This window comes from Equus asinus, chromosome 1 (assembly GCF_041296235.1).
Source record: "Equus asinus isolate D_3611 breed Donkey chromosome 1, EquAss-T2T_v2, whole genome shotgun sequence".
NCBI classification, from domain to species: Eukaryota; Metazoa; Chordata; class Mammalia; order Perissodactyla; family Equidae; genus Equus; species Equus asinus.
In genome coordinates, this window is record NC_091790.1 from 116,565,301 (window position 1) to 116,637,389 (window position 72,089).

General features: G+C 40.0%; 1 long non-coding RNA gene across 1 annotated transcript; it reads right to left on the minus strand.

Annotated features, from left to right (window-relative positions):
- Positions 1–15,729: 15,729 nt before the first annotated feature.
- LOC123285336 (uncharacterized) lies at positions 15,730–52,318 on the minus strand. The gene is made up of 4 exons (XR_011502375.1): positions 52,198–52,318; positions 19,374–19,632; positions 17,593–17,741; positions 15,730–16,336 (listed from the first exon to the last, which is right to left on the minus strand). It is a non-coding gene; the product is annotated as an uncharacterized lncRNA (long non-coding RNA).
- Positions 52,319–72,089: the final 19,771 nt, after the last annotated feature.

Here is a 72,089-nt window from a genome sequence, read left to right on the forward strand (position 1 = left end):
CTGTTTTCCACAACGGCTGCACCAATTTACATTCCCACCAACAGTGTACAGGGTTCCCTTTTCTCCACATCCTCACCAACACTTGTTATCTCTTATCATTTGGATGATAGCTGTTCTAAGAGGTAGGAGGGTGATATCTCGTTGTGGTATTGACTTGTATTTCCCTCATGATTAGTGATGTTGACCATCTTTTCACGTACCTATTAGCCATTTGTATGTGTACTACAAAAAAATGTTTATTCAGTTCCTCTGCCCATCCTCTAATTGGATTTTTTATGCTATTGAGTTGTATGAGTTCTTTTTATATTTTGGATATTAACCTCTTATCAGATATACATTTTGCAAATATTTTCTCCCATTCTGTAGGTGGCCTTTTCATTTTGTTGATGGCTTCCTTTGCTGTGCAGAAGCTTTTTAATTTGATGTAGGTCCACTTGTTTATTTTTGCCTTAGTTTCTTGTGCTTTTGGTGTCATATCCAAAAAAGATCATTGCCTAAGACTTACGTCAAGAACTTTTTTCCATATTTCCTTCTAGGAGTTTCATGACTTCAGGTTTTACATTTAAGTTTTTGATCCATTTCAAGTTAATTTTTGTGAGTTTGGTGTAAAACAGGGGCTCAATCTCATTTTCCTGCATGTGGTTATCCAGTTTTCCAGGTATAACTTTTTGATAACAATAACTCAGATCTGAAAGATATATCCAAAGATTATGGATTTAGTTTCTAATCTGATATTTAGGAAAATGCCTACCTGTTCTCAGAATCTTCAAGAAGTTTCTTTTCATTCAGGGTACATATATTATCAAAGAAAAACACTGGCATAAGGGATTTGAGCTTTTGTACTCCACAATCTCTAAGTAGGTGGTGTGTGGCCTTAGCCAAGACACTCCTTTAAATTCACTGGGCCAGGACATTCCTCTTAAAGTAAGGCGTCTGGATAAGGTGATCTCTGAAGCTCTTTCAGCTTTAATAGTCCATGCCTCTCTGACTATTCCTCCAGCTGGATTTTAACCTGAATTTCTTTGTAATTTCTACTTCAGAGGAGACAGCACTGGCTGGACATCAGATCTGTTCTATTTCTGCCTTTAGAAATGATTGCCAGGAAAACACTGATGGAATCATTTTCCTTCTTTATGTCTTAGACTTTCTATCTGAGACTTGAAAATGGTAAGCTAAAAAAAATTACTGAAAATAAGTGATAAAACATGCTTGAGAGCTTGGAATACAGCAGCAAGGTTATTATGAAGATGAGCCCTGCAGTGACATTAAGTGAAAGGACAAATTACTCCTTCTAAGTTAATTAGTCAGGATGACATAGGTTATGCTGTGGCAGCAAACAACCCTAAAGATTTATTTGTGGTACAAATCAATGCAAGTTGGTGGGGTCTCTGCTTATCATAATCACTGAGGCATCTAGGTTGCTGGGAGTTCCATATAGACTCATGCTCCCCATATCACTGGAGGAGAGAGAAGGGAGTAGGGCAAACTATACACTGTCTCTTTATCATTTAATTGGCTAACACAAGTCACATGGATATGCCTAAATTCAAGGCGTGGAGGACAGCAATTCCACTCTTGACCAAAAGGAGGGTATCTTGAATTCATTTGTGAAATGATGGTACTAGTTCTTCACAAATGTAACATCATTAATATGCTTATTTTTAAATTTGAAGATTAAAATCCATATTATAATTCAAGGTAGCGATCATTCTAAAAATGCAAAACAATGAACAAACTCAAATTGATTTTCAATTTGACCACACGCCTTTCTCAGAAGAGGGCACTTTCCTGCGGAGGGTGAAGGAAGAGAAGGAGGATGCTTGGCAGCTGTTGGTTGGTGGGTTGCCCATGACAGAGGAACTGGCAGGCAAGGATTCTTAGCAATGAGAATGTGCAAAAAGAACAAAGCAAAATTAACTGAGGTTAAAGTTCATGGAGCATGAAAGAACAAAGGTAGAACTGTGATCAAAGGAACAAGTGGTTTATGACAGAACTTTATTAAGGATTCTGAAGTGGAAGTCACATTTGTGCTTAATTAGAATAATCCTATGTGGGGCATGGGGAAGTAGGTTTGGAATGAAAGAAATGTGTTCAGATTGGAAGAGATGTAACAAACAACAGGAAAATCTGTAGAGAAAGTACAATGAATGTTCGAATTTCTATGTTAGGTCACCCAAATTAGTTTTGCTGGTGGATCTACATTTAGTACTTTTAGTACTAAAAAAACATTTAGTACTTTCTGAGATTGTCACTACACAGCTCACTCTAACCAAGCAGAAAAAAAAGGAAATTCTAAAAGAGACGGATATTTTAATCAAAGCATGTAATTAGTTGATCACCTGCTTCATAGAGGTAACAACAACTTGCTTTAATGTGGTATTCTGCCATCAGTCTGCGAGGGAGGAGTTCTATGTAGAATGGCTTTACAGCTCCTTGGAATACAGTGTTCTTAGAATGACATCACGATTTAGGGTAAAATATTATTAATTCCCAAATCACAGAAAACATATATTCACATATAAATATAAAGACTTATATAAGCTGCCATATATACGTATATATATATGTTTGCATTTATGCACATTTTAGACTATTTTTCATTATTGTCCTTTATATTGGTGTGTCTCGCATAGAAATAAAAGTAAAATCTTATAGAGGGGAAAAGACAACACATGTTGGTGCCAAAAAAAAATTTAAAAATACAAAGGACCTAGGCAGAAAGGAGAAGAGAAAATTCCTTAAGTGTGATATGAATCTTCTGAAATGCCTGTTCATGATTTGGAGGCAGCAACAATTAGAAGAGAAAACTTCATATTTAAAAAAAAATCACATGGTGACGCTTACATTTCTAACAGATACTGGGAATTCTGGTAGCAATGCACTGGTGTGGAGCAACAACACCTCACAAGACCACGGGTGTCATTTGCTGTCTTGCGTGATTTCATAAATCATGTTCATGCTTGAGAAATGCAACGTATACATGCATAATATTAATGCTAATAGCAGCGATACTAAGTTCCCAGTCTTGCCTGCACCAATGTCTCTCTTCTCCCAAGGCTTATGGGATGCTGCAGCAGTAAAGGACTAGCAGTCATGGTTGGAAAGAATGTTCACTGGCTGTTGGTCTTACACTTCAGGTCCTGCTTCTGTCCATCTACAGAATCATGGGTAGCAACGAAGAGCCAACCAAAATATAGCTCCTAAGAGTAGCTATGATCAAGATGGCCTAGTGACATCCTAAAATGGCAGGAAAGCAAATTTTGGGGAAGAAAAAAGCCCTATGGTGATACAGAGGAGGACGAGCCTGCAGCTCTGAGTCTCCCACTTGTGCTTGCTGCCACCAAGTTCTGAGCTTGGGAGTTTAGAACTACTTCATGAGGCCTGAATTGGTGAGGATTCCTCCATTCTTCATGGGCCTATCTCCACGGAAAAGTGCTGTAGTGTTCCATAAACTTATTGTTCTTAGAGAGAGAACAGCATTGTCAAGGAAAGGGGTGAAAGACAGCTGAGGAGCTGGACAGGCCCGGACTGGGCACGTGCCAACATGCACTCACGTCCGCCCACATCAGTGAGGCCAGCAGAGGCGCCGAAGGACTGAGAGTGATGCTCGCCCCGGGTTCCTGGGACTGGAAGGGCCAGGGCAAGGACTCAGGGTAGGCCTTTCCCTCCTGCAGCCTCGGCGGGCCTATGGTTACTGCCTGTCAAGTTGGAGACTAGAATTCAGGGGATTATGCAACTTGTTTTCAAAACGTTCCTCTGGGGCGGGAAGGGTGCAGCCATTTATGGCCCTTCTCGCCGGGGAAGCCCTGCCGCCCCCTGGGTTTCATCCCACCGTGGTGGCGCGGGCTTGTCAGGTCGGCCAAACTTGTAGATCCTGTTGTGCATAGAATATTTTCTTCTCTCTCCACTTTTGTTGTTTACTTAGCAGAAGGCACTCCACCCTCACTGCAGGTTTTGACACTCTCTCTGATACACTGTATGGCTAGTGCCCCTTGACTGTCAATTACATTAAGTCCTATTATAATCATTTTCTTATAACAAATCCTCCTTAACACCTGAAAAGCTCAGCTCCCATGGGTGTAACGTTATGTTATCAAAATAAAAACAGAGGAATCCTCCTGGGATTGCAGTAGTTATTGCATGTGTTTGAAAACAAGATCAGCATAAGGGCCTTACACACTTTGCATTCAATTCTGGTAGCAAAGAGCAAAAAGTTATTTTAAGCCATTCAAATATGGCTTGACCTATAAACCAGCGGCCTTAATTCAGTGATTTTAAATCAATGTGCTAGCATGTTAAAGTACCTTCTCTGGGAAAGCATCTCTTTCAGAAGCGAGGTCTGGAATTCCTGAGGATTACCGTGATCGTGAGTAATGGAGCAGAATATTCTTCACTGAGACACCGCTAGAGCACACTGCACGGGAAGGCTTTTGCACATTTGTTGGCTTTGTTTTTTTTAATGCTCTGGAATAATGACTAAACCATAATCAAGTTTCAAATTTTTTTAGGCCGATGGACATGATGGTTCATCTTTTTTTTCCTTGATTACTGGCCAGCATCCATAAGTATAGCTCAGAAGCCTGTCTTATTTTTCCAGTTACTTAGGTTTTATTTCACAGGGTCTGTTTTTATTTGGGGCAACTCATAATTTTGAGAAACATCCTTAGGGTCAAAGTGAGGAGTGGTCCCCTGAGGACAGTAGCAGACTCTGTCAGCAGAGTCTCTTCAGTGTCTGCCATGCCTGTGATTCTTCAGACTGACACTCTGAGTTCCACCCTGGGCAACGATAACCTCTGGTGGAGTAGCTGCTTGGGAGGATGTCCCTACAGTTAATCAAATCCCACCCTAACAATCACCTCCATTCTGTGTATAACCAAAGAGTTTTCTCTACTTTTATTATTTTCCCACTATGCTAGGAAAATGGGTAGCTTGACAAATACACATCAATCAGAATGATCAAATTTCCTCTTTTCTTATTGAGTCATTTCCTCCAATTGGCAAGTTAGTAAAATCTTACCCATTCTGGCAATGAACATGTGCCACATTTGATTCACTTTCTTGAGGAATAAAGGTAAGATTACTGATGACTCTGGTCACCATATAAGGCAACAGGTCGCTTGCTATCACCTGGGAGAGGTAGAGTTCTCTGCATTCATAACATTGCTTTGGTTCAGGCCCATCTTCCAGCCGCGGGTAATGTGAGCTGGAATTGGTTGCAGAGGCTCTGGCAGCTGGCTTAACCTGTTTATATAAAGAGGGAACACAGCCACTGATTAAGAGAGCCACCTCCTACTGGTTGGTTTTGGAGTGGAGCCCAGAATTTCCCATGGAGATAGCTTTTAAGAGTTAGGTCAGCATCTCAATGAAAGATAAGGACACACAAGAGGTCCTTGTGGGTTTCCCTGTCTTCAGAAGCCCCACTGTTCAGCAAGAGTTAGAATAGATATATTTGACCAATGAAATGCCTCTACTAGGTTTATCTCCGTGAAAGGAGCACTCTTCCTGGACTGATCCTCTGGACTGAGGATTAAGTGGGTCAGTTTGAACCAAGCTTAGCATTTAGCAATTTATGTACAGCCCTGGCTCTTCAGGGTGGACTGGTCAGTCATAAGATCAATTTTGTGTCAGGACATCTTAGTTGGGGGATATTTTTAAATGGTAGGGACAATGTTTAAATAATGAAAGACTACTGCTTCTAAGTTTAAATCAGGAAATAAGGTTAGAGGGGGTAAATGAGGGATGAGCAGGAAGGTGAGTGGGGTAAGAAGGACCTAATGGAAGAATTCCATGGAGAATCAGTGGAGAAACTATAGGGCTTCACTGGTCCTGTGGATTTCACTGCCCCCTCACTAATCAAACATACTTGAAGAAATAGAATTCCTGAAAAACTGAGAAAAATGATCTCAAGTCATGGTGGGATTTGTGGATGCAAAGGAATCCTTATGTTGCACTGAATTTTGACTCTATATTTTTATTTATTTAGTAGGCACAGACTATTCCTTAAGTTTCCCATGTGCTTGGAAATAAAGACATATGGTAATGCCAAAATACGACTCGAATTAGAGTCTTTAGTAGCTGGAGCGTGTGCAGCTCAACTTGGTGACTGGAGGACACCCCTGCCCTCTAGTCTGCAACTTCCAGAGGTTAAAAAAAGAACAGCCCACTTTTAGAAAAGGAAAAAAAGTCCTTTGCATAGATTATTATATAAATAAATCTTCTTAACAAGCACTGCAGTTCTTTTTTTTCTTACAAAGCACAAAGAGTTATTGTGTGATTTATGTGAAAAGGTTATATAACTGTACTCTGTTACTTTAAATAGTGTTTTGTATTTAAACTGCCAACTTCTTCATCACCAGCAAAGAAAAAAAATGCATATTTGCAAAGCACAAAGGTAATTTTCAAGGACTGCAATTAGCTCATGATAACTATCTTCTGTGATGTCTTTGCTGTGGAACTAGAAAAGAAATGGACTTTTTTCATTGTTGAATCTAAACTGTGGCACCTGCAGTGTCTCAGTCCAGTGAGAACCAGAGAGGAAGAAGGTTTGAAGTATTACACTTGGTCGGGAAAATTACGGATGGACAAAAGTAACAGATCTTGCAATTTTCATTTGGCTTCATCTTTTCTTTTTACAAACATGACAAGGCTCTGTTTTCTCCTGTTTCTGTTCTCCAACTGACCCTTTATTTCCAAGATGTTAAAAGATTATTTAAAAACCAAGCTGAATATGTGATTTGGAAGAAGGAAACAAGAAAGAAATTATGGTAAAAGATGGTAGGAGAGCAAAAAATATAAAAGTCAAAGGTGCAAAATTTTGTGTCTTAAAAATGGATAATAGGACAGAATACTGGCAGGAGAAAGAGGAGCAATCGAAGGAAACAACATTCGAGGAAGAGAATGCTAATTAATTTAATTCATTCTAGGAAAATCGATTACTGTGAAAAATTTTATTTCATGAAAAATCATATTTGGGGGAGGTTGTATTAGATGTGTACACAGTATGTGTGTGAGCATGTGGTGTCACCAAATGTATTTCTGTGATTGGTTGAGACAACATTATGGAGAAATCCAGAAGGTCAGAGTCAGAAAATTTCCCCCTGGTGAAGGATGTCTCCAAAGAAGATCCAAGAAGTTTCCTTCTTCGGAAAAGAGGCTGTTATAGGCAATGGAATTCTCTGGAAGTTGTCACTCTGCTACATTCTGGGATTTGGAGGAAGGTTTACTTCTGAGAAGTAAACATGACTTTTGGAGGCTGAGATAGGGGATTCTGGAGCTGATTTTTCTAATCGGCGGAGTATAACCACACGAACAACAGGACAATCTACCAAGCGCTTGAAGTCAGGAATTGCAGTGTGGCGACAGGAGTGCTGGGTGTGTTTCTGTGGGAAATGGGAACGTTGTCACCTGTTTGGTCACCGATCTGGTTGCTCAGGTGGCAGTTTGGCAAAGAACCAGTACGAACAACTTCTTGCAATGGACTGTGAAATATTCAGGCCGAGTTGCCCTCAGACGTTATTGATCCTTCTCAGTTCAAACATTAAATTTCAATTTTAATGGGAATAAAAACAACTGATATGAACCTGGAAATAAATACTTTTAGAGTTTATGAGTCAGATACACACTTCTAGCAACTCTGCACAGGGAGAAGGCAATTGATTTTTGAAGAGTGCCTTGCAACTGGAGCAGAGAATTAAGACAATAGCTGGCTATTTCAATATATTATGGACAATGATGTCAGTCAATATGCTTTGCAGCTACAATTAAATTTAAGTTTGATTGTTATATCTTTAAAAGTTACACGGGAATGTGTAGCCTCTATCAGGTGAAGTCTGCAGCATTTAGGATTCATTAAATCTTGTTGTATGGAAATGTGTCACAAACCCTGTTTAACAGGTCAAATCAGAGAGGACTGAAAGTTAATTTCCTAAGGCAGGAAGGAGGAAGTCAATGAAAAACACACAGTTGAAGAGTGATCAATTTCCTTCACACTAGAACCCAAAGGAAGTGTTTTGAAATGTGTATTTAAACTAAGAAGTAGAGTACATATTAAAGGAAAAAGGAAAGTTAAACTGAGAGGTAGCCCAAGACATCGGCACTGGCATACACAGGACCAGGTGCAAACTCTTCTAAATCCACACCCACCCTTTCTGGCTTTGACACATGGCGGGAAAATCTCTTCAAACAGGAGAGACTTTCTCCAAGACTTAAAGGCTTTCTTAGGCTTCTAGCAAAGGTTGATGAGTAGTATAAATTCCTCTGTGCACTCAAAATGAGGATCAGCCTAAAATTAACCCCACTTGTAGACAGAAGGTAGCCAAGATGATACTTTTATCCATCATGTGGAAAACGAAATGCTTCTCTTTAAACCGAGAGGAAAAATGCAGAGACACAAAGTCTTCCGAAAGAGTTGTGTGCCCAGTTGTAGGCGGGCTGGCCACATGGAGAGATGCCCGCCTATTTCTGTCTTCTTCTGTGGACTACATTTAGACCTTAAACAATTAGCTCTCTTTAAGTTTTTTTTTTTTTTCTTTTCCAAGTCACCTGCTCTAGAAATTCCAACATTTTGTATTTTTAGATGCTGGGGTCAGGGCAAGTGCACAAACGATGACATTTTCTGCCTTTACAAGCAATTCTTTTTGACTTTAGCAGGACACAATAAAATGAATGCTGAAAAGGTGGCCCCATTCCATTTTAACCCCTTAGGGTCAGAAGCACAAAGTGTAAATACTAGTATGTTCTTAGGAGGCTAACCTCATTAGAGTAAACTCATTTAGGGAGACAAGTGCTCCCTGTCATGAAGCCCCTCAAGGTACTACAAAGCAGACAATTAGGCACATTTGTTTTCTTGATCTGCCGTTACTCAATTGTGACCATAAAAGGAAGGCAAAGACGCTGCTTTCTGATTTGATTCTTTTTTTCCCTGACAATTCTAAATCAAGCGTTCTGTGAACAGTTTCTCTTTCTACAGTATTTCTCTCTTTTAAGGAGAGGAAGTGTGTTATTCTATTGGAGGACAGAGCCTCCTGTCTTCCCAATTCCACTCAAATTCAGTCCAAGCCTCTTAGGATAAGTCACAAAAAGAGGATGAGAGAAAGAATGGGAAAATGTACTGAATTGCATAAACATCTTAACTTCCTCATGAAGACAGGCAAGTCCTCACTTGTGGTCACTCCTTATTTATGAACAGTTGGGTGTGCACATAAACTTCACCCCTCTTTGCTGCTCCCTCCATAAGCAGGGAGGGCTAACCCTGCTGTCCCTCATCTAAAGCCCGCGACCCCCTCCTCAGCGCATTTCATTTGTTTGGTCATGCATTCACTCAGGCCATATTTAGTGAATGTTTTATGTGCCAGGCACTAGACAAGGCAGAGGACACAGAGACTCTGGAAATAGGCCTCCTGGAATTTACAGGCTAGACTCAAGAGGGAAAAATGGCCTTTAATCAAACAATGACATGAATAGATATAAAATCAGCACTCTGATAAAGGCAATGAGGGAAAAGTACATGATGCTACAAGTTTAGGAAAAAGGAGAAATTAAACCTGATCCCGAGGTTCAAGGAGGATTTTCTTGGGGAAGTGATAAAAGCTGAAATGTGAAGGTTGAGTAGGAGTTAACTCAACCCAGAAGGAAATGAAGCTTCCAGGTTAAGTAGTATTTTTGAATATCTGAGGTGATACGGGGCATGGGAATGATAGAGAGAGGGCCAGTGTGGCTGGGGAGAAGGGGTCAAGGGCAGCCTGGTGACAGCTGAGGCATGAGAGGAGACAAATGAGTCTTGAGGTCAAAGTAGGATTCTTGTCTTTGTCTTAAAAGACCTGGGAAGTCATTTAAGGGTTTGATCACAATGCTGGGTGGCGGTGAGGAAGAAGGGTAGAGCAGATTGTTAGGGGTATCAAAGGGGGAAGCCTGTCCCCTGTCATTCCTCCGTTACTGCTTCCTTCCCACCACTGTACCCTTACCTTACCGTCTCTCAGATGCCCTACATCTGTTTCCGAGCCACCCTCTCTGCTCATCCTACTCCCTATTCCAGAGCTCCTACCACCTCTTCCTTATGTGTCTCTGCTTGTTCCCATCTTGTTTTCTACCCCATTAGACCTCTTGCCCTCTTGGCCTAAGGCCACAAACCCCCAGAGAGTTAAGGCAGGAAGGGATAACTGGTGAGGCATCTATTCAGACACCCTGACTTCGAACTTCGAATGTATTTCCCCATAGAATTGGTGGCACACACAGTCTTAAGAGTCTACCTTACCTATGGGATGGATGACATTGGTTTTAGAAGGCTGGTCTTGGAGCCTAACATTATGGGACACAGTTTCTATGGGAAAGATTATTTTAACAAATAACTTATGAGTAAGCTCCTGAAGTCAAATGCATTTTCCCACTGGGGACTGCTTTTATGCAAAGAAGTTTTTGTGTGGAGGGTACCTTACTGATAGCTCCCCCACTTTCTTGTTTTCTGTCTTTGCATATTGAACACAATCATGTGTTGAATTAATGAAGAATTGACTAGAGAACTCTTTAGCCCCAATGATAGGTTTTTTTGCTACAACTCTGGCTAGAAGCTGGTTAGATCAATGATTTAAATTGCCAGTTTTGATAAAGCAGCCAGATTTGAAAAATTTTTAAATGTAAGTGCTGAAAGGATAGCTAACTCAAGGTGAACTATTAGTCGTTTTGCAGTTACTGAATAAGGCACACACTTGTGTTGGGTTATGGTTACTCTTCCTGCCCACATTTATCAGCTGCCACTTTAGCTAGGCTCTCATTTTATTTTTTTTTCCAACGAGGATTCTTTTTAAAGCCCCATTCTCTGTCTTCCCAAATTGGGAGTAGGGAGGGATCTTCCTGATGGATTATTTATTTAACAAATATTGCTGTGTGCTTACTATATGCTAACACTCAAGGCCCTATGCTACCATAGAAAAACACATCTACAGTCTGTCCTTATAGGTCATGCAATCTACAGCACTGCTGTCCGGTAGAACGTTCTGTGATGATGGAAATGTGTGATGGCTACGCTGTCCAATATAGCAGCCTCTAGCCACATGTGGTCCTTGAGCACTGAAAATGTGGCCAGTATAACTAAAGATCTAAATTTTTAGTTTTTAAAATTAATTTAAATTTAACTTTAAGTAGTCACCCGTGGTCATTGTATTGGGTAGTACAGGTCTAGGGGTGTGAGGGGTGGGCCTAGTGAGATATAAAGAAGGCAAACAGGTGGAGCCTGGGAAGGTAATTAACTACTTACACATTTTACAACTAAAGGAAGAAGTAACCGAGTTCCATAAAATTGATATTGAAGTAGGAGAAATGTGGGGTGAATGACATTCACACAATCTTCTAGGGAAATAAGTTAAAAAACCTTAATAAAGCTAAAATCCACTAAAAACATGTTTGACCATTCACCGGCTCTTCTCCAAATCCACACAGATGCACCTACCCGTCACCTTCCCCTTGAAAAGGACCTGGGAGGGTTTCTAATACCAAACACCCAAGCACTCAGAGCTTTCCGGAAGTCGCAGGAGACCCTCACACTATCATGGTACTAGAAATCATTACTTAACTGAGCTGCACACAGGAAAGAAGTCGAGCTTTTAAGGATAAATGAATCACGTGATGATTTAAATCACCTTTGGAAAAAATCTAGCAGAAAATGTTTTGTTCTGGAAGAATATCACCCATTTTAGAAATCGGTTCAGAGGAACTCTTCAGCTGGAACAGTTTGTATCCGACAGGGTTGTTTAAAAGTTGTATGTTGTGTTACTGGCAGCAACTGGCTTCAGAGATGCTTTGTACTTGAAAGGCATCATGCCTTGCTTGCAGCTGCTGATCAGAGAGGGAATTAAGAAGAGGAGAGAGAACTTCCCTTCATATTCTGAAAAGAACAACGCCAGGAGAAAGCTTTCCTGGGCTGAGAAGAGTTGGTAGTGGGGAGTGGGACCTGCAGAAACAGAGAGACGTGTGCTTCATTCACGTGGGAGAGAGTCCAAGACACAACCCAGCCCGGCAGCTGATGCAGGGCTGGACGGGAGCTGAAAGCTGTGCATTTACCTGTCTCTGGAAGGCCAGTGAGGGAAGACTGCATACAGACAGAGAGAGAGGTGCACCTGGAGTTCAGCCTGGGAGGAATCTGGCTTAAAGTAGTGGATACGACGTGGATTAAAAAACAGCCTGATCAGGTCTAGGGGGAAGACGGAGGTTAGATTAAGTGGTGATAAAGAGACACAGATTTTTGAGAAAGGTACTTATACAAAATACAATTTTATGCTATTTACAAGTTGTTCAAATGCACCATAACTGAAATCACGAGATATATATTTTAAATTTCATTGACTTTTGCCTACTTGTGTCCATCATAGGAATTTCAGTTAAAAAGAAGAACCAACACATCATCTTCTTGCCCTCAACCACCTGGTGACACTGTACTTCAAATACATTTCCCTGAGATACTTCTTCACCTCTCTATCAGACTCCTTATCACTAGAATAAGGGCAATAATACCTACCCCTGCCTGCTTCAGAGAAGTGACGATCAAACAAGATAACAGATGTAAAACACTTGGGAAATTCTAGAACATATGCAAATAGAAGCAATTTCATTTATTATTTGAATGGCAAACGACCACTCTGAAAGTTAACTCAGTTCACTTAACACACAGAGAGGGATTGCAACAGGCACGGAGGCAAGATTTACTCTCCCTGCTGGCTGGGTGAGGGGACGGGGCAACAGAGGCAGCCAGAGCACATGTGTCCCCAGGGGTGCAAGCCTTCTCAGTAGCTATATTTTTAGTATTTCAGGACCTAGGCCTGTGAAAGGAAAGGCTGGAATGGGAACATTAAAGAAAGCCCAAATTCTTTTTGGCCCATTATAATGGAAATCTAAAATATGTGGATATTTTTAATTATGGTGCAACCTCCTATGTGTACGTCCTCTTGGCTCCAGACGCAGGTATAATTTCTTGTCTGTTCACCAAACACCTCACACCATCATAGCAAGCGAGCTAACAAGAATTGGCCTACTCGCCTGGCCACGAGATCGATCATTCACTTAATCCCTCTGGGCCATAGTATTCTCAGCCTCAGAATAAAGTCCATCCAGGGTCTTGGATTCGAGGATCCCAAGATGAAGGGCACAGAAAGAGCCCGCTTTCAGAGGGCTTACTCAAATGAGTAGCTGGAACTGGGCTGGATTCACCAATTCCTATTCAGATTATTCCTCTTTCTTTTAGTCATTGTAGGTCTCAGGAAGGAAGGAGCAATGAGTGGCTTGTGAAGGGAGGAAGCTCTGCGGAGCCCTCACGAGCATCACGTGCATTTGAGGAGCGCCGGACGACGGAGTCTCAAAGGAAATCTGCCTTTCTGGAGAGGAACAAACTCACATTTATTAAGTGCCAATAATGTGCAGGAACTCTACTAGTAACTTAATTTGTTATCATTTTGTCTAATTAGCAGGGAATAGGAAGAGTTGAATAATGTCTTTGTTTATGCAATTTGGCTATAAAGTAAAGCAAAATTCTGCCGGGTGAATGCAATTTCCTATTGACTTTCACATCACATTGGACACCCTCCTTGTGGCCATGGCTGCTCAGGTGATCTCTCTTTCCTGGAAGTTTCACTTTTCACACAGGCAATTATCATAGCAAATTTGTGTCATCTCAGTCATAATCAGCCCTATTTGAAGGGATGTTGTCATTAACAGTTTAGTTCCAAATACATATTTTCCCCTAAGTAGGTTGGAACTAACATAGTGTTGTTGTTTCCAGAGCCAAAGACAAGAAGGCCACATTTGTGAATACGTTTTCAGTGCAGTATTCACTACCTGCTGGTTTGTGTTTTGAATCCTAAAGTTCATATTCACATTTTACCATGTGGACAAGATACAGCACAAGCTAGGTGAAGATCCTACTGTATGCAAATAATAAAGTTTCTGGCCAAATTCACTTTTTGAAAGAGAAAGAAAAAGATTAAAACTCTTTCCAGCATCTCTAAGCTGTGGCTTACGGCCTTGTAAAGAGCACTGGTGACAGAGAGCAAAGCCAGACCACAGCCGAGGCCGCCTTCCCTGCTCCTGCTGCACGCTCTGCAGAGCCGCTGGTCGCTGGTTTTAATGTTTCAGGTCAGAACTTGCCACAAACAAATCAATTTGTGTAAACTATGTTAAACCGTAAAATGCAAATGTTTTAATGTGTAATTTATTATCTAAATTTTTAGTTTAAAAGGAGAGAGAGAAATCCGGGATTATTCACACTTTATATTCTCCTGGGTGTTCTTCTTGGAAATGCTATTCTCAGAAAGTCTGAAACACCAAATTGGAACAAATGATTCCGTTCACAGGTGGATTTGCAATCCTCCAGCCTGCCCGTGTCGCGGTTAGTAGAATCCCATGAATGAAGCTCTTCCTCAAAGAAGCATACCCATGGCCCTGTCACTGGGGCACATCGGGGCATCCATGGCCTTACTTCTGGTCTCGTCCCTTAAAGAAACATATTTTAAAAAAACATTTTCTGAAATCACGTTAGCAGAATTCGGGTGCCCCTTTTAAGGGTTCTGGGAAACCCACGAAGACGCCGCAACCCTGAAGGAGGCCTCTGTCAGGGTCTGACGCAGCAGAGACCAGAAAGAACCCATAGCTGGCGCAGTCAGACGTCCCTGCAAGACTTTCAAACAAAGAGAAAATATAACTTGTCAGTCATGATGCCCTGGTCCAAACAAAATGCAGTTTTGCTTAAAGAGATGCTGTCAAACATAGTCATTTGGGCTCCAAAATTATGCTTCGCAAAACACTAAATTAGTTTTGTCAAAACATAACCTTGTTTCTCAAAACATTGTCAGAACTTTCAAAGCTCAATAAAAGAAAGCAGTATTTATGGTTTAGGTGTATATTATCCTCTGTATTTATTTTACGTAGCATCTATCAAGTCATCTGTCTGTGTCTGTCCATCCATTCATCCAACAAGTATTATTGAACTCTTATTGTGTGTCAGGCACTGTGCTGGACCCTGAACACAGAGATAAAAAGACACATCCATATTCTCAAAGCTAGTAGTCCTAGTGAGAAGAGAGACAGGAATAAATTGTGATAGTTAAATAAAATGACCACTGTGGCGGACAGGCAGAGCAGTGGGAAGCAAGTCTTAACTGCTTTTGCCCAGGGCACTCTGGGAGCTAAGCTGAAGCCAGACCGTTCTTTTCAGATACTCTTTAACATTCATAGAACACTTAGTGTCTGAGATCACCTCATTTTTTTCTCTTGAGATGCACACAATTGATGACACTGTCACAGGGGACCCACCACTATGGGATACACATATAAGGTGTTCAAACACAATTCTCAGAAGAGGGAGCTTTCCTGAAGAAGGTGGAGGAGGATATTTGGTTTTTCTATTTCGATAGAAGATTGATTGGCGGGTTGTCCCTCACTAGCTTTATCTACATATTTTTCTTCCCTTTCAAGGAAACTAATGAGGATGCAAATGAGTGAGAGTGACCTTATTGCAAAGGACAATCTAAATCTGATCTAACTTCCTTAAAAGCAATTTTTAATTAATTAATTAATTAATTTTGGTGAGGAGGATTGGCCTGGAGCTACCATCTGTGGCCAATCTTCCTCTTTTTGCTTGAGGAAGATTATTGCCTAGCTAACATCTGTGCCAATCTTCCTCTATTTTGTATGTGGGACACGTCCGCAGCATGGCTTGATGAGCTGTGTATAGCTCCGAGCTGGGGATCCAAACCTGTGAACGCTGGGCTGCTGCAGTGGAGTGGGCAAACTTAACCACTTCACCACTGGGCCGGCCCCAAAAGCAAATGTTTTGAAAACTCTCAAATGTAGTTACAACTTTTGTGTGACAGATTTCAAATAGATTGTGACTATTAGGTTGTTTTGTTGCAGTTAACAATGACTTGTTTCAAATGCTTTCCAAAGGCATCTCAAGGAGTTTACATTCTCCCAAGATTAGATGGTTGGTTTTTTAATGCATCACTTTGGGAACAAATTATAAAAAATAACTTCGATCTTATAATTTTATTTTGATGCCTCTGGATGTCATCAGCCACATAAGCTGCAACAACCAGAACCCCTCCTGCCTTAACGACAATACGAATGAGAAAGGGTGGTTGGACTCAACATTTGTTTATGCTGGGGAAGTGACTCTGCCACACAGCACTTTAGTAGGGCCCCAAAGGGAAATTCAGAAGGCAAACCTGATGGTCTTCTGGCAGTTCTTCTGAAGGCCTTTGAGTCCCATCAGAACACGTCAAAGGGCGCAGCTGAGTAACTTATCCATTAGTCAGGGGCGGTGGTGGTTGGGGTGGGGAATTGCTTATCCTGGAATCTGTAAGCCCAGGTGACATAAAGATTTGAGGATATGCTGGACAAGGCAATATTCTCTTTATATTAAATATTAAAGGGCTGTGTCTGTACACATGACAAAACTGTTGCAAAACCAACTAATAATTTAGAATTCTTCCTTTTTATGTTTGCATAATCCATTCAATAACAATTGATTGAGGGGACCGTTTGCTAATCTTTTTCAGTCACTAAGTCAGCAAATTAAAAATCCTAGATCAGTGGTACCTTGGTCCACTCCTTTTAGTCACTGAGATGTCACTGATATTTCTGCTAAACACACTATACTAAAGCTATTAAGAAGTTTTAGCGTCCACTGAAATTAAAGGCAGGGAATGAATCTGTTGAGAATCTCTCAAAATGTGAGTCTTTAAATCTACTTGCCGTCCATCTCAGAATGTTCACTGCATGTTGTCTGAGGTTCACCATAGTCACCGCAACTCCAGTTAGGGGGTGCTCGATGGCTTGGCATGTGACCACACTCAGAGCTGCCCAAGAAAGAGGACCTGGAAGGACCAGCCAGTCCCTGAGCCCATGCGTGCTCCTGATGCGCCACAGTGTTCTTCACGGCTCCTTTACTTTCGTAAGTCCATAATTAATATCTATTCATTTAACTTAAATATATTTTTCAAGTTAAAAAAACAACCAACAAATTGAGCCTCCTTAGTCATTTAAGTGTCTATATGCTGAGCTTCAGTCCATCAACAGACAGTGAACACTTGCTGTCCGTTGTTGCCCAGGAGGCCTGCAGAGACTCCTGAACAGGGCCACCAGTGCTGCCGCTGAGCAGGAGGTGCCGAGAGCCCTCTGTGCCCTCTGGTGGAGAGGAAGGCCCTGGAAATGGACTGCAGTGCCCTTGATGGGAGGGTCCCTTTTTGTCTTCATCATCAGAGGCTTCTCTATTTCTTCCCATTTTCTGGTGCCCAGAGGAGTACCTGGTCTCTCCAAACACTTGCAATTTGGAGGTTTTGCGTTCCTGCCTTATTTCTGCAGGCCTCTTTTCTTCGTACTACACCTAGTCCCCTGGTTCTCGGCCCATTTACCCACGTGGACTCCAGCTCTGCAACAGACACTTCTGATTTCACCCTACAGTTTGTAGGCAGTATCTCTTTCTTGCTTCTTAGATCAAATCCTTTTGGGTTAGCAGTGCTGCCGGGCCTTGGTCTGAACTAGCCCCACTGCCCGTTCCTTTTTCCTCACACGTCCCCTGCCCAGGACTGACTCGGGGTTGCCAGCTCTTACCTGGCCTCCCTTCCGTGGGCGGGTTTGCCGCAGCAGCCAGCTCACTTCCTTTACTCCTGCTTCTCCCAAGTGCCTCCCAGCACAGCGGGATTGACTGCCCACAGTCAGCACCTTCGTGTAAATAGTTTTATTTGACCCTTTGTTGACAGCTGATATGGACAAATAAGGAAAACAGCGATAAGTGTTTTGGAAACTTTTAAGGTAAAGCATGGAGAAAGGGGAAAACTATTTTTGAAGAGGAGTGGAAAGACACAGGCAGGAGATATTGTGGAGATAAAAGCACAATTTTCTGCTGCAATGTCTTTATGCTTATTTGCACAGCCTGCCAGCTCTGATCACTCTCAGCCTGCCTTGTCCCTGTGAACATCTACTTTCGTTCATTTCCTCATGCACCAAATTGTTCTGAATTGCCAACTCTGTGTCAGTCACATTCTAGGCACCAGGGATACAATGGCGAGTAAACTGAACTCTCATGAAGTCTAATGGGGAAGCTACAGGAATCAAATTATCACATGATAAATATGTATATGGGGTTGGGGAGATACATGTGGCAGAGAGGGGTTATAACAGGGGAATTTGACTAGGTTAGTGACATCTGGAAAAATACACCTGGAGAAGTGACAGGGTTACCGAGATTTAGTGGAAATATAGGATGTAACTCAGTGACTATAGAAAGAACTAACTTTACTGGGAAAAAGTATGAACAAAAGCCTGTGGTGGAAAGGAGCATAGTGTGTTCAAAAAACTACAAGAAGGCCTGAGTGTCTGGGAGACAAAGAGAGATGGGAAATGTCATGGGCTGGGGCTGGAGAGCTGGGTAGAGGCTCTTATGAGCACCTTAAACATTTTGTTCTTGTCCTAAGAGCAACGGGAAGTTATCTATTGTTGTGTAACAATTTACCACAAACTCAGCATAATGAAAAATAATCATAAAAAAGAACTCATACAACTCAACAACATAGAAACAAACAACCCAATTAAAAAATGGGCAGAAGACCCAAACAGACATTTTTCCAAAGAGGATATACAGATGGCCACAGGGACATGAAAAGATATTCAATATCATTAGCTATCAGGGAAATGCAAGTCAAAACTACAATGAGATATCACCTCACTCCCATCAGAATGGCTATAATTAACAAGACAAGAAACAACAAGTGTTGGAGAGGACGTGGAGGGAAAGGAACCCTAGTACACTCCTGGTGGGAGTGCAAACTGGTGCAGCCACTATGAAAAACAGCATGGAGATTGTTCAAAAAATTAAGAATAGAAATACCATATGATCCACCTATTTCACCTTTGGGTATTTATTCAAAGGACACTAAAACACTAATTCGAGAAGATATTTGCACCCCTATGTTCATTGTAGCATTGTTCACAATAGCCAAGACTTGAAACAACCTAAGTGCCCATCAGTGGATGAATGTGGAAAGAAGATGTGGAAATATATACAATGGAACATTACTCAACCATAAAAAAAGATAAAATCTTGCCATTTGCAACAACATGGATGGACCTTGAGGGCACTGAGCTAAGCAAAATAAGCCAGAGGGGAAAAGCCAAATACTGCATGATTTCAGGCATATGTGAAAGTTAAAAACAACAACAAACAAACAAACACATAGACACAGAAAATAGATTGGTGGTTACCAGAGTGGAAGGAGGGAGGGGGAGGCCAAAGTGGTAATAGGGCACGTGTGTATGGTTACAGACGGCAATTAGACTTTGGGTGCTAAACGAGATATAAAAAATAATAAATAAATAAACATTTAGTATCTCACAGTTTCTGTGGATCAGGAGTCCAGGAGCAGCTTAGCTGGGCAGTTCTGGCTTGGGTCTCTCATGAGGTTGCAGTCAAGATGTCGGCTAAAACTCTGAGGTCATCTGAAGTCTTGACTGGAGCTGTGGTCTACTTCCAAAGTGGCTCACCTACATAGCTGGCAAATTGGTATGGTTGTTGGTGGGAGGTCTTAGCTCCTCTTCATGTCAACGTCTCTACAGGCCTGCTTGAGTATCCTCATGCACAGCAGCTGTCTTCCCCTAGAGCAAGTGATGAGACAGAAAGAGAGAGTGAGCTATCCTTTTTAAGACCTAGCCTCAGAAGTCACATACCGGTTCCATCACCTTCTATTTGTTAGGAGTCAGTCACTAGTTCTACGAACATTCAAAGGGAGGAGAATTAGGCTCCACTTTTTGAAAGAAGTAGTGTCAAAGAATTTGGAATATATTTTATAACCACCAAACCATTAAAGGGTGTTAAGCAGGAATGGTGATATGATCAGATACACTTTTCAAAATTATTACTCTAAATAGGAGGCAAATTAAATAGGGCCAGTATTGGTTAATAGACATTAGAGTGATTCAGGTGTGGATTGCTGGTAGGGTGAAATAGGATGCTGGTGAAGATGAAGAGAAGAGAAGAAGATACATTTAAAAGGTGAAATGAGTCTTAGGGATCAAGTGGACTTGGCAGTTGAAGGAGAGGAAGTATTATAGATTCTTAGATTTCTGGTTTGTATAGATGAATATTGTGGCATTTAGTGACATGGAGAATGCTAGGAGAATACCAATCAGTCTATCGGAGCTAATGGGGGTGATCATGAGTTTTATTTAAGACATGTTAAGCTTGAAGTGTCTTTGAAATATCCAAGCACAGTTACCACATAGTTCCTTGGTCATAAAACTCTGGAACTAAGATTAGAGTTCTGAGCTAGAGACATAAATTAATGAATTATTCATGCAAAGAAAGGAAGGAAATCTCAGGGTTTGATGAGAACTCCTAGAGAAAGAAAAAAATGATACACAGAGAAGAGGGTTTGGAAGACTAGATTTTTGTCCAGTAAGTGTTCGATCTCCTCTCTCTTTCTTTTCTCCTAGGGGAGCAGTACCCTCTCCCGTCCTGTGGTGCTGGCCTTGGCCGTGTAACACCAATGAGGTATCAGCAGGTGTGACAGGAGCAGGTGCTTGAAATGTGCAGTGGGGCTTCCCTTTCTGTGCTCTTTCCTTTTGCTTCAAAAAGAACACGCTTTAGATAGCCCCTGCTTCACGGAGGGAATAGCTGACCTGAACCCAACCCAAAGTTTGAGGCCAAACTCAACCAAGCCCAGCCTACATCAGCTTTGCCCAATTTACAGCTATATGAGAAAGAAAAAAATGCTTATTTTTGTAAGCCACTAAAATGTGAAGATTTTTACTTGTTTCTGTTATGCAGCATTATTTTGGTAATAGCTGACTGATACAAGGGCCTCGGATCTAGTAGCAAGGAATACTATTCTTTAAAGTCCTTGCTGGGCTACATATATTTGCGGTTCTTTTTTGCTGGGAAAGACTTGCTCTGAGCTAACATCTGTTGCCAATCTTCCTCTCTCTGTTTTTTCTCTCCCCAAAGCCCCAATACACAGTTGTATGTTCTAGTTTAAGTCCTTCTAGTTCTTCTATGTGAGCAGCTGCCTTAGCATGGCTGCTGACGGACGAGTCGTGTGGTTCTACCCCAGGAACTGAACCCGGGCCACTGAAGCAGAGTGTGCCTAACTTTAACCACTAGGCCATCAGAGCTGGCTCTACATATATTTTAAGAGTGGTATTTATGTCTGATACATGGTTGTACTAGCAAAAGCTAGCATAAAGGCTTGGTCTACTATCTGGTGAATGCACGCATTGGATCACACTCTAATTAGGCATGGCTGTTTATCTGTCATGGACGTCCGTAAGTCACACACATATACTCTTATAACAGCTGTTCCAAGCAATGTTTCCTCAAATAGCAAGGTTCTGCCAAGCCCAGATACAGCGTCATCAAGATCGACAACCGGACCCTTTCGCTGAGTACCTTTTTATTGCGTGTTGTAAAGAAATGCTTGAGAAAATTGATGCTCTATCCACATACTGTGTTAATATTTTAGAACATATTTTATTGCTGTTGTTAAAGCTGATTTCAAGAGAACAAATTTTAAAATTAAAAAAAAAAGTGATTAGTGGCAATAAACAGGCCTATAAATAGCCAATGGAACGAAGGCAATCAAAGTGGCTTTTTGGCCACTAACGTTTTCATAAAAGCTTTGATTAGTTACGAGGTGATTGTGAGAGATGATGAGTTACACGCAAAGAAAGAAAAACAGTTTTTCTAGTTTAACAGCTGTGGAATCTTTTGGTAATTGCTGGAATATTCCATTTCAGTGAACTTAAGCTTGCTTTTTTATGTCACAGTAGAATGCCTGATCTGAAATTTATATTTTAACTTTATCTTATCTATAACTTTCTTTTTCAGTGCAACTGTAAATTATAGTTGAGAAGGACATTACTTGGATTTATATGTTACCTCTGTTAAGAAGATAGGAAAACTCTATAGGAAAAGGGAAAAGCGGCTACATTTAAAATATTTGAATATCATGATTTGGTTATTAAAATGTGATTTGTCTCCCCCCCCAGGTACTCATCTTAGACGTCTATAAAGGTCACGTGTCTGTGTGAACACAGGACAAGCACAGTTCTCCGGTGTTGATGAGGATATAAAATTTTACCTTGCCTTCTTTGACCACAGTGTGAAATTTCAAAGTATAACATGATCGAAAAAAGAGTGTCTTCAAAAACAGAGAAACAACAGCATTTCATTTTCCCAGAACCTTTCCAGGCTCAGTCAGACGGCTGCCCGGCAGCCACTAGAAACAACACCCCATTCCCCACACCACCCCCGCCTGAAAGTAAGGGGCACCATCAACGCTGAGAAAGAAATTGCCAAAGTAACAAAACTTATGGGAGTGGATAACTTCTCACAGAACTTGCCAATCAGCCACAGACGCAGATCTGCCTTCCTTCTCCCTCACTCCACCCTTAGCTCAGGAGAACAGCCTAAACCCTCAGGAGAAGCTGCCTTTCAGCCGAAGAAGGCTCCACACGACACGGCCGTGTTGGAGTATTTTGCTTGTGCTTCCTTTCCGCCTTCTTTACTACGCAGATGTGTGTGTGTGTAAGTGTGTGTTGTGTTGCTTTGCTTTTTCTCTTTGCTCAGGGTTCAGAAGAGTTATGATTTCAACTGAAGACATCACACGAATGTGGCTAAAAAAGCAAACAATACAGAAATGTATGAAATAAAATCAAATGTCTCCGTCTCCACACCCTCACCGTTCCCCAATTCTCTTGGACTTCCTAAGAACAGAAATTCTGTGAGGAGAGGAGCGTGTGTGTACAGGGGGAGGTGGGGGTCGCAGGGAGAGAAAGAGGCTTGATATTGTCTTATTTATAATTTAAAAAAATATATTGCACATACACACTCCTCCCTTCATCTCCCCTCCACCCAAAAAAAGAAAAAATGGAACAAAACAAACAAGAAAACCAAACTTCTGCTGTTCAGAAGTCTAAGAGAATTGCTGGTTAAAGGTCTTTCAGATTAAGCTCGTTCCAAAGACATTTCCAGTGTAACCAAACAATGAGAAGCACTGGTGTCCAGCCAGCCGCAGCCCCTGCCGCCTCCGATTTAGAGCAATTTCATGATGATTAACTCAAAGAGAAGACAGAGATGGGTTCACGGAATAAGAAAACAAACAACTCAAAATTCCCCTCTATTTATTTATATTTAGACTATCTTATTTTTATCCATTATTTTAGATAATAAATTTATGTGCTTTTAGGATGATTTTCTTTGGTAGGGAAAAATCTCTTAGGCCTTGCATTTTCTCCTTAATTATAAAGGGTTGTGGAATGTTTTCTGAGAACAGAAATCTTTCCTCAAGGAATTATTTTTCCTAGAATGTTAGGAGGGTCTCTAGGTAAGCAATGATGTCAGTGCAAATGTTTTACTTCTCTCCTCTTCCATCCAAGTTGGCTTAATATGTTTTAGTTCTATTACGCGACTATTTTTAGAACAGATTGAAAAATTTGCTCACCAAGAGAACAATGATTAACTAAATCTGTAAAGTGCCATTTCACTATCAATAAAAAGAAAATCTAAACCCACGACTAATGGCCCCGAGTTTCCTGCTTGCGTAGAGGAGTCTCTTTAGACCAAAGTGTTATTTTTGAAATCTTTAGGTTTTTTTCTTCCTTTCCCCACATCATTCTACCTTTTAAAAAACTTATCCACTCTATTAATAATAAAGAAATATACTCCCAATCTTCACCCTCTTTTCAGCTACACACTTGAGTCTCATGGTCAGGTTTTCCTCCAAGCACCTCTTCCAGATTTGCCGTGAGACAGTGTAGAGCATTGGTTAGGAGTGTGGGCTCTGGAAACTGCCTGTCCTGACTCCAGACCTGACGAGCTATCTGGCTTAGATTAATTTTCCTAATCTCTCTATTCCTCAGTTTTCTTAACTGTAAAATGGGGGGTAAAATTTACATTATAATGTAAATTTGGTAAGGTTGTTATAAAGATTGAAGGAGAAAATATAAGTGAAGCCCTTAATATACTTCTATCCCACAATAAGCTTCAGTGGAGGGGAGTTTAAAAAATAAGATATACAGAACAAAACATGTTAACTTTCAAAAAATCCCGAAAGTAATAAAAAAAAGAAAAGAAAAAGAAAAAAATGCCAAACTATGACATTGGATAAATAAAGCTTAAATTATTTCTCCAGATTGTTCTATGTCTCAAATTCTATGCTATTGAGTATGAAAGTGTGTATTAGCAAAGTCTGGTCTATCTACGCCAGCTAGGGAGTAACTGACGAGCTTGGGATGCCCATGGCATATGCTGGTCTATGAATGTGGAGGAAAGGTCAAGAGAAGTTATGTAGATCATAGAGAGATTAGACCAAATGGCCCAGGGAAAAATACGTACACACTACTGAATTACTGATTGGAGGACATCGAGAAAATGATGAGTGTTTCCACATTAGAGCTTATACATTGCTGCATTTAAAGATAGCATTCATGGCCAAAGAGACTACTGACTACTTACCCTATGATCCAAAAAAGTGGACAACTTCAATGACCAAGTGTATCTATCAAAGGTATAGAGTATGTCCATATCAGTTCCTTTTCATATGCATTTTGTCTAGAATTAGGACATTCATTCATTCCATATAGAGTCAATGTATATCTCTTTATTTACTGTGGGTCAAGCTTAGTAGCCCTACTTTCAAGCCATTGAAGTAAACTGATAATTCTCATAGAATATTTTGGGGTAATATGGGAGCCCCTAGGGGACAGTTGCAACTCTTGGTGAGGTGGTGGTGGTGGCTGGCATCACAGCTAGGAAATCACACCTGAGCTAATTCTAGAAAGAAGGGTAAGTATCAACAGAGTTAAAGGGGAGAGGAGAGAGGTAGTAGAGAGAACGAGATGTGCAAAGATACAGAAGTGATAGATTGGTTGGCAGCTGGGGATGGATCCAAGGTCAAAGGAGAGTTTTTAGTGAATGTGAGGAATGTGGGAATGTTTGCAGGTTGAAGGAGGAAAGTCGGAGAGAAAGGTAACAGGTGTAAGAGAAGAGGTGCAAGTTCTCAGAGGAGGTGGTGCTGGACTTTAATTGAAGGTAGAACACCCCACATTCTGAGGCTAGAGAAGAGGTCATCTTGCGGGGACAAACTCTGATAAATATGATTGATTTCACTTTGATTAGAAAATGGATTTTCCTTCGAATATAAGGGTAAAAAACTATTTGTTTACTGAGAATTTTCCTGAATGCAAAAGAAGTAGAGAAGAAACAAAACATGGAAATGAATTTTATAGTTAAACCTCTGTTAATTCTCTATTTGGAAGATATTAACCAGGTTAGTTTTCCTTTTTCATCTGTCTTGCAGAAAAATTTGTTTGTGTCGGTGTCAGTTGCTGGAAACCATTTTACATTTTTTATAAAATTCTAAGTAGTTTAAAAACTTGTGTATACACAAGGTAGAGACGTTCTTCATATTATCAAATATTTGATTTCCTGTGAGGTTAACGTTTTTCATATTTTTATTTTCCACTTTTATGGATTGTCAGTTTTGTCATCTGAAAGAAGGCTTTTTATGAAACACCTTCAAGCTAAAAAAAATATATCAAGGATCAAGAGAATTCAAGATGCTATGACCTGGGGCAGATGAATTGGAGAAGCAGGAAAAAAATAACCAAGACAGAAAAATACACATAGAAACCTATATTCTCATATATAAAAGAGTCTTCAATGGTTCCTGGTCTAATCCATATCCAATGAATTAATCCGATGTGCAACTTCCCTGTGGAGCACTCGTTTAGCATTGGTTTGATTACTTCTAGAGATAGGAATCTCAATGCCCATTCCATTTTGGGTAAACTCTGATCCCCCAAAATATCGTTGTGTGAAAGGGGCAAAATTATTAATGTACAATATGAATAGCTAGTACTTATAGAGAACTTTCTATGTTCCAGGTATAGCTCTAAGTATCTTACGTATATTAAATCATTTAATGTACGAAGAGTCATCTTAGGAAGTTATTATTTTCCTCATTTTATAGATGAGCCGAATGAAGCTCAGAGAGGCTAGATAAATTTATCACTGTCACACGGCTAGTAAGTAATAGAGCAAGACATAGCACTCCAAAATCCTAGCTCAGGAGCCCATGCTTTCAACCACATCAGTGTTCTTCCTTTCACTGCATGAATGTTTCAAGACTTTCCTCACCTTTCGATCCATCAAGAAGAATCGAGCGTTACCCACTCTGTTTTTTCCCTTCTTTGACTTCCATGGACAGATCCGCTCTTGACACATTATTTGTTTAGACTTTTCTGATGCAGAATCAGGAAGAATTAGGAAAAGACTAAAAAGCAGATGGGCCGGGGGAAGACATTTCTGGGAAATGTGGCATGGTGCCAACATAGTATGAGAAAAATGTTGGAAAAAGGAAATTTTAAGAAGCATCACTAGAGATTATCAAGTTCATGGCATGCAAGAAATGCAAGGGACGAGACTCCATTATGCTACTTTTGTTGTTGTGTCTTGATTACCACACCATTCTAACACTGGACTACATGGAGAATGGATTTAGCAGGGTTACATATACTTGTGTATAACCCAAATCTTTCTTCCTGTTAAGTTCTCTAGAGCCATCTGGCCTAGAGACAGCCTTCTAAGTATTTAAAGATGCTAATGCTATTCTTATTTTCTCTCTCTCTCTTTTCTTCTTCTTTTTTTTGGTGAGGAAGATTGTTGCTGAGCTAACATCTGTGCCAATCTTCCTCTATTTTTTAATGTAGCATGCTGCCACTGTGTGGCTTGATGAGTGGTGCTAGGTCTGTGCCCAGGATCCAAACCTGCAAAGCCAAAGCGGAGCGTGCGAACTTGACCACTACACCACTGGGCAGGCCCCAACTTTTCTCTTTTTGATTAAACATTTCTAACTCTATCAATTATTTCTTTTTTCCTTTTAAAGAACAGTTTATTGAGGTATAATTGACACACAATACACCAAACATATTTCAAGTGTACAATTGGATTAGTTTTGATGCATGTATATCACCACAAACCATCAGCACAGTCGAGATAGTGGACATATCCATCACCCTCAAGAGTTTCCTCGTGACTCTTGTTGATACCTTCCCCCTTCCTTCTACTCTCTCCCTGATTTGCTTTCTATCACTATAGATTACTTTGTATTTTCTAGAGTTTCATATAAGTAGAATCATACAGCATATACTATTTTTTTGGGGGGGGGCGCAGTTCTGGCTTCTTTCTCTCAGAATAATTATTTTGAGATCTATTCATGCTGTTGGGTATATCAGTAGTTTATTCACTTGTACTGTTGAACAATGTTCATTGTATGGAAATACCTCAGTATGTTTATTCATTCATCTGTTGATGACATGTTGGATTTTGTCAGTTTTGGGATATTGCAAATAAAGCTGTTATGAACATTCATGTACAGGTCTTTATTTAGACATGAGTTAATTTTTCTTGGGTAAATAACTAGCATTGGAATGTTTGGGTCATATGGTAGATATGCGTTTAACTTAAAAAAACAAACTGCCAAACTACTTTCCAAAGTGGGGGCACCCTTTCATAGTCCGAGCCGCAGTGGATGAAAGCTTCACTTCCTCTGCATCCTCGCGGGCGCTAGAGTGGATCAGTCTTTGCTCATTGTAATCGATATTTAGTGGCATTTCACTGTGGTTTTAACTTACATTTCTCTGATGACTAATAGGGTTGAGCATCTTTTCATGTGCTTATTTGCCATTTTGTACACCTCCTTTGGTGAACATCTGTTCCAATCTTTTTAAATGGGGTTGTTTGTTTTCAGAGTTCTTTTTCTCCTCTGGACACAATTCCATTATCAGACTTAGGATTTGAAAATATTTTCTCTCAGTCTGTGGCCTGTCTTTTCATCCTTGTAACAGTGTCTTTTGAAAGTAATTTTTAATTTTAATGAAATTCAATTTATCATTTTTTTCATGGATCATGTTTTGGTATTGTATCTATGAAATCTTTGCTTAATCTAAGATCACGAAGAAATTTTGCTATAATTTCTTTAAAAGGTTTTATACTTTTAGATGTTGCATTTATATCTATAATCGATTTTGAATTAGCTTTTGTATATTCCTTTAGGTAAGACAAAAGTTCATGTATTTTGTGTATAGATATTCAATTATTCCAGCACAATTTGTTGAAAGAATATCTCCTTTTGCTACTAAATTGCCCTTGCAACTTGATTAAAAATCAGTTATTTGTGTACGGATAGCTCTATTTCTTAACTCTCTATCTCACTGATTTGCTTGTCTATCTTTACACGGCTATCTCATTATCTTGATTACTGTAGTTTTATAAGTCTTGAAATCAGGTAGAATTAGTCCTCCAACTTTACTCTGCATTTTTCGAGTTGTCTTGGCTATTTTGGGTCCTTTACCTTTTCATATGGATTTTGGAATTAGCTTGTCAAAATCTACAAAAACAGCCTGCTGGGATTTTGGTTGGGATTGCATTGCGTTTGTACGTGAACGTGGGGAGAATTGATGCTCTAGTGAGGGTTGGCATTATTCCATTTACCTACATCTTCTTCAATTTTCCATTATCGATGTTTTGTTTTGATAGCCACATATCAATCTTGCACATCTATTGAGATTTATTCCTAAGAAATTTGTATTTTTAAATTATTTTAAAAGGAATTTTTAAAATTTTAATTTGCTGTTGTTCTTTGCCAGTATGTAGAGACATAATTGATTTTTCATTTCGTGTTTTGCAAACTTGGTAAGCTGACTGCTAGGTCTAGCAGCTTTTTTGTAGGTTCCATGGGGTTTATTACAGTTGCATTTGACAATAAAGAGACGACTTACTTCTTCCTCTACTCTGGTCTCTTTTCTTCCTTTTTCAGTCCTAACTGCACTAGTTAGAACCTTCAGTACGATGTAAAGTAGATATGACAAGTTCAGACATCCTCGTATTTTTCCTGACCTTAAGAGGAGAATATTCAGTCTTTCATCATTAAGTCAGATGTTAGCTGTAGATTTGCATAGATGCCTTTTATCAAGTTGAGAAAGTTCTCTTCTATTTATAGTTTGCTGAGAGTTTTTATCAAAAATGTTGGATTTTGTCAAAATTTTTTTTTGTTTCCATTGAGATGATCATATGGCTTTTCTTTTCCAGTGCGTTAAAACAATAAAGTTGATAATTTTCAAATGTTAAACCAAAATTGCTCATCAACATTGCTTTTGTGGGGTAAACTCTACTCTTTCATGATGTATTAAACTTTTTATATATTGTTAGACTTGATTTGCTAAAATTTTTTAAAAGAATATTTGCATTTTTGTTCATGAGGGATATTGGTAAGGAGTTTTCTGGTCTTAATGTCTTTGTTTTGGTTTCAGGCTAATGCTAGCTTCACAGATTGAGGTCAGAAGAATCCCTCCGCTTCAGTTTTCTGGATGAGTTTGTGTAGAATTGTTGTTATTTTTTCCTTAAATTTAGGGAGAATTCTTTAGTGAAGCCATGTGGGCATGGAATTTTCTTTGTGAGAAGATTTTTAATTACAAATTCATTTTCTTTAATAAATATAGCATTATTCAGATTACCTACTCTTCAGGGAGCTTTAGTTATTTATGTCTTTTAAGAAATTTGTCAGTTTCATCTGTTGTTGAATTTATTAGCACAAAGTTCATAATATTTTATTTTCCCTTTTTGTCTGTAGACTCTGGAGTGATGTAACTTCTATCACTTCTTATTTTACAGTTTGTCTCTTCTCATTTTTCTTATCAATCTGGCTAATAGTCACTTTTATAGATCTTCTCCAAGAACTGTATTTTTTCTCTGTTCCTTTTACATTTTCTAAATTTCACTGAATTCTTTGTGATCTTTATTATTTATTTCCTTCTGTCTACTTTGGGTTTAATTTACTCTTCTGTTTCTAGTTTGAAGGTTAGCAGACTTTTTATGCAAAGAACCAAATGGCAATATAATAGGTTTTATGAGCCATGCAGTCTCTGTGCAACTACTCAACTCTGCCCTTGTAGCATGTATGATGCCACAGAATGGAAAGGAAGGAGCCTGGCTGTGTTCCAATAAATCTTTATTCTGCAAAAACAGGCAGTAGTCTTGATTTGGCCCAAGGGTCATACTTTGCCAAGCCTGGTTTGATTTCATATAGTTGAAGCTGAGATAATTGATTTGAAACGTTATTTTCTAGTATAGACCTTTAGTACTATAAATTTCCCCATAAAAACTGATTGAGTGGCATCTTATACATTTTGGTATGTTGTATTTTTCTTTTCATTCAGTTTAAAATACTTTCTAATTTGCCTTCTCTGATCTTTGGGTTTTGCAGAAGTTTTTTATTTAGTTTCCAGAGATCTCTCTTATTGATTTCTAATTTAATTCCTCTGTGGTCAGAAAACACTTTGTATAACCTAAATCCTTTTAAATTTATTGACTTGTTTTATGGCCTAGAATATGGTCTATTTTGATAAATGTTCTATGTGCACTTAAAAGGAACATGTACTCTGGGGCCGGCCCCTTGGCTTGGTGGTTAAGTTTGGCGCACTCCACATTGGCAGCTTGGGTTCGTGTGCTTGGATCCCAGATGCCAGCCTAAACTGCTCATCAAGCCATGCAGTGATGGTAACCCGCATGCAAAATAGAGGAATATTGGTACAGATGTTAGCTCAGGGTGAATCTTCCTCAAGGAAAAAGAGGGAAATTGGCAACAGATGTTAGCTCAGGGCCAGTCTTCCTCAACAACAACAGAAAGAATGTGTATTCTACTGTTGTTAAGAGGTATGTTCTATAGACTTCAACTAGGTCAGTTGATTGATAGTATTGTTCAAGTATTCTGTGTCCTAGATAATTTTCTGTCTACTTGTTCTGTCAAATATCGAGAGAGGTCAACTATAATTGCAGATTTGCCTGTTTCTCCCTGCCGTTCTATTCGATTTGGCTTCATATATTTTGAAGCTCTGTTAATAAATGTATAAACATTTAGCATTCTTATATCCCCTGGGTGAATTTACCCTAACCGTTATGAAATGATCATTTTTATCTCTAGATATGTTCTTTGATTTGATATCTATTTTGTCTGATGTTAATATAGCCACTTCAGTTTTCATTTGGATTAGTGTTACCATGTATGCCTTTTCCCATTCTTTTATTTATAACCTATTTGTATCTTTATATTTAAAGAGCGTTTCTTGTAGGTAGCACGTGACTAACCTTTTTTGGGTACAATCTCACAATCTGCCTTTTAATTGGGATGTTTAGGTCATTTACATTTAATATAATTATTGATATGATTGGGTTTAAGGCTACCTTATTTGTTTTTTATATTGTCATCTGCTATTTGTTTCCCTTTTTTGCCTTCTTTTGTATTAATTATTTCTTTATGATTCACTTTATCTTACCTGTTGGCTTATTAGTATAACTGTTTGTTTTATTATTTTAGTTGTTGTGTAATAGTATATAGTATACAATTTAACTTACTGCAAACTACCTTTAAGAGATTTTATTTGATTTTATAAATAGAATAAGGACCTTAAGATAGTATACTTTTATTTTATCTTAAAGATTGGCACCTAAGCTAACTGTTGCCAATCTTTTTTTTTTTTCCTGCTTTTTCTACCCCAACCCCCCCAGTACATAGTTGTGTATTTTAGTTGTGGATCCTTCTAGTTGTGGCATGTGGGATGCTGCCTCAGCATGGCCTGATGAGTGGTGTCATGTCTGAACCCAGGATCCGAATCAGTGAAGCCCTGGGCTGCTGAGGCAGAGCACACAAACCCAACCACTTGGCCATGGAGCCGGCCCTGAGAGAGTATACTTTGACTTCTCTCCTCCTGACCTTTGTGCTATTGTTATTATACTTTTGATTCTTACGTGTGTTTTTAACCTCATAGTACATGGTTATTATTTTTGTTTAAACAGTAAATTGTCTTATAAAGAAATTTAAATAAGAAAAAAAAATCATGTATATTTATCCATGGAGCTGCTGCTTCCATTGTTTTTCATTCCTTTGTGTAGATGTGTATTTCCATTTAGTATCATTTTCCTTCTGCCTAAAGGAGTTCCTTTAGCATTTTTTTGTAATGTGGGTCTGCTGGTAGTGATTTCTTTCAGTTTTTGTATGTCTGAACAAGTCTTTTTATCACTATTGTTTTTTAATTTTTTTTTTGCTAGGTGTAGAATTCAAGGTTAATAGTTTTTTCTTTCATTAATTTAAAGATGTTGCTCTACTATTTTCTTGCTTGCATTTTTCTCTGATAAGAAATCTTTCATCATTATCTATATTTTGGATACATGTAGCACGTCTGTTTTTTTTTCCCTAGCTGCATTTAAGATTTTCCCTTTATCACTGGTTTTGAATAACTTGATTATTATGTGCCTTGGTGTAATTTTCTTCATGTTTCTTTTGCTTGGAGTTTGTTGAGCTTCTTGGATCTGTGGGTTTACTGCTTTTACCAAGTTTGAAATGTTTTGCCTTTATTTCTTCAAATGTTCTTTCTTCTTCCTCCTTTGCAGGCTTCAGGTACATGTAAATGGGTCCCTTGTAATTGTCGTGCAGTTCACTGATAGTCTTTTTCTTTTTCAAATTTTTTTTTTCTCTGTGCATCATTTTAGGAAGTTTCTATTGTTATTTCTACAAGTTTACCAATCTCATACAGTGTATTTTTATCTAAGACATTATAGTTCTTATCTCTTAAAGTTTTATTATACTGCTACATAATTTGTTAACATATTGAATGCATTTATAATGACTTATATGTCCATATCTGCTAATTCTAACATCTGCATCAGTTCTGAGTCTGTTTCAATGGACTTTTCCCCTTGTCTTGTCGTATTTTCCTTCTTTGCATGTCTGTTAATCTTTGATTGAATGCCAGACATTGTGAATTTTACCCTCCTGGGTGCTGGGTATTTTTGTATTCCTAAAAATATTCTTTTTTATTTTTTCTGAGGAAGATTAGCTCTGAGCTAACTACTGCCAGTCCTCCTCTTTTTGCTGAGGAAGCCTGGCCCTGAGCTGACATCCATGCCCATCTTCCTCTACTTTATATGTGGGACGCCTACCACAGCATGGTGTGCCAAACAGTGCCATGTCCGCACCTGGGATCCAAACTGGCGAACTCAGGGCCACCGAGAAGCAGAACGTGTGCACTCAACCACTGTGCCACCGGGCTGGCCCCACTAAAAATATTCTTGAGCTTTCTTCTGGGATGCTGCTAAGTAATGTGAAAACAGCATCTTTTTAGTCTCTCTTTTAAGATTCTGTTAGTCAGAGCTAGAATAGCATTTACTCTGGGGTTAATTACTCCCTATTGTTAAGTCAAGGCTCTCTGATTTTATCCTTGCCCCAAGAATCAGATTTTCTAGTCTGGTTTGTGGGAAAAGGCACTATTCCTAGCCCAGTCTGAGCCCTGGGAACTGCTTGCTCTAATCCTTTCAGATGGTTCTTCCTCCAACATCAAGTATTTTCTTCACTTACACTGTGGTCAGTACTCTGCTGAGTACTTGAGGGAGATCCTCTGAAGGTCTCTGGAGTTTCTCTTTGTTTATCACTTTCCTCTCTAGTACTGTGCTCCGTGAACTCTAGCTACCTTGACCTCCATGGATTCTCAGCTCTGTATCCTCATACATACTCAAGGAGTCTACCAAGTTATATCTGACTTTCCTTGCCCTGTGCCACTACCTGATATCTCCCTCAAGACAGTAACCTAAAATAATCATGGAATTCACCTTATTATTATTATTTTTACTATCTCTCATGAATCACTATCCTTTGTTGCCTGAGGTCCAGTGTCTTGAAAACTGTTGTGTCATATATTTTATCCAGTTTTTTGTTTTTTGTTTTCAGTCAGGATGGTAAATCTGCTCCTTGTTACTCCATCTTGTTCAGAACAGTTTATCTTATTTCTTACTCATCACTCTCTGCTATAGAAATTTTTTAGCGAGTGTTTTTGTCTTTTCAATTATATTGTCTATACCAGAAGACAATGTTCCAGGTCAATTCTGAAAAATGCAGAGGAAAGTAGAACCTTCCCTCTTATAATCTATTCTTGATATTCCCATGAGTGCACACGAGAATACACTCCTTGCCATAAGTCTCGTCATACTGTGGGCTGTCGATGTGCATGCAAAGAAGTAAAATATCCAAATATTCCTTACTTATGTAGCTGTCAGCTCTGCTCCCTATCTCGTGTTTGTGCTTCCTATCTTATTTACAGTTTTATTTCTAGTTGCCAGATTTTAATTTATTTTTTACATTGAATTTCACTTGGTTAGATTTCAGCCAGGACTCACTCATTTGCAGCAGAACAGATTTTAGGAGGTACCTAGAATCAAGGGATGGAAGAAGGTGTAGAGAGAAACTCATATTCTTAGGAACAGGCCTTATGAAAGATCAATCAAGCTGATGATATAGAGGGAACATATGATGGTTATAATTGGGAAAAAGAAAAAAAAAGAAAAAGAAAAGTGAAACAAAAGCCTTCAACTGGTAGAGACTTAGCTGATGTGGGCATTCAAATAGCTAAAGGAATACCTCACTTTTGGTATGGTTTGTGGAACTGGGATGTACTAGTCTGCAGGGTTTGAAATAAAGAGTCCTTGGGCTAAAAGTGAAGTGATGAAAAAGAATTGCTAGAAAGAACCACTGATGTTTTGAATCTGTGCCAGGAAGACTGCATAAATGTGAAGACTGGAGTTGAGTTTTTTCCCATTTTATCTGTGATGATTATCTCAGTGTTATTCAACTGAACTAAAATTTATTTGTATATTTGAAGTTACTGTTTATGATGGTTGGCAGAGGACAAAATTAGAGAAATGTGTTACATTGGTAAAGAGGGATGGAGAAAGGACAGTATCCAGGTCTACGGTCTTAATGGGAGCAGTGTCATTCTTTCCATTAATCTGCTCAATATTAATGCAAAGTTGATCCATGAGCAAGGAGTTTAAAGTTGGGACTCACCTAAGTGGCAGATGAGGATCTTAATTAAGGTTGTTTGGTGATTTGGAGGCAAGCCTTTTACCCCTTTGGGAGAGGGAGGTCACTTTTGATTGTAGCTCCGTCTGAGAAAGCCAGGGTGAGGCAGTGAAGGTGGATGAAGTGCTCTAGGTTCCAGCAGAGACCAGAGTACTGTTTTAAGAAAAAAAGGATTTCTTTCTGTCCTCAGATGTTGTCTCATTCCTTTTCATTTTTTTGGCTTTTTAATTACTTCTTGTAATTTTTATGTCTTCATTTCTGTGCCCAATATTTTTAATACTTTATGTCTCTTTATTTTCCCTTTGTCTTTTCTTTTTCATTTTTTAAAAAAATGTTCCATTACCTGTGGTGTCCATCTCCTTCTAATAACATTCTACTTGCCACCCTTGCAGGCAATGTCTTTATTGGAGCAAAGAGGATTTTTGGACAGGCAGAAGGAGAAGAGGAAATAGGCCATGAAAGTATCTGCTTTTTCTGCAGCAACCAACATGCACCACATGAAATGGGGAGACGTCTCAGTGGTGGTTGGTTAGGCCTCATCATGATGGGGTTGTTGAAAAGAATAGTAAACAGGAGGTGGAAGAAAAAAAGCTGTGCCTGCTGCAGAGTAGTTTCCCTTTCTTGCTCATGCAGCAGAAATATGAGACCACAATTGATAATTCGGTGACCTTATATTTTGAGTCATGGTCTCCCTCATCTTTGGGAAATTTCCTTCCCACATGCCCACAGCAAATTTCTCCCACCCTTCTCTGTAGGCTAAAGCAGATGCAAGTGGCAAAAACATGATATCCTCAACCAAAACAGAATTTTAATTTAACAAACATCTATTGAGCACTTGCTACACACAAGACAGCGTAAGAAATGGTTGAATTGAAAGTTGCACAAGCCGTGGTCTTTAATTTTCAGGAGCTACAATCCAGATAAGCACATAAAAAGCCATAGTGAAGATGGCAAAAAGATAAAAATAAAAATAAAGATCATAAGAGAGGAATAAAGTACAGTGGGAACCTAGAGAGTTGAGAGGTCATTTCTTGCTATGAGATACAGGGAGGCTTCACGGAGGAGCTGAAATTTCATCTGGATTCTAAATAGTGACAAAGATTGAGGAGGAGAATGCTATGTAAAAGCATAGTGATAGGAAAATGCAGAAGACATTTGCAAAACAACTGGTGGGAAGATGATGGAATTGAAAGAAAATTTCAGGTGAGAATATGAAACACGGTGGGATCCACATGAAGCAGGCTGGACTTTGTTCTGTAGGCAAAAGGCAACCAATGGACTTTAATAGTCATGATGGTGCGACATAATTTTGCATATGGATAGCTACATTGGTGACTGAGTAATGATGGACTAGGGAAAGTAGAGGCAGGGAGACCAATCAGGAAAGAGGAAAAGGAATGACAGCCAATTCTGAGCAAGAGGGAAGCTAGATGAGCTGACTTAGAGTCCTGGACTTACAAGCCGTGACTGGGGCAAGTTTCCTACTTTCTCTATGCTTCAGTTTCCTCCTCGGTAAATCAAGGATTAGAATAGTAGTTGTTTCATAGAGTTGTAAAGATTAAATGAATTAATATGTGTAAAGCCCTCGGATCTGTGTCTGGCAAATAGTACACAGAGAATAGTGTTATGTATTACTACTAGAGCATTGGTAAGAAGAGACAATAAGGAGTGGATTTGAAAATTATTGTACTATATAATTATGTCATTATTTATATTGGAGTTATTTTCAGCTATTTGCCTATTAGACATAATTCTGTCATTTAGTAAGCAAAGCAAGAATTCAAGTTGTTACTATAGCACTTATTACATCTTATTTATTTCTTGTGACTAATTTCTTCTACAATATGTCTCAGACTTTGAAATAACATATGAGTTGCCCCTAACATACAGGAGTTTTAAAAAGGAGCTTGAAAATACAGTAGGGCCATTTGAGCTATGTGGTCCGAGTTATTGTAACTGATGTTTCATCATCTCTATCTATCTATCATCTATCTTAAATATATTTATTTATTTGTGCTTTCTTACATTGCATCTAACCTATGAGAAGTTAAAGATCCTGAGATCTTTTGCAGATAGAATCATGTAAAGTTCATAACCTTTTTGAGGCAAAGAAAGCTACATTGACTACAGTTTAGAGTGATGGTCACACCAATCCCTGCCTTGCTTTTCTTTCTTCCCTGCTGCTCGACCTCCACCCCTTAAATCATTGCTGCAGAGCTGGGGGAGCGCCTCTCCTGGAGGTGTCAGCAAGAAGCAGTGAGAGGGGCTGGAGCAGGCCATCTCTAGCTGCCCTGCAGGCTGCTTTACGTTTCCCCCCACCCTCACCCCCACCCCCACCCCCACCCCAGGACTTTGGGAAGAAGACAAAGAGAAAAGAGGCTGGCAAGAGAAACAGAGGCAGCTCTCTCTGTTCAGGACTAGGAAAGAGGAAAATAGGGGAGATGAGCAATTCTCCCTACTGCTTCCTGTGCAATCTGAAGTGGGCTTATCTACAGTCTAGACCACACTGAAAATGTGAAGGTCACGATAGCAGAGACATTTGCAGTCAACGTCTAACTGTAAAATGCTTATCTTGATCAACTTTGGGCTTTAATAATAATCCAGGACTTGAGAAAGGAACCATAAGTAACTGTCAGTGGGATGGCAGCCTAGCCAAAGCATCTCTAAGGGAAGAACAGGAACATGGGGTTTTCTTGTGGCTCCTGTCTCCTCAGCTCTTTCTCTGGGCACCTTTGGCCTTCCTGTTTCAGGGGCCCCTACTCAGCATGGACACCTGCTGTCTCCTTTCCCGCCTCTGACAGACGGTGAGAAGGAAACAGCAGAGACCTGGCTGAGAGCTCATCCTGAACACGTTCTTGACTCAAGTGAGTCAAGGGCAGAGGCAAAGTAATTATGGGATTTCAGCCGTGCCTCTGATGCTGCCTTCTCCACTCTGCTGAGGGGGGATGGTCCAGCATTGGAAAGAGATTAACTCACAGGTGGCCTTTAAAAGTAAATGTAGAAGAATATTTACTGGCAGGAAAATTTGTTCATGAAATGCTGTTAAGTGCAAAAGCAGGTAGCAAACATTGTGTACAGTATGAGCTCTACTTGTGAGCCAAACCAAATTAACCATACACATCACACGCGTGCATCAGAAGGCTTAACCACGTTTAACCATAGCCACCTCTGGTGGGGAGGAAATATGGGTTTAGCTATATATGTATAAATGTGTGTGTGTCTGCGTGTATTTACCTTTTTCTTTCCTATCAATGAAAGTCATTTTTCGTTTTCAAAATAAGAAAGACAGTAGCCCCAGATTCTGCAGCAGCTAAGTGGTGAAGCCTCCACAGATATCCCTTAGAAGCTGGCTCATATAAATGTGACGCTGTCTGGGAAATAATGTACTCCTCATTTCCCTTTGCTTTCTGTTTGTAGTCTCTTCATTTTTTGCACAGAAAGCACGGAGTACCAACCCTCTCCTTCTCTGACAAGGATCTTGCAGTGTGGGTGACTGAACAATCCAGAAAAGGAGAGGTTGAGGAGACCCCCTCCCACACTTCCATGCACCAATCAGTTTCCTGCACAAACCACCCCCAGCTTCCAGCCAACATCCCCTTAGCAGGAAGAGACAAATGGCTGAAACCTTACCACTTGGAGAAGTATCCTATTCCCTGCCAAGGGGCCCATAATTTCCTCGGACGGGTCGAGGGGGTGGAGGGGTGCATGCTGGAAGGATCTGTCCTTCTTGTGTGTCATGTACTGTCCCAACCACTTTCAAGCAATAATGTCAGAGTCTGGTCAGCTTCCAGGCTTTTCCCTTCCTTGGCTTTCTGTGACCAAGGGCCTGTGTACTTGCTGTGATAACTTTTTCTTTGCAAGGCTGATTTTTAAACTGACGAAAAAATTAACAGTTACACTTACACAAGAGAAGGTGAGGAAACTTGGGGCTGGTTCCCGTGTTTGCTCATCAACTGACATGATTTGAGCTCCTTCTGAAGAAGGAAAGGAACAGGAGGCTGCAGCATGATTTAAACAACAGTGATGAGGCGCTGGTGGAAGTCAGAAAATGCTAAGTGGGGTGGAGTGAAGTGTGGGAAACTCTCTTTAGAAGTTCACTGATTATCCATTGGTAAAATGATAGAAGCCTATTTTTCCCCCGGCAAGGCCCCCTTTATTCACAATCTGGATGTGAAAAGTCAGAAATCCTGCTTACCTGCCCTTTACACTGTGCTAATTATGTGAGGTGCCGTCCTTGGAGTGTGGCCACCGGTCTCCTCTCTGCGGGCCTTGTTGTGGAGCAAGTGCCCAGTCCCATTCTGTGTCCTTTAAGGAGGTTGCGGGGAGCACACAGTGAATTCTTTCATCCTCACTGTTGAGGAGGTATAGGCTCTTGTCTTTTGGTATCCTCTTCCTCAAGTCCTGCACCAGCAGGGTTCCTCCCCTGCCCAGTATCCCTAGGAGGTGCATTTCCATGTCAAAGCCCTCTCTGGAGAGAAGGCCTCTTTTTCCTCCACTCCCTGCTTTGTTGGAGTCCTGACTCACTTTAACTCCCTCCTTCCCAGCCCTGTTCCAAGTTAGCAGTAGCAGGGAGCAGAACTTATTTAGAAACCAACACCACAGGAAAAACCAGCTTCTTTCTGTGAAGCATAAGAGAAGTGTAATTGCCCTTGAAGATGTCAACTTGTTGTAAGAAAGATTACTTCTCTTGCAGTAAACAGAGAAGTAAGAATCATTCTTTAGTGAAGTTGTAGGTTTTCCTTAAGACAAATGCAAGTGCTAAGACTGTTAGACACAGCTAGGTAAATCCACGGGCTAATTTAGAAGGATTTATAAAGGGGAGTGAACATGGTTCAGTTTGTATCTACAGACTGTGTCTTGATCCTGTAGAAGTAGCGGGTAAGGCAGAAGACACGAAGAAGGTTCTTCACGTTCCCACCCTGCTCCTGCTCATCTAAGGCTGGGGACTTGGAAGCTCAAACTGCTCTAGTTTCTGGCAGGTCTGGGGAATCCAGATCCATGTGTGTGCCCTGTTGCTGCCAAGACTAAAAGATGCTTGTGGCAGGAATGCTCTTGGAGGAGTAGTTTTCCAGTTTCAGCCAGTCCTGTTTAGACCCAAGTAAGATAGTGTCCTGAGGCCATCTAAAGTACCGAAAGCCTCCTGCATGGACCGCCCGCCCCGGAGGGGCTCAGGCTTCTTAGCTCTTCTCTGACACCAGATGGGAGACCCCATCAGCTTGGAGGAGTGCTGGTGGCCCCCTGGGTCCCACCCTAAAAGGTGGTGTTAGAGCCAGAGGAGAAGTCAGGTCTTGTGGCTCCTGTTCATTTCCGCTGCCCCAGAGCTTGCCCTCTCCCTTCTACACTGGACTTGAGTCATGCTGAGACACTGGGAGCTCTCGAACAGGTCTGCTCTTTTCTTTCCCTAGATATTTCACAAAATGTCCCTTATCTTCCCCTCTTTCCTTCTGGCTAACTTCCCCTTGGCTGACTCTTCCATCCAACTGACTCCTGAGTCTTCGAAAACTGTTAGGTCTTCTCCCTACAGAATGTCACGACTGGCAGGAGGAGCAAATAAAACAACCATAGGGACGAAATAACACATTCAGGAAACCTTCCAATTCCTTGCCTCTTAAGTCCCTTTTTTAATGTGGTGCTTGGAAACACTAATGACCTCTTATTTTATTCTTGAAAAAGTTGACTCATGTCTCTCTGAAACCAAAACAAGAATCTAGGCCTAAAAGTAATGAGTCTATACTAGTAGGACTTTTATGTGCTCCATATGTAAGCTAGTTACAGAAAAGGAGGAAGTGATTCTCACTGGAAAGGCCAATATAGGACATTTTTTCCAAAGATACCTAGGATGTAAATAGAAGTATACAAAACCTTGGTTTTAAGATAGTGTGCAGTCTAGCAGTGGGATATGGCACTTATATTTATTTTCTATTACTGGGTAACAAATTAGTCGCAAATTTAACAGCTTAAAACATCACCCATTTGTCAGCTCCCAGTTCCGCAATTCAGCAGTCTGGGCTGGGCTCAGTTGTTTTCTGCTCAGAGTCTCACACTCAAGGTGTGGGCTGAGCTGAGCTCTTATCTGGAGGCTGGGAGTCCCCTTCCCAGCTCACTCAGGTCCAGGCTGTTGTAGGGCCAAAGTCCGTTTTCTTGCTGGCTGCCAGGGACTGTTCTCAGCTTGCAGAGGCCACTCTCAGGTCCTTGCCATGTGCCATCCTCCATCTTCAAAGCCAGCACCAGAGAATCCCCCTTGGGTCAAATCCTTCTCAGCTTTCAAATCTCTTTCATCAGTAAAAGCCATTTTATGGTCTCCCTGATGAGGTTAGATTAGGTCAACTGTGACATAGGATATGACCTAAGCATGGAAACGATATCCCACCATATTCACAGGTCCTTCCCACACTCAAAGGAAGTGGGATGTGGGTCATTTTAGCATTCTGCCTACCTCAGTACTCAATGGATAAGGCAGAATAAGATCAATTAAAAAGATATAAAATGTTTCAGAGTAGTGGAGAGAGAAACTTACTGTATGTGCTTAGCATATGGGAGATGTTCAATCAGTATTTGTTAATATGTGGGAAATATATATATTCTGAGAGCACAATAATGTATTGAACTGTTTTAATCAGAATAAACTAAATTAGTCAAATAAGAAAATACTTTTGACTCACAATTTGGGTAGTTTGATCGTCAAGTTTCTGGGTAGGGGGACTTGAACTCCAGAAGGCAGCATCAAGGGAGGACTGGGGTAGGTAAAGATGCTTCATACATCTACGGGTTTTGAGCCATTCTTGGGGGAGGAGCAAGAAGATCTGAATTACGGGGAAAGTCCAGGCAGGAACCACAGTAGGTAGCTAGGATCAAAAGCAAGACCTTAAGCTCGGGTATAAGCTGCCCAATGTTTTTTTTTTTTTTTTTATTCACTGAGATGCTTGAAAGAGTCTTGTTACACAAATGGGTTACTAAATTTCCATTCAATATATCATTCCCTTTGAAAGAGTGGATGAGCTTCCCAAGTAATGTGCTAATAACTGGCAGCTAATGAGATAGACTTGCTTGGACTGGTGTTTGACACCCAGTCACGTTGGCAGCATCTGCCAGTGTCTTCTAGGAGACTGAACTGTGGTCGTTGAAAGTGCTTCTCTGGAATTACTCAATAAAAACAACAATAGAGGTGCTTCCTGGTTACATAACTCCCTCATTTGAAGCAATTTCAGAACTTTAGAGACAGATCTGTTTAGAGCTGTTTCCACCCCTGTTTCAAAAATGGAAACAAGCTGAGGCATTCTGAAGGAAATGGACTTGCCCAAGGTCTTAGTGAATCCGTTGAAGCATAGGAAAGTTAATGCAATATCCCCAAATAGTTTTTAAATTTCTTAAGTGGAGATAATGAAGCCATGTTCATACTCTAAATTGATGCCTGCAATTCTAAGTTGGATATTCATTTTATACATTTTATTAAAAATTCTGTCATTGATTTCAAAATTCTCTAGTCCTGAAATCTTTGCATCCGTGCCCTATGTGGAAAATCTGTATATTTTATAAAGCAGTTTAGTTGTTGAAGATTCGGATGAAGCATGACTTACTGAGGATGGACATTTGGAGATTTTAGGTTTAAACATTTTTATTTAATTGTTAGATATACAATTGAATTATTTGACTGGAGTGACCAGTCTGATTATTTCAATGTTATGCAAGAAGTGTTACAAACATTCTCTGAAGTTCTTGGGAAAGAATGTTCAAGACATTTCACTTCTTATAGAAAGTCCAGGCCTAAGCACTCCAGAGCAGGTTTAGAAACCCTTGGCCACTGCTTACCACACTCCTAGCTATTAAGGGAGAAGTCAGAGAGGCACATACATAGAGAGGGATGGCTTACATAACCGAAGGAAATGCAAGTGTAGTCCTAGTAAAATTCCGGTTCACTGTGGTTGAAGGTCTAATGAAGAGTAAGAAAAGTTACACCTTGCTATGAAAGAGTAAAGGAGGAGTGTCAGGAAAGACTGAGAAGTCCATAGCCTGTTTCTGCTAACACAAGAGGTCCACAAAGTGTTTCTCATTCTAAGGTGATGGCTGATTTCCGGTTGGAATGTTACTTATGTAGACACTCGGAAATGCTTGGTAAGGCGAATTCCGTCACACAGGAATACAACAGGATTGTATTTTGGGAACAAGGTCATAAAAACTGACTACAAGTGACATGGATACTGGATGTTTGTGAGGTAGGTTCTTAAACTGTGAGTTTGCATGTTTTTATAACAAATTACTATTAAACTGGAACATTTAGAGCACTTTAAAATGGTGAGTTTTAAATTAGGAAACAACAGCAAAGTATCTAGAGGGACAGAATACGCCAAAGGAAACCCACAAACCACAAGCAAAGACATTGTTACCATGTGGACTGACCACGACAGAATGCTTACTCCCTTTCCCCTCACAAGGGCTGTTTCAGCTTAACACTAAATATTGACATAAAAAAAAATTCAAGGCTGTAAAAATGTATCTGCTGTCTCTTCCTAATTTTTGTTTTTCTTCCTCATCTGCTGTAATTCTATGTGAGAAAAGAGAACTAAATGTGACCCCAATTATTGAAAATTGGAGTCTAGCATCTGAATAAAGACTACCTATTAAAGGATGGTGCTAAAGCCTGAGCGCTTTTGCTATCTTTTTGGTGCTGTCACGAGGAGCAAGACTTATTGAAAGACTACAAACCTAACCAAGCATGTCTCTCCTCTCAGGAAATTAAATGCATCTCTGGGAGCATTGAAGGTCAGTATCACACTTAGTAGAGGCATTGGCACTGTGCTGGCATCTTGTCAGGCTTTTAAGCCTGTTGGTGGGGGAAGGAGGAGTTGAGCAGCGGGGAAATATTCAAACCCATGTGCACTTCTCTTTTATCACCGTCATAGTCTACCATGTATGTAATGGTTGGGTGAATAAAGTGAGAAACTTGTTCTGTCTTGACAGTTACAAGTTCCAGAGACAGTATCCTAGAACCAACAAGCGTCTAAAATTTAGTCTCTATCTCCTCAATGTTCTAGAGAATATCTGTAGTACAATTGCTGTCTACGGAAATCTTTGTGAAATTCTCACAAGTGAGAGATGTGTCCCATAATAGGTAGATGTCTGACTTGTACCAAATGTACACTTGGTGTGGAATACTTTTCTTCCAGATTTACATGTGGCTATTTCTTTCTTGTTCTGTAGGTCTTAGTTTATATGTCACCACCTCAGAGAGGACTTTTCTGACCACCCTACCCAGCCACTGCGTAAGACATGTTTTATTTTGATCAGAGCACTTGCCCCTGCCTGCTATTCTTTCTTTTATTTTGTGTTTGGTTTGTGGTCTGACTCCCTGCCTCTTACTTGAAAATGAGGTCCGTGGAAGTGGGAACCTCGTCTTTCTGGTTCATTGCTATTTCTTGCACCTAGAATATGTCACGCCAATGGTAGGTCCTCAATGAATGCTTGTGGGATGAAGGGATTGGTAAAGGAATGAACGATACAGTATACACACATTCTGCCAACATCGAATTCTTGGGTTGCCAGGGAAAGTTTTTGGTCTTAATATTCTGCCTTCTCTTCACCAATAATGTTAAAATGCATCCTGTGCCAGTGTGGGAGGTTTACATGAGGCTTTTTCTATGAGCTTGGAAAAGCTTTCTCTAAGAGGGAAATAAGATTATCAGAGAATTTACTTTTAAGATAAACAAGTAATAGATAAAAACTGAGAAAGGAAGTTACCTTAAAATGACAGAATGGGGGGCTGGCCCCGTGGCCGAGTGGTTAAGTTCGCGCGCTCTGCTGCAGGCGGCCCAGTGTTTCGTCGGTTTGAATCCTGGGCGCGGACATGGCACTGCTCGTCAGACCACGCTGAGGCAGCGTCCCACATGCCACAACTAGAGGAACCCACAACGAAGAATGCACAACTATGTACCGGGGGGCTTTGGGGAGAAAAAGGAAAAAATAAAATCTTTAAAAAAAAAAAAAAAAATGACAGAATGGCTCCTAGGCCTGTAAGATTTGATTGAAACAGATACAATGTATTACCGTGTCTAAAAAAAAAAAAAGACAAGCAAACACATTGGTTAGCGTGAAAACATAAACAAGAGGCCCACAGGCTAACTTGCTGGTGCTTGTCCACATATCCAAGTGCTGTGCATCCTGGGAAAGGGAACCACAGTAACAGATCTCTCTTCTGCAAGATGGTCGCATCTGACCACCACAGCCTGATGCCTTTAAATGTTTGAGTCTTTAACTCACCTTGTTCTGCTCTCCAGGCCCCAAACAAACTTTGCTATGTGATTTGGCTTTCCGTAGAAGTGTGCCTGCCACAAGAGGTGCACTAGTGGTGTAGACTTGAGGTCCTTCAGTCCCTGTGATGGCCATTGCTCATCACACATAAATAATAAGTTGGCATCGGGTTTATGTGTCTACCTAGCTCATCACACATAATTAACAAATCAGCATCAGGTTTATGTATCTACCCGTGAGCTTGGTAAATGTGAGTTGTCCCTGAGAGATGTACTGACAATTCATATATCTTAGCCGGCTGGGCTCCCAGCAATGATCTAGACTCTGGGATATTCACCTGGATGATGAGTGGAGACCTTGGGAGGGAGGCATAAGTGCTGAATCAAAAATTTCACTTGAATTTTTGAGTTAATGTCCACCTGCTGTCAACTGGGTTGGCTACTTGACTGCATGCAAAGTTCTGAATCTTTCTATCCCAAAGGGATGAGTATCTGTGAAGTTAGGGTTGCCATCCCCATAGCTCAGCACAAGAGAAGGGTAAAGAACCTGGGGGATACACATTCAGAAATGCAGGTCTCAGGCTCATTAGTCCTTTCAAATCCCCTCCCTGGGACAGGCCTTAACAGGAGAATAAAAGGAAAAGGGTGATGTTTTTCTCTCTATGGGATGCCTCCACTTGCCCTACAGCTAAGTGAGGACTCTCACTGCCTGCCTTGATGTTCACAGTCAGGTTCCTAGCAGGGGCTCTGAGGCCAAGGCCGGGAGCCCAGATGGAGCATGGAGAGCCTCTGGACCCAGCCTCTGTTTGTCTGTGTTTGGATGCATCCAAATATGACCAGACTTGCAAAAAGGTCAGCTCAGTGACATGTGTCTCTGGCGTGTCCAGTCTCTGCTTTCTGAGTCCCTTTCCCCAGAGATGGTGTCCCTCCTGATTTCAACTACCTCTCACCTTGCCATGTTCATTTTCATCAAGTCTCAGTCACACTGATGCCTTACTTCTCCCTAAATCCTTTTATTTAAAAGAGTGTTTTCTTTAATTGTGTTATAGGAACCAGAAAGCAAGCAATAAGGAAGGGGAAAGGGAGTCCATTTCTTTGTGTCTGAATTCATGCTATGGTTTGGTATAAGTTTAAGCAGGATAGCAGGTCTGGCAGCCTTTCATAAAGCCAATCCACTGAAGCAGTTAAGAATATCAGCTGGAGCTCGGGAAGAGCTGGTTTCAAAGTCTTGTTTTGCCACTCACTAGCTGTTTGATTTGTGGCATTTTTTTAGCCTCAGTTTTTCCATCTGCTAAGTGGTATTAATAACTACTTCAGAGTGCGGTTGCAAAGATTAAACAAAATAATGAATTTAGAGCTTAGCATGGTCCCTGGCTCATAACAAATCCCCAATACACACCATTATTATCATTTTATCATCTCTGTCCTCACTTTTAGATTCCTTTTAGTCCTCAGAGGGAAGAACCCTGCTAACCCTTGGCTGGTGAAGACATCTTCTGGGCCCAGAGGGACTGACCAAAGTCCACGTCTATATGATCAACTGACCTTCTACCTTCCTGTCCTTGCTCTTTGCCATTCTCCCGCCCTACCCTCTCTCAGCCTGTATTTCCCACCTCTAAGGATTGGAAGCCCTGTTCACTGTGCCTCAGCTCTCTTTTTGCATCCACTTCTGGTGGTCTAGGGGTTAAGATTCAGCCCTCTCTCTACCATGGCCTGGTTTGTTTCCTGGTCAGGGGACTCCACCATCTGTCTGTCTGTCTGTCTGTCTGTGGGTTGTCACACTGTGGTTGCTGTGTGTTGCTGATGCTGAAAGCTATACCACCAGTATTTCAAATACCAGCAGTGTCACCCATGGTAGACAGGTTTCAGCAGAGCTCCCAGACTCAGACTAGGAAGAAGGACCTGGCCATTCACTTCCAAAAAATTGGCCATGAAAACCCTATGAATAGCAGCAGAGCATTGTCTGATAGAGTGCTGGAAGATGCAAGGATGGAGCAGAAAGACTGGGCAGGGTTCTGCTCTGCTGGACACAGAGGTGCTAGGAGTCAGAATCCATTCGACAGCACTAACAACCACCATCCTGCTACCAAGACAGTGACACCCTCTTGATTTTATCAGAGAAGCCATGGGCTAATGGACAATTGGGGACAGAGAGCTGAAGGCTTGGGCAGGGACTGTTCTGAGGAAGGGTAAAGACTGGCAGTGAGAGAACTGAGGAGACAGAGGGTAGGAGTGGAACCCAAGAAATGTCAGTCCTAGGTGCTGGGACTGGGAGTGGAACTTAGAGAACCCAGGCGGCATGATGACAGAAACCATGCTGCCATTTTCCCTGTGTCTTCAGCACCTGGCACAGTGTTTGACATGCAGTCGGCCCTCAACTGTAGTGGAATAATAATTACTGGAGGGTTAAATTAGGAACTTTGTTTAAACTGTGTATGATTGGGAAACTGTTGATTTGCCTGAATGCTGACTACAGACTCTCTAAAAGGAGCTTAAAAACTACATATTTACTTTGCCCATGAAAAATTTAAGTATTAAATGACATTTATGTGAGCTGTTTATGGTTTGTTAACACCTACAACATAATGCTGATTGTACTTGTCATTACATTTGTATCAGATTAATTTTGTTGTAAATTTTATTTGATTGCAATAGCCTACTCTACATATGCTTAAAATATATTTACAGAATATGAGGCTTAATCCACAAGTAACAACAGGAGCCCTTCTAGATGCTTTATAGTCATGTCTTGTGAGCTCAGCCTTCAAAGAATGTAGCACATGTCCCACATTTGTTCATTCACCAATTTAAAAAGATAAAGAAGAAGAGAAAGCACATTGCTCAGAACTAATGATAGGGCAGTTGTGGCCAGAATGAATGGTCAGTGCACGACATTGTACAGCGCCCATTCCTGGGAAGTGAAGAATAGGAGACGTTTGGAGGAACCCAGTGACCACACGGAAGGGGAGGAGGAGCAGTGAGAAGAGAGCAATGAGGAAGAGAACCAGGGGGCCTGCTGGGCATCTCCGACCTTCTCACCTTCTTGATACAAAAGTAATTACGTTAAAATCCTACTAAAAAAGATATATTTCTGTGTCATCCTATTCATGCCCTAAATTTGGAGTAACAATGCTTGAGCAATTTAATGATCCAAAGACTTTTCTTCCCCCAGAGAGTTAAAGGAAGTGTAAAAATTAGACTTATAAAATTAACGTTCTATTTGAATAGCATTTGTCCTCTTGGTGACCCAATGCTTGTTTATAAACATAGTTAGAGTTTCACTGAATATCTTTCTTCTAGTTAATATCAGAGCTTCCCACAGCCAACCACTTACCAACCTCTGTACATTAATTTTTTTTTTTTTTTGGTGGGGAAGATTGTCCCTGAGCTAACATCTGTTGCCAGTCTTCCTCTTTTTGCTTGAGGAAGATTGTTGCTGAGCTAACATCTATGCCAATCTTCCTCTATTTCGTATGTGGATGCCTCCACAGTGTGGCTTGACGGCTGGTATGTAGGTCTGTGCCTAGGATCCAAACCCGCAAACCCCAGGCCGTAGAAGTGGAGAGTGTGAACTCAACCACTACACCACTAGGATGGCCCCTAAAATGTTTTTCAATAGTTGTCAAATCTTCTGTCTTAGGACAAGTCTACCAGAAGGACATCTCAGGGGAAGGACTGATGTGTAAGTGATTTATTGAGGCAGCGCTTCTAGGAGGAGCAGGTAGAGGACTAAGAGAAGCGGGACAGCGAAGGGTCTCAGGCTGAGCCTGTGAAGAGCTTTGAAGCGCAACTCATGCCATGGAATTCGTCCCAACAGAATCAAAGCAACCAGACTTTTTAATTTTATAACCACCAGCTGAGGATGGTGGGATTTGCGGGGTTCGTGGTGGTGGGATGGTGTGTGGGGAGTGGACTTTTAGTCACTTTGAACTCTTTGTGCCTGTGGGCAAAGCCCCTCCAGTGGCCAAGCAGTGTCTCCAAGGAGAAGTACAGGGGTGGGGTCTGTGGGCCTTCAAGCCTCAGCCCAGCCGGAGGTGGGTACACAGAAAACGTCAGCAAGGCTGCCAGGGGATCTGGGTGGACCAAGGAATGTCCACGACCTCTTCCTGGTTCTCTCTGCCCTCCATTGTCCATCTCTAGCTCATGCTCCTATGATTAGTTCCCTTCCGGATTACGTAAAGAGTTCCTAACCTACATTCTCTGATCTACGCAGTTGCCTCCAAGAAAGCCTGGTAGTAGTCAGGGATCTTCCTAAATTGCAAATCTGGTAGTGCTGGCCTAGTGCTTAGACCTTCAGTTAAAGCCTGAAGTCTGAGCTTCTCACCATGACTTGCCTGATGCTCTTGATCTGACCCCTGAACCCAGACTCCTAGAGCTGCAACCATACAGCTGATGGTATGACTTGCTGCTCTCTGGCCTCTGAGATTTTATAAAGCTATACCCACGGCCTGGAAAGGCCTTCACCCACCTCCTCATTGCCTCATTGTTATTCACCTTTGAAGATCCAGCCCAATCTTCATGACCTCTGGCTTCCCACTATACCCTGGGCTCGCGCTGTTGCAATATTTGCCACATCCTATTTTCCCACCAGACTGTGAGCCTCTTTAAGAAAGCCCTGTGCCCTGTTCATTTCTGCATCTCGTCATTCTTGGACTCTAGTACAAGACACGGTGAAATGAAGGAGGGGAAGGGACCCGCCTTTGCAGGGATCTGCAGAATGCACACGGCCTGCAGGCTTCAAGGGCGCATTCTTTATGTGTTAGGTCATGGGAGCCAGGCAAAAGGTTGGTCTCCTCTATGTGCCAGATAATGGGCTTGACATACATTGTCACAGGTGGTCCTCTCACAGGAGGACTGGGGTGGATGCTATTATCCAAGACACAGATGACCACATTGAGGTCTATTGAGATCAGAGGCATCCATTCTATTTTCGAAAATTTTCTGGCTTCCTCATAGTTCTACCTTTCAGAAAAAAATATAGCTCCCCTGTTCAATTTGGCCTGCATCTACACTGAAAGTAGCAGAGACATTTAAACCAATTAAAAATATATTGTTAAAGGCTGCGCTAGGTATCACATATGCGAAGATGAACGAATCATGGAAACTCATTGTTATGGATTGAATTGTGTTCCCATAAATTCATGTCAAAGTCCTAACCCTCAGTACCTCAGAATGTGACCTTATTTGGAAATAGGGTCATTGCAGATGTAATGAGTTAAAATGAGGTCATACTGGAGTAGGGTGGGCTCTTAATTCAATATGACTGGTGTCCATATAAAAGCAATGCCATGTGAAGAGACAGACACGCATACAAGGAGAGTGTGAACACATAGGGAGAGATGGGGTGAATCATCTACAAGCCAAGGAATGCCTAAGATTGCCAGCAAGTCACCAGAAGCTGGGAGAGAGGCCGGAAAGAGAGTCTTTCTCACAGCCTTCAGAAGGAATCAACCCTGCTGACACTTTGATCTCAGACTAGTAGCTTCAAGAACTGTGAGACAATAAGTTTCTGTGGTTTACGCCACTCAGTTTGTAGTAATTTGTTATGACAGCCCTAGCAAACTAATATAGTAATCTCAGTCAACTAAGGACAGACATAAAAATGGTATGTTACAGTGTGATGAGACAGAGTAGAGATCTGTGCAAGATTCAGGTGCAGCACAGAGAAGGGAGGGGCTGGCTGAGAGTTTTTTGGAGTTGTATACAGGTCGGCACTGGTTAAGGAAGGTCGCATAGTGCAAGAGTTGCTTGAGCTGGATTTTGAAAGCTAAGGATGATTTATATTGGCCTCTCTTTACGGCGGTTGTGGCATTCACAGATAAAGCTGACTACTGTGCAGTATTACCCCCATTTCCTCTTAGTGACTTTTGGCAGAGCTGTGCAGAGAGGCTGTAGCAGACATGGGAGCAAGCAGGTGGCTTTGGAGCCTGACAGTAGCCTGGGGAAAACAGCCTGTGATCTGGCACCAATGGGTGTCATTCCGTTCTCACCTCCCACCCCTTTGTAGCATACCCTTTGTCCTCCTTTTTCTTTTTTCCTTTGAGTAAATCTGTTTACTACCCAGAAAAGAACAGGGAAGGAATCGGCCAGTTGCCTGGGGCAGATGGTGCAATGTTAACAGAGGACACACAGAAAGCAGAACTCTTCAGCTCCCATCTTCCTTTTACATTCTCCATCCAGGCTCTTCGAACTCAATAGCATAAAATAAACATCATTAAGAAGAAACTGAAACACGTGTCAATGGAAGAGATAGAAAGGGAACCCCTGGCTGATTTAAATGATTTCATGTCTTCAGATCCAAGTGAATTACACGCAAACAGTGAAAGAATTTGCAGAAATGACCAATGAACCACTGAGGAGAAATTATTTTCAGGTGTTTTAAAATTTTTTTTTAGAAATTCTGGATAATATAAAATGTGCCTGAAGCCTGGAGTAAGGCAAACATTGTTCTCATACTCAAAAAAAATATAAATTCACAGAAAACACAAGTTGATATGGATTCCTGCAAACTCTTTTGGTTATTTTACCTATCCACATCCAAACATACAAAGCTGAAAAGAGGGAGGAAAGGGCGCAGAGAAAATGAAGGAAGGAGAGAGTTTGAGACAGAGAAAGAGAGAGAAAGAATAGAGAAGAAAAGACTGAGAAGGGAGAAGACGTTCATTAGATTTATGAAAATTATCTTAAGTTTACAGAGTGCACACAGCTCAATTTGTCTATAATTGTAACTTCCATAATCCTGCAAAATTTCGGGACAGGCTATTAAGTAAACATGATGGATGCCTTGACAAAAAAAGGAGGTGACTCATAAGAACCAGAGAAAGCCAATTCAGAAAAAAATCGTGCTGAGCTTGGAACGTCCTTCCTTCCTTATTTCCTTTGCTTTGTCTTTTCTCATTTCCCCAGAGTGAACTCTGCTCTCATTCCACCCAAAGGTACAGCACCCCCGGACCCCCAAATGGAAAGTTACAATCTCCACATTCTACACACTGTTCCCTGGAAGCTGGTCCTACCTGGAGAGCAGGCAGGGTAGGCCATTGTGCTCCTTGTCAGCCCTGGAGTTGTGTTTTCTACTCTTCAGTTCCTCATCCTGACGCCTCCTTCCTTGCTTTCTCTCCTCTCAGCACCCGTCAGTCCTGGTCTTCTGAGTTAGCCACTTTTCCTTGTTCCTGTTATGAGAATCTTCCTAGGGCTTTAGTCCATCCAAGAACTGACTTCTGGCTTGCTTTTGTCAGTGGATTCTTAGGATCTGCGTCCTTGAGGGATGGGTAGGAGCAGGCAGCCTCTCAGCTGTCTACCCTCAGACTGCTTTATGGACTACACCTGTTTTGGATACTCACGTTCTCCTCCATTAGGATCATTGCTGCTTCTTGAACCATGTCGTTGTTACTCCTTTATTCTATACTAATTAGACACAGCTCTTTGAAACACATTACTCTGAAGCCCATGCTTCAGAGTAACACTGACTCAGATTTTTATCTCTAAAAAATGAAAATCAGATCATATCTTTGTCTTGCTTCAAATTTTGTAGATTTTTCATCACACTTAGAATAAAATCTCAACTCTTTATCATGGCCTGCAAAGACCAACATAATCTGGCCACTGCCCACCTTTGTTCTTAAACAAGCCAAGCTAGTTCCTGCCTCAGGGCCTTTGAACTGCTTGCTCTCTTCCCTAAGATCTTCATGTTTCTGGATCTTTCTCTTCATGCAAGTTTCGGGAGAAGCTTTCCTGACTTCCTTGACACAATCAGCCCTCTTCCGCCCTCCAGTCAGTCTCTGTCGATAGCACGCTGCTTCGTCTACCTGGCATGTAATACTCTATAATTACCTGTGTATTTACTTGGTTTTCTTGTTTATTTCCCTTTCCTTGACCCCTCAGAATGTAAGCTGCATGAGAGCAGGGACCCTATTCCCAGCACCTGGACAGTTCCTGGTGTATGGTAGATGCTCCATAAATGTTTGAATGAATGAATGAATGAATGAATGAATCTTTGTTCTGTACTTAGACTACATGGCCATGGATTAATTACCTCAGTGGGCTTTAGTCCCTTATCTTTACAATGTGATTAGCAATTCCCATCTCATCGAGATTTTGTGAGAGTTGAATGAAATTTCATAGGTAAAGTGTCTAGAGCAGAGCAGGAAATAGAAAAACCACACAATAACTCCTAGGTGGGGTTATTATGATATGCTAGTCTCTGAGAAAGGCCATGAGAACACAGAGATGATTCTCAGAGTCTTTTTTCCCAAAGTGCTCAGTGGCTTTGTCTGAACGAGGATTCGAGGTGTTGCATGTCTTGGACACCACACCTCCTCTGCCCTGCTGAACCTCTTCTGACAGCCAGACCCTCCCCAGGTTGAGTAGTGTTCTTGGTCCTGATTATCCGCATTGCCTTGTCTTACTGTGAATAAACAAACAGCCAAGGAGTATTGACAATCCCCGAGATTACAAAGATAACCTAACTCCCTTTTATGGATAGAGATATTAGACAAGAATTTCTAGGTATAGCATAAAGACTCAGTATCTATGGATTTCAGTATAGAATAGGACGGCCTTTTATGATTTCTAATGACTGGTATAGGTAAACATGGGATTATGCCTCTTTGACTATTCATTTAGATAAACCTAAACAACTCCCAATATTTTCTAAGATCCAAAAGCACTCTTATGATCACAAATTATAATGAAGATTCATCGTTGGAAGACTGAATGCTAAATTTACAGGTCTGTATAATCAGATTTGATTATGCAGGGGTGTCTAATTCATTCACTCCCAGTCAGTCAGTCTCTGTCACATTGTCCTGGAGAGTGAAGGGCCCTGAGCTCTAATGTCTCTGTATTTTAATTAATTGAACAGAATAAGAAAGTACAAAATGATGTCTGTAGCATGGTACTATTTTAATGAAAAATATATATTCATGCATGGACAAAAAGTAGTGGATGGACATACACCAAAATGTTAATAGTGGTAGTGAAATTTTAGGCTTTTTTTCCTGTGTTTTTCAAACTATGCTGCCTTGATAACACATGGCTTTCCTAAGTAGAAAATAAAATTATACAAATCGGCTGCACACTTACAGGATGCAAGAGGGATGGTCTGTGAGCTGTTCAAGTGAGGAGAGACTCAGGAGCTGAGCTGAGCTGACTGTGGGTCACAGCACAATGGCATCTGGGACATGGACCCCAGCTTCCAGAATGGAGGCACAAAGTCTCACATTTTAAGAAGCTTATTTTGAAATTAGGGTAAAATAGACTTTGGTTTAATTTTAAGATTGCATTTCTAATAAGTATAGCCAAGAAAGAAGGCCATTTTGTTAGACTGTAAGCTCTCAATCATACGTGGCCTTTCGCTGACAGAGGTGCTGGAGAGAGGATTCCTACCCTGGGTCGGGAGTCGGCCAAGATGATGTCTAGTGTTTCATTCTAGGCTAGAAGTTGTGGTTATGAAACCTGTCAGTTTCCCTACTTGTTCATTACTCATAATATCTCCATGGGATGGTTATTATTTTTTATTCATGAAGAAACTAATGCTCAGACAGGTTAAGAAATTTGCTGAACAACCCAGACCTTATGTTTCTGAGCTGGGACTTAAGCTTAGATCTATTTGGCCCCAAAGTCCAAAACTTTCTGTTAGGTGATGCTCCTTTCCGAAACTGTGATTCTGTACTCATTTCCTCACTTTCCTTTCCTTTCCATGACTTAGGCAACAATGGCCTTCTGGTAGTACATTTGGCTTTTGTTTAATTCCTCACATTGACATTCAAAGGTGAAGAAATAGGTGGCTGACACCTGGATAGTAGTACCATTACTTATCATTATTGTTATTTTGACATAGTTGGAGAAATTGTAATTAAAAAACTTCCAGTAGGAAGTGTCTAGAAAAATCTTAAGATTAAGTGTTTAAAGATCACTCTTTTTAATATTGAAACACATAGTATGAAAGTTTTAGTAAGAAACTAATGGGAGACAATTGAACAATAAACTAGAAGTAAAGAAACATGATTCAGTGCTGTTCTAATAGGGTCTCCAAATTTCACTTATTTGCACGCCATCTCCATTTTGTGTGGATTCTCATTCTTCCTCTTGGGTTAATCCCAAGTAGTGGTTTCCCTGTGCGTTAGTTGCCAGGCAGTAGTCTTAGTCAGGATGCCTTGATCCTTGGGTATGGCGTAAGTTAGACACGGCTCTTGGGACGTGCACAAGAAGAGTCCATCCTACATGGGCTTCAGCCCAGTCAAATCGTGGAAGTTGGAACTCTGGCATGTTTAAATTATGTTGCTGCAGCAGCGAGCTCAAGAAGGACTGCTGTATGAGATCAAGCAAGCTAAGGAGGATGTTAAGGTTTTGGCAAACTGACTTCTTGACAGCCTAACATGGGGGCCTTTATCTTTGATTTATTTGTTGATTGACAGGGGGCTTGGGCTGCAGATTCTAGCCCTCATGAGACTCTGAGGCCAGCAGACACAGCCTGGGCATGGAAGGCGAACTCTGTGCAAGCAAAACCTGGCCATGCAACTTACTATGCTAGGATCTTATTTCCCCTGACTGCAACTTTATCATCTATAAAATGGTGTCGTGATAACTGTTAACAGGATTTTTGAGAAGATTGAATGGTTAATGACGCAGAAACAAGGATGTGGAAATAAATAGGGAAAGAAGCAAAACAATGAGTGAAAATCCACAAATCAAAGCTCTGCTCCACAAATCTTTATGCTTGATTTTTATGCTGGTCAAACATTTATGAACTATTGTGGAGACAGAGTCCTAGCTCTTCATCTTGCCAGGCTCAGAAGAGCTGTCTTTCAAAGTGAGCAGCCTGGTCTAATGACCATAAAACCCCCACAAGCTGTGGGATTACACATGAAAATTAAAGCCAATGGAAATAAACAAGGCTGACTAACAAGTAGCCATCATGGGACCAGCCTGGTGGCACGGTGGTGAACTTCCCATGTTCTGCTTCGCTGGCCTGGGGTTCACCGGTTCAGATCCCAGGTGCAGACCTATGCCCCGTTTATCAAGCCATGCTGTGGCAGGCGTCCCACATATAAAAAGTAGAGGCAGATGGGCATGGATGTTAGCTCAGGGCCAATCTTCCTCAGCAAAAAGAGGAGGATTGGCAGTAGATGTTAGCTCAGAGCTAATCTTCCTTAATAAAAAATAAAAATAAAAGACAAATAGTCACCATGACATAACCACCATCTAGGAAACATATTTTTGCACTTTATTCCCACCATTCTATCAAAAGAGCATAAAATTTGAAATGCTTGAGATTGAAAAATAATACATCTTTCAAGTATTCACCATGGCAGTTGGCAATGAGAGTAGTTATTAAAAACCTTAGCTGTATTTTCAAATAAGAAGTGAAATAAGACATAAATTGCTTCATGAAATAAAGGCAGCCACAACGATTAATGGTCAGTAGTATGTGTTATTTATTCTACCATAGAGTGAGGGGAAGAGATGTTTGAAAATGACTGGTTAAATATCAGTCCATTTTACTTAATAAGTGATAGTTATTTCCTACATTAAATAAAACTCAATCTACTTATGCAGAACTCACATTTAAGTCTCAAGTTCAGCTTTGGCTGAATAATCAGAAGCTGTCACGTGGACCAAAGCGGGGAGACTTTTGGTAAGGATTCTGTGACGTGGTTATATAGGAGACCGAGTGGATTTGGTTAAGGCTGGATCACTTCCATAAAGTCCAAAGATAATTTAGTGGAAAATTGGTCACAGGTAACCTTGCAGTTTCAAAGGGCATTTCTGACTAGACAAACAGCGTCTCCCAACATCCCCTCCACTGAAATAAACAGCTGAGTGTTCCCTCGCCACAGGCTGGGTAAATACGAACTCAACCGTCTGCCTGCATGGCAGGAGGAGCAACACTCCCTATTTTTTAGCAAAATATTTTTCCACTCTGGTCATCCAAAAAACTCTCCAAATCCAATACGTTTCAATGAACTTTTAAGGCTTCTCTATTTTTCTCACTATTTATAGCTTTCAGATGTTGGCAGGTAGAGAACTGCATTTTCTTTGGAATAAACTCATAAACGGCAGTGATGCAGTTTCATCACATGCCACGTGGTATTAAGTAAGTGTTAAAACGATCCTTCTTTCTGAACGTAAACATCGACAAAGACCAGAAAACAAAATAAACCCCTCGCAGATATTGCATCAAAGGTCGTATTTATGTTGTGAAGAGTTTTGGTGGGTGAGGACACTGGGACTGGGCCCCAGGCAAAGCCCAGGCTGCTCAGGGCTAACGTGTGGGAACAGTCCTTAGGAGTCGAAAGGGCGCAGCTCCAGGATGCTGCAGTCTGCCCCTTCAGTGAGAATGAGGCTGAGGAGGGCAGAAAGGGAACATGAGATTGCCTCACTGAGCCTAGTATTTAATACATTACAAGCTGTTTGCCAATACAACACCTTACTGGTCCTTATAACAGTCCTGGGCAATAGACAAGGTAATTATTCATCCCTTTTTATGGATGAGGAAACTCAGTTTCAGAGAAATGACTTAACCGAGGTTCCACGGCTAGAATGTGGCAGAGCTGGAAGCAGAAGCTACATCTTATGATGGCTAACCTTGTTTTCCTTCCCTTACGCCACACTGTTCCTACAAGAATTCAGCCCACAGACGTTTCCAGTCTCACCAGGAAGACGATGTATTCACATGAAAGAGCCAGTGAATACCAAGAGAGAGAAATTAAAGGGATTTGTTTAGAGACTGAAAGCCAGTATTCCAGTTGCTAGTAAAGGATTATATTTGGCTGATTAGGAGACAATAGTCTGGTACAATTGAAATGTGGGAAAGTGGAGTTTAAATACCCAGTTCTGTCTCTAACCAGCTAGTTGACCTTCTGAGTTCAGTCTGTGGAGCTGTAAGGCCCCCTGGGGATTGTGGTGAAGTCAACAAGGAGGAAGCCCCTCCGGGGCCACTTGAGAGAGACCCTCCACGATTTTCCCCCCAGAGCACCTGCGCCAGGATTCACTGAGGAGGCAGGATTGAATGGGGAGACTGCGGCTGGATGGAGGAAAGGTCGACGGGAAATACAGTGCAGAAAGACAGCCTGAACAAAGTTATCGTGGCAAGGGCCAGGAGTGGGACTTTCGATAGTCAGGTAGATAGAAAAACAAAATGTGCGGACAGTTCAACAATTATTAAATCAATCTTATCCATGTAGCTTAGTCAGTGTGGACATTTCAGGTTAAAATCTGCTCCAAGTGTCAAGATAGTCATCCCAAGACTTTCCTTCCTCTCTTCTTCCTCCTCTCTTCCTCCTTCCCTCTCCCCTCCTCCCTCCCTCCTTGCCTCCCTTCCTCCCTCTTTTCTCTCTCCCATCCTCTCTTCCTCCCTCCTTTCCTTCCTTCCTTTGCACCTTGCCTGCTTGTAGGTAAAGTACTTTGGAGTGTATTTCAGGTGGGTGGATTTATTTGTCTAAGGCAGGGAGGGTTGTCAAATACAAGTCAAGCAGCCACACCCCTGCCCTGACAGACCATGCTAATCAGTCACTGCTCTCTGGGCAGACCTCAGGATTGCTCTCAAGGTGCCTGGGTTAGTTAGAGTTGGCACAAGTGGAGAGAGCTGTTTGCCAGAACAAATCTAGGACACAAATGGCTTTCCATTAAAAAAGGGTGAAAGTGTATTAGAAAATGCACTTCTTTTACCCTTTTCAAATGTTTCCCCCTGCTGTGTTGATCTCAGCGAGAGCCTCAAGCAGAAATAGAGAAATGTTATTCCAAGTGAGAGTCTAGAAAAGATTTTTTAGAGGCCTAAATATGTCTGATGAATGGATATCATCTTTTGCATATTTTATCAAACAAATTGACTTCTGGAAGTTCTGATGTTTGCCCCCTTGTAAATTTGAATTTCCCTGGTGCTAAATTTGCTTTCTGAGATCTAATGCAAATACATTATACGTGCACATATCTGTAGATGTTGTGAGCTCAGTGTCTGAATCAGAGTTGGAATCCCAGCTCTGTCTCTTTGAAGCTCAGTGCCTTTGAGCAACTTAATTTGACCTTTCTTAGCTTCAGTTTCAGCATATTGGAAAAGGAAATAATCACTTCTATCTCAGAGAGTTGTGGTGAAGAGTAAATGTGATAATTCATGTAAAACATTTAACATAGTCTCTGGCACATAGTAATACCCAATAAATGTGAGTTTGTGTGAGTTTTATGTAGCTGATATTATCTAGCGTGAATTAATGACTCTGATGCTCACTGATTGTTTGGCAAAATGCTACATTTCTTTGCTTCTGTGGGTTCAAGTTAGACTTTTAATGCTACTTACATTCTGTTTTGTGGTATCATCATGATTTTTTGTGTATGTTTGAACTCCAGGAAAAACGTCCCTTCTTTTGGTAGCTGATATATTCAAGCCACTAGTCCTGGAAGAAAAATAATCTGTCACTGAAGTAGATGAGAGTTGACTCGATAGACCGTGCACTCTATCTTAAACATTCATAACAGGCATCATATGGTCTCTGTGGGATGAAACAACTCCTCTCAAGGTTTGGAAATCCCTTGTACCATGGCTCTCATAGAGCAAAGCCATTATAATTCTAAAACAGCTATGCCTGTTTGGGGAATAAAACACCAAGAAGAAAAGGCATTTCACGTACATTACAATGATGCTTATGTGTTGTTTAGATATGTGTGCACACACTGTGCACAAATGTATGTGTTTGAGACATGCATGCATCCATGTGCACATAGGTGTGTGTGGTGTTTTAAAATCTTGTGTTTGTTATATTATAAGTTATTAGCTAGGAGTTTTTTGGAATCTGCAACACCTGAATTCCAATTCTGACTTTACTGGTCATGTAATTTTGGACAAGCCTCCCCTCCTCAAACTTAGGTATCATATTTAAAATGGAGATCAACACACCTTCATAACCTTTCATAAGAAAGATTAGTTCACGTGAAATAATACATGTGAAAAGCATAGTAAAATGTTTGACACATATCAATCACACAATTAATAGAGCTATTAATAATAACAATAAGTAAACAAAGTAAATGATTAAAATAATGTCCAGGGCAAGGAAAACTGGTTTTCACTTCATTATTCAAGGGCTCACTTTGATTTTTATTTTATAGAATAATCATTTGCTAGCTTAAGTAACGCATCATTCCTTAATTTTAACTGTCATGTGAGAACTTTAATAATCCATTCCTCTTCTGAGAAATATAAGCACTTAGCAAATAACTGACTTCCTGACCCAGAGTTTCCTAATCACAGAGAATGTCTATCTCTCTGGCTGCGCTCTGACGTGGCCGTTCCTATTGAAAGAACGAAACCGTTAGTTTTTGGGTGGTGAACATGATGTAATCTGCACAGAATTTGAAATATATTATGATGTACATCTGAAAATAAGTAAATGTAAAAATAAATAAATAAATACAACAAAATCAGAAAAGAAAAAAAAAAGGATGAAACTGAATACTGGATTGTTACAGGTCCTTGCAAAGCACAGCTGGAGAAGTGTCCTGGCCGTACACCTGAAGAAGAGCTATAAAACTATATGTACTTATCAAATAATCACTTATGTATTGATGGGAAGCATTTCTAAAGAACACTAAAATATTAATACAAACAAATAATAGCCCATAGCAGGTTGTGATTACTAAGTTTGCTGATTATTTTCTCAGTTAGAAGAGTGACTTGTATTTGTTTTTAATGAGAAGGTACAGTACATACTAAATTTCACCTTTAAATTCATTAGTTTGGAGATAAACAGCATTCCTAAAAGGCCTCTTGGGTTTATAATAGTGCTTTATTTTTATGTTAGAAAAAAATGTTCACAGATCCACCAAAACAATACTATTTGGTTAACACTACCGACTTGGAGTGATGAGGTACCACTGGGTCTCTGTTGGTCATGCTGTGGTGCCTGATTACAAACACAGCTTCCACCAGGTCCCAGGACTCAGAGGCCCCCTGCCCTCAGAGTCGGCGTTGGGTGCAGAGCAGGAATAGTTCAGCCTGCTTCCCACTTACAGTCGAGATGTGCGCCATTACGATTTACCCAATTTTCCAATGAGAAACACTGAATCAATTTAATGATTTTATTTGAAGAAGAGTGAATTTGGAGTTAGAGGACAAGTCTACCATTTACTTCTGTGCATCTTTGAATGATAGTTAAATTTATTATTCCTAGAATCTGTAAAACAGGGCCAATGACACCCACTTCATAAGACTCAATAAAAATTAATAAAATTACATGAGAAATTGCTTTGTAAGTAATAAAATATTATAAATATGTAAATTTGTAAAATATCATCCTAGTCCTTTTTTTTGTTTAATTTTGTATTGAGGTAACTTTGCTTTATAACATTATATAAATTTCAGGTGTACATCATTATATTTCAATTTATGGGTAAACTACGTTGTGTTCACCACTCAGTCTGTATCCTAGTCTTTCTTAATTCTCACTGAAGTTGTGATCAGTTTGTGGTGTTTGGAAAGCACTTTGAATCATTAATTTATCCACGTAGGTTAATATTTGGCCAAGAGAAAAACAGCTATAGTTTATACTTAAATGTAATTGTATTTAAAAAAATAAGAGCTCAGAGGTATTTTCTACTATTTGCAGGTTCTGAAGGTATATACGTGTAGGTTTCTGGGTAAACATTTCCTCTGTCATCTCCCTTGTGACGTGGGAGAATACAAGTGGGACAATAGCAAAACATAAGAAGGAGGAAGTGGAGTGAGGGTTGGCAGCATTAGTTAAGGGCAAGAGGTACACAGTCAGCTAGACTGGAGGTTTAATGTAACCCTGGAGACTCACTGACAGTGTTTATGTTTGAGGTTAGAGTAGGTAACCCTTCTTCAGGACCTTATCAAATCTGCGATAATAGCCTCCTACACTACAAATATCAGAAGTACATGAAAAAATATTAATACTCAAATTGGTGTTTGAGTCCTCTTTTTCTTCTGCAAAGAGAAATGCCTCAACTTTAAAATGGATGCGTGGATCAGCCAGTAGAGAAATGAAGGGGTACGGTGATAATGTTATGATTCTTTCAAGGTGCTTGAGAGATAGAATTGGAACTGTAGGACTGTGGGAAATGTTGAAAATTGGAGGACCTAAGAGAGAATTTCTTTGATTGACCTTGAGATAATGTGATGAGAAAGGTCAATAATAAAATAGGAATATTCTTATATACACATATAGTGTTATTGAGGTAAACAATAACTCACAGAACAATGAGCATTTGGATTGTTTCTAGTTTCGGGCTATTACCAATAGTGCTGCTATGAACATTGACATACAATTATTGGTGTGGACACATGTTTTTGATATCCTTTAATATCTATCTATCCAGGAGTAGAAGTGCTAGATTGTTTAAGTGTGTTTAACTATTTAAGAAAATACCAAACTATTTTCTGAAGTGTCTATGCCTTTTTACATTTTCAGTCTATGTGGAATCCTATTTTTTCACGTCCTTATCAATGTTATCAGTCTGTTGGATAATAGCCATTCTAGTAAATGTGTAGTATAATCCATTGTGGTTTTAATTTGCATTTCCCTAATGACTAATGATGTTGGACTTCTTTTCATGAGCAATTATCCATTTGAATATCTTCTTTGTTAAAATATCTATTCAAATTTTTTCAATTTTCTTTTTGATTTTTTTCTCTTTGTATTATTGAGTTGGAAGAGTTCTCTATGTATTCTGTGTACAAATCTTTGATAGAATACATGATTTACAAATATTTTTTCATAGTCTGTGCCTTGTTTTTTCATTTCCTTGATGGTGTCTTTTGAAAACAAAGCTTTTAGTGTTAATGTTACAATTTATTATATTTTTCTTTTACGGATCATGCTTTTGGTGCCACATCTAAAAAATCTTTGTCTAACAAAAGATCACAAAGATTACCTACTGTTTTATTCTAAGAGATTTATAGTTTTAGCTCTTATATTTTGAGTTAATTTTTGTACATCAGGTGAGTAAATAGTCTATGTTCATTTTTTAACATGGATATCCATATGTTGCAACAGCATTTGTTGAAAAGACTGCCCCTTATTTATCGAGTTGTCTTGGTATCTTTGTCTTAGATAGGTGGACTATTAAAGTAAGAGTTTATTTCTGGACTGTCTATCAGTTGCATTGATTGACACGTCTGTCCTTAGGCCAATACTACACTGTCTTGATTACTGTAGCTCTACTGAAAGTTTTAAAATAAATGTAAGTTCTCCAATTTTGCTTTCTTAAAAACTGATTTGGTAATTCTAGCTTCTTTGCACTTCCGTATAATTTTTAGGATCAGCTTGTCAATTTCTTCAATAAACCAGCTTTAATTTTAATAGAGATCTCTGCCTTTTTCTTTCTCTCCTATGCTTGTAAGAATTCCATTACGTGAATACTGTTATGCTTGGCATTACCAACCAGTCTTTGAGGCTCTATTCATTTTTCTTCAGTCAATTTTTTAATCTATTCTTTAGATTGAATAGTAACTGTTAATCTATCTTCCAGTTTGCTGATCTTTTGTTCTGTCACCTCCAATCTGCTGTTGAGCCCATCTTAGGTATTTTTCATTTTGATTATTATATTTTCAATTCTCAAATTTCCAACTGCCTCTCTTATTTGTAGTGCACATTCATTAATTTTCATTTCTAGCTGGGCTCTCTGTTTCCCCTTCTTATGTCCATGGTTTCCCAGTCAACCATGATGGTGTCAAGAGCCTATCTAGCCTGCAAATCGTTATCTCTTTTCCAGGATCTCACCATGTAGTTTCTATCTGTTCATTGCTTACTCCAAACAGGACCACAAAGTACAATTATCTCACCTATTTAATTTTATCAAATTATAAAAAAAATAAAATGGTGATGAGAAAGCCATGGTAAAAACAGTTTCATATATTGCCAGTAGCAGAATATTAGTTTTAAAAACCTATGAAGGTAAACTAAGAAATTGAATAGCCTAGAAGAAATGGATAAATTTCTAGAAATGTACAATCTATGAAGACCGAATCATGAAGAAATACAATACCTGCACTGACCTTTAACTGGTAAGGAGATTGAATCAGCAATCAAAAACTTCCCAACAAATAAAAGCCCAGAGCCAGATGGCTTCACTGGGGAATTCTACCAAACATTTAAAGAATTAGCACCAATCCTTTTCAAACTCTTCCAAAAATTGAAGAGGAGAAAACACTTCTAAACTCGTTCCACGAGGCCAGCATTATTGTGATACCAAAGTCAGAGAAAGACATTAGAAGAAAAGAAAATTATAGAGCAAAATCCCTGATGAATATTGATGTAAAAATCCTCATCAAAAATATTAGCAAACCAAATTCAACAGTACATTGAAAGGATCATATGTTGACCAGGCAGGATTTATCACTGGAATGCAAGGATGGTTCAACATACAAAACTTGATCAATACAGAACATTAACAGAATGAAGGACAAAAACCACATGATCATCTCAATTGATGCAGAAAAGGCAGTTGACAAAATTCAACATCTTTCATGATTGAAAAACACAACAAACTAGGAATAGAAAGGAATTACCTCAATATGATAAAGGTCACATATGAAAAGCCCACAGCTAACGTGATACTCAATGGTGAAAAACTGAAAGATTTCCCTCTAAGATGAGAAGCAAGGCAGGGATGCCCAGTCTCACCACTTCTATTCAACATAGTACTGTAAGTCCTAGCCAGAGAAATCTGGCAAAGAAAAGAAATAAAAGGCCTCAAAATTGGAAGGGAAGAAGTAAAATTATTTCTGTTTGCAAACAATGTAATCTTGTATGCAGAAAACCCTAAAGACTCCACACACACAAAGAAACTGTTAGAACTAGTAAACAAATTCAGCAAAGTTGCAGGATATAAATCCAACACACGAAAATCAGTTGTGCTTCCATATACTAACAATAAACAATCCAAAAAGGAAATTAAGAAAACTATTCATTTATAATAACATTAAAGAGACTAAAATACTTAGGAATAAACTTAACCAAAGAGGCAAAAGACTTGCACGTTGAAAACTACAAAATGCTGCTGAAAGAGATTGAGGAAGACACAAATAAATGGAAGAAAATCTCATGTTCATAGATTGGAAGACTTAATATTGTTAAAATGTCCATACTACTCAAAGTGAGCTACAGATTTAAGCAATGCCTTTCAAATCCCAATAGCATTCTTTGAGAAATAGAAGAAAAAAAAATCCAAAAATTAATATGAAATTTCAAGAAACCCTGAATAGTGAAAACAATCTTGAGAGAGATAGACACAACTCACACTTCCTGATTTTAAAAGTTATTACAAAACTATAGTAATCAAAACAATGTGGTACTGGCATAAAGACAGATATACAGATGAATCGAACAGAATAGAGAGCCCAGCAATAAACTCTCACACATATAATCAAATGGTCTTTGACATGGGTGCCAAGGCTACTCAATGAGAAAAGGATAATCTCTTCAACAAGTGGTTTTGGGAAAACTGGATATCCACATGCAAAAGAATAAAGTTGGACCCTTATGTTACAACAGAAATAAAAACTACCTCAAAATGGATTAAAGATCTAAATACAAGACCTGAAACTATAAAACTCTTAGGAGAACACATAGGGGAAAACTTCATGACATTGGATTTGGCAATGATTTTATGGATATGACACCCAAAACTCCAGCAACAAAAGTAAAAATAGACAAATGAGACTACCTCAAACTATGAAACTTCTGCACAGCAAAGGAAACAATCAACAGAGTGAAAAAGCAACCTATGGATTGGGAGAAAATATTTGCAAACTATATATCTGATAAGGGGTTAGTATCCAGAAAATAGAAAGAACTCCTTCAATTTAACAAGAACAACAAAAATTCCTAACAGTCCAATTAAAAAATGGGCAAAGGACTTGAATACACATTTCTCCAAAGAGGATAGACAAATGGCCAATAAGCATTTGAAAAGATGCTCAAATCACTAATCATCAGAGAAATGCAGATCAAAACCACAATGATATATCATCTCATACCTGTTAGGATGGCCACAATCATAAAAACAGAAACTTACAGGTATTGGTGAGGACGTGGAGAAATTGGAACACTTGTGCACTGGTGGTGAGAATGTAAAATGATGCAGCCACTATGGTAAACAGTATAGAATTTCCTCAAAAAATTAAAAATTGAATTACCGTATGTCCAGTAATCCCGTTTCTGTGTATATATCCAAAAGAATTGGAGATGAGACCTTGAAGAGACACTTGCACACCTATGTTCACTGTGGGCATTATTCACAATAGCAAACAGGTAGAAGAAACCTAACTGTCCATTGACAGGTGAATGGATAAAGAAAATGTCGTCTATACATACAGTGGAATATTGTTCAACACTAAGAAAGAAGGAAATCCTGTCATATGCTGCAATGTGGATGAACCTTGAGGACATTATGCTAAGTGAAATAAGCCAGTCACAAAAAGACAAACACTGCATGATTCCACTTATATGAGGTCTCTAAAGTAGTCAAACTCCTAGAAACATAAAGTAGAAGGGTGCTTGTCAGGGGCTGGGGTGAGGGAAAAGGGCAGTTGTTGTTCAATGGTTGTAGAACTTTAGTTTTGTGAGATGAAATAGTTCTAGAAATCTGTTGCACATCAATGTGCATATAGTTAACTCTACTGTACTGTACACTTAAAAGCAGTGAATTTTATGCTAAAATGGTAAATTTTATGTTATGTGTGTTCTACCACAATAAAAAAGAAAACCTATGGAGGACTTGTGGTTTCAGCTATAATGTGTAAAGCGCTTAGAGCTGGTCACTCCAATCCTTAGAACAAGAAAGAAATGGACCCCTGAGGTTGTTGGGCAAACAGCTGCCCTGAAAACTGGAGACAAGGATGCATCCAAAGAGACACAGCCATTTAGATCTGCTCACCTGGAGCGGAAGTCACAGGAGCCAAGAGCTAGCAGGAATACTAAAATGGTAGATTTGATGAATTGCTGGAGGCTGAGTGTGGACTAACTTGAGAGTGAAAACCTCCTTTGTGGCTGCAGTCTTGGGGCAATGGGCATACTTTCCCTCCAGGAACCCCACAAGGTTCTCAAAGTAATTATCTGAGAAAGATCCCCTCACGGCCCCTGGCAGAAGGACGGGAAAACGAACCATCGTACAACTTGCCCCAATCCTTCCACACCAAAGGCCTCCTCTCCAGGTGAAAAGACTTGGCCAGAGCACAGTTCTGAAACTGATCCAGCAGGAAGAAAGAATTCATCCCCACTCCTACCTCCCTAGCCTTCCTGTGTCGCCTATGAGGGAAAAAAGAAAACAGTCAGCAGGGACAATGCTTCAGAGAAATGAAGTGGGAATACTGGGAGTAAGGCTGAGGGAGAAAGTGATAGCACCAGAGGAGGGGCAGAAATACTGATGAGGGCCACAGGCCTGACACAAGCCCATTAAAGGATTGAGACTTAGTCGGAAGGTTATGGAACTCTCTTCTGCTCCCCACTTTGTAATAGCAGGTGGATAATACAAGCAAAGAGGTGGAAACTATAAGAAGAATCAAAGGGAAATACAAGATACAGCTACGGAAAGAATAAGTAAGCTTGGAGAGAGGTTATGACTGAAATATAAGGAGAGAAAATGAGGGAAGAAGCCCCAGAAAATAGAAGCCTCAAGAACTATGGGCAGTATCAGAAGGTGTGACATAAGCATGATTGGAATACCAGAAAGAGAAAAAAGAACAGAAGAAATACCTGAAGTAATAAAGGCAGAGAACTTTCAAAAAAATTAATGACGGACACCAAACCACAGCTAACTGAAAGCACTCCCAAGTGCCAAATATGGAATTATTTGAGCAAAAATATTAATAATGTAGTATTACATTATCACTCAAAGTATAAAACAAAATGTCCATGAATCCATACTGATATAAATATTGAATAAATACACAAATAGGTGACAGTAGACACATTCTCATCCAAATAGTTTGTGTAGCTACTGCTCCACTGAGGAGGTGTGGCTCACTACTCAGTGTGGGCTGCCCACCGTGACTTTCTTCTGATGAGTGTGGTATGGAAAGGATGAAGGAAGAGGAACTTTCCAGTGGAGAAGACTGACAAACACGACCTCAGCCAGGTGATGAAGTTGTCAGCAGTGAGAAGTCGTGTTAGCAGTGTGTCCTCTCGATACGATGTGACGACAATGGCACTTTACCTCTGTGATCTTCCTGCCAAAACCCATGACCCCAGACTAATCACAACAAAACATTAGAGCAATCCAAACCGAGAGACATTCTACAAAATATTTGCCCAATATCCGTCAAAACTGTTGAGTTCATCAAAAGCAAAGATTCTGAGAAACTGTCATCGTCCAGAGTTGCCTGAGGAAAATAAGACAATGTTAATGTCGCATCCTGGAGGGGACTCTGGAACAGAAAAAGGACAGCAGATAAAAAATAAATAAGTCTGAATGAAATATAAACTCTAGTTAATAACAAATATCAACATTGATTCACTTGCTGTGACAAAAGTCTACAAATTGAAGATTTTAACAATAGGGGAAACTGAAGAATTCTGCATTCTCTTCGCAGCCTGTCTGTAGATTTAAAACTATTCTAAAATAAAAGTTTATTAAAAAGTCCTATGAAATGTCTCTCATACCATATATCAAAATCAACGCTAGATCGTCAATGTCTTAAATGTAAGAGGCAAAACCCTAAAGTATTTAGAAGAAAAAATTATCTACTGACTTTAGGTAAGTAATGATTTCTTAAACAGGACACAAAGATTGTATTCCATGAATGTAGGCATAAGATAAATCGTACTTTAGAGAAACTAACAACGTCTGTTAATAAATGCTGCGTTTGAAAATGAAAATAAAGGCCACAGTTTGTAAAAACAATATCAGTGACCAAGGATTAATATTAAAGAACTCCTATGAGTCAATCAATGTGAGTTTAAAAACTCAATAAAAAGTACACATAGTACATAAACAGGCATATTGCAACGAGGGAAGAAAAATGGTTAATATGTATATGAAAAGATGCCCAACATCTTTAATAACCTAGGAAATAAAACTCAAAAAACAATGAGATGCTATGCCTTACCCACAAGATTGGTAAATTAAAAATTGGATAAATACAAAATGTTGACAAGAATGTGGAATTATGGGAACTCTCAACCGCTCGTGTGGTTATAAAGTGGTATCAGAATTTAGAGAATCAATTTTGTCATACCTAGGAGAGCTGAAAACATACACTTCCTACAATCCAGCTGGCCCACTTCTGGGTGTAAACCTTAGGGAACCTCTTGCACCATTTTTGTGCATCACACATGTATAAGAATGTTCATTGGAACATTGGTTGTAAAAGCAAATAATTGGAAATGGTTAAATGTCTATTGGCATTAGAATGGATAAATTGTTGTCTGTTCACATATAGTAAAAATGAACAAACTAGACATATCAAAATAGATGAATCTCAAAAATAATTTTGAATGATAAAGCCAGTCTCAGAAGACTTCATAAAATATGATTCCATTTATATAATGTTCAGAAACACACCAAAATAAATATATATTATGTGTGCACACATATACTTTTGGTAAAATTATATGGGTGCTGAAACAGTGAACTCAAATGTTAAATAAACATTCTTTTTTGTTTGTTTGGTTTTTTGTTTTTTGAGGACTGGCAGCTAAGTTTTATAGTTTTTCTGTCTCTTTCTCTGGATATAAGACGTCAGCTTTCATTTGTCATTATATTGAGTATGCTTCTAGCACTACTCCCTCATGCCCCTGTACTTTGTTCTTTTTGTTTTTGGTGGCCTGAGAAACCAGAAAACTAAGCTTACTGGAGTCTTGCATAAGACAAGTAATCTCTAGATTTGGGCCTAGGGCGCTCTCTTACGAGCAGACGGCATGACATTTCGTGCATAGGCAATATAACACTCATTTATTTGACAAACATTTAGCATTTTCCTACCACACGCCAGACTCTATCCTGGGTTCTGGAGATACAGCCATGGCCAATAAGACAAAATCCGTGAACTTAGGTAACTTATAGTCTAGTGGCTTCTATTTGGGTTCCTGACTTTATTCTAAGTAGACAAGGCTGCTTCATAAGGCCAATTTGAGTGAGTGAGGCATTTCTGTAAACACAAACACATACATTCCAATGCATACATGTAGAAATACAAAGTCTGTAGCCATGTTGGCATCAGCTCTATGTGTGTGACCGTAGACAATGAGTCATTAATTGCTGATAGACTGGATAATGATGCCATGTGAAGGTACAATGCTGTTGTACCATTGGACACATGCTGTGTCCTAGATTGTTTGCTACAGCCTAACCAGACAAGCAATGGTTGGAAGTAAAGCAAACAATTTAAGCTATCTTTCCTTGACGGCCTTAAGTTTCTTTCCAAGTATACTAGAGCAATATCTGTTATTAGTATGTAAAATAGGCAGTGTTTCTAAAATTGACTTGCAAAACTTCAGGAGTGACACCCAGAGTTTCCGGTCACAAACTGATCCTCTAGGGGTGTATGACATGTGTTAAGAAGGGCAAGCGTAAGACTTTCTTCTCTAAACATATTTTTCAGAGCCAGCCCTGGTAGTCTAGTGGTTAAGATTCAGCACACTCTAAACATATTTGTCATTAATCACTGGTGTTGGTTAAAGTAGGACGTTTTAGCTACTCGGTCTTTATTCTCTTCCTCTTAGCTAGTTCTTTATTTCTAAAAATAGTTTGTCGTCATTTACCTCTAAATTTAATATAAAGAAACAAAAAAATAAAACACATCCGTTCATCCAGAATGGTACTACATTATAATCTATACTTGTGGTATTTACTGTCTAACAGCATTATCAAGTTATTTTGCATTGAAATTCAAAGTCCACCTTCATGGATTGTCATTCTAACTTTGTTATCTGGTTCAGAGACATGAGCTGATTTCAAATGTCCATTTCAGTTGTCATGTGAAAACAACTCTTATTCACAATGTTCTGACACTAATAGGAGTCAGGAAAGCATTTGAGAACAAGGGGACATGAGTTTTCTCAGGGTATGAAAGTGTGTGGCCTCTGGACCCATATTCAGATTTCCTTGGGTAAAAATAATGACTAATCAATACGAGTGGCTAGGTGGCATCACAGGTTAATTCCCTAGGACTCAGCATCTCAGCCTGGGAGTTTACATAAACATCTGTCTCAAAATGAGCCCAGCACATTAGATGTTTGTAGCCGGCTGGTTTCCCACTCCCTCCCCTGGTTTAAAACAACACATAGTTTAAATAGTTTGACTCAAGTCACATGGTGGTTGTTTCTCCTAAGGAAAATCCCAGCCCCAGGTCAGCAGGTGGGTTACAGATGCGTGATGCTGGGACATGCAGATAGCTGTGCTCCAGGGTTGCTGCTATCTTCTCCACCTTCCTCCATACGGCCACTCAGTACTTGTCAGTCACTCCTGGCCATTGCTACTATAACTTACTAACCCTCAAACCAGCTTTGAAAGGCAGTGAAACACAAAGAGTCAACGTAAACATGGAAGGCACATATAATGTATGAGGCCTATGGGTAAAAAAAGGCCTTGCATTTTATAGTTCAAAGTGATTGGTTCTATGCTGCTTTACAAACTCACTCAATGTGAGATCATGATGAATGAATTCCTAAATGTTTACTAGGCCCTCACATTAAATTGCATTCTTAATTGTTCTGCAAATACATTGGCTTACCTAATTAAATAGGAATGACTCTGCTGCTACAGAGGGTGGAATATTGAAGCCTTTAAGACTCATTTCCAATTAGCTATTCTGCTTGATTAATGAATTTGGCCCATTCAGGTTTTTTAGTGCTGTGAAGTAATGTTATACTATAAGGGACTACTGAAACAAATGTTTTTCAAAATATGCAAAATATAATTATTATTTTGGAGAGTTGTAAATAAAGAAATG